At 35.2% G+C, this 72,089-nt stretch overlaps 2 protein-coding genes across 2 annotated transcripts in view; one reads left to right on the top strand and one right to left on the bottom strand.

Moving 5' to 3' along the window:
- Positions 1 to 5,766: 5,766 nt before the first annotated feature.
- On the bottom strand, positions 5,767 to 50,390 carry LOC18430359 (zinc finger (CCCH type) helicase family protein). The gene is made up of 14 exons (XM_006840516.4): positions 50,179 to 50,390; positions 48,874 to 49,051; positions 45,860 to 46,036; positions 45,477 to 45,624; positions 43,850 to 44,161; positions 35,047 to 35,193; positions 34,739 to 34,919; positions 29,620 to 29,903; positions 29,386 to 29,508; positions 9,411 to 9,555; positions 8,981 to 9,249; positions 8,664 to 8,843; positions 7,616 to 8,143; positions 5,767 to 6,351 (listed from the first exon to the last, which is right to left on the bottom strand). Exons 1-14 carry the CDS (start codon positions 50,294 to 50,296, stop codon positions 6,127 to 6,129), a joined length of 3,015 nt encoding a protein of 1,004 aa, XP_006840579.1. The 5' UTR covers positions 50,297 to 50,390; the 3' UTR covers positions 5,767 to 6,126.
- A 15,083-nt stretch (positions 50,391 to 65,473) lies between these two features.
- Positions 65,474 to 72,089, top strand: part of LOC18430358 (NADH dehydrogenase [ubiquinone] iron-sulfur protein 5-B) — a 17,453-nt gene continuing 10,837 nt past the window's right edge. Inside the window, exon 1 of the mRNA XM_006840515.4 lies at positions 65,474 to 65,747. Coding sequence (XP_006840578.1) covers positions 65,598 to 65,747 — 150 coding nt within the window. The 5' untranslated portion in view covers positions 65,474 to 65,597. The remainder of the gene's footprint in view (positions 65,748 to 72,089) is intronic.

Consider the following 72,089-nt stretch of genomic DNA (forward strand, 5'->3'; position numbering starts at 1 on the left):
AGAAGAGAGAGGTGCTAGTGGACAAAACTACGAGCATAGGGGGATGCTCTTTGTACAAAAAGACAAAAACAAAAAAGTAAAAGCATCTATGCACAGTGGCTCTTTTGGCCTTATTACAATCGGAATACAGTGTTTGGTGGGACCCTTGTTTGTCCCATATGATGTCTCGCTATTGTTGCTTATTGCTTCTGGATGGTGATGTCATGGATGATGAATTCATGGTCTTTGGCTGAATTCGTCGGGATCATCTTCTTCCGGATCTGTCTCTTCTGGATCTGTTTCTTCTGGATCCTTCTGGCTGAGTTGGAGGTACCTATTGGTGTGCAGTGGAGAAGACTGAACTGTTTCTTCGGAAGATGTAGGTTTTCTTCCTGCTTCCGCAAAGATTTCTTTCATCTGTTTCTCCAGCTCTTCCTTAGAGGCATGTGGGTTGGTTTGAAGCATATTTCGAAGGTAGGTTGGAATATGTCTGTTTCTCCAGCTCTTCCTTAAGGGGATGGTGGGATTTCTATGTGTATGATGATACCAAACAAAGAATTTTGAATAATACTAGACAATGGACATGAAGAAATGAACAAAATCAAGAAGTTATATATACAGAAAGTGACGCTGTCAACACCTTGATATATACAATAACTTTACATTTTGTAGGCAGTACCTCATTGCTAGCAGCAAGATCAGAGGATTTGCTATCTAACTTACGCTGTCCTACCTTATCTCATTATAAATGGTATAAAGATGTATTCTTTTCAAGGCTATTAATACGAGAAGACTGTCAGCTAGACCATTGGAAGGAAAAATTTATAGCTGATCTTCCATATCTATTTGCAGAAAAAGTCAAAGAAAGACTTCGCAAAAAACATAATGGAATAATAGTATATTCATCATATACTCTCGGAGAACTCTCCGCAGAAATATGTGCAGAAGGTTTAGCCCTATGCACCGATATGAAATTAAAAAGAGAAATAGATAAACAAAAGCTCACCAAGAAAAAAGAACTTGGAGATTTCTGTGAGCAATTTGGCTATTACTTAGATAGAAAAAACATGCCTGATTATATCAAAAAAAAGAAGAAAAAATACAAAAAAGAAAAATATAAAACCAAGAGAAAAAATAAGGATAAGGATCAGGAATATTATAAAAAGTCCAAAAGAAAATTAATTAATAAATTTTCCCCAAATCAATAGAAGTATTGGGTGATATTCCAACCTACCTTCGAAATATGCTTCAAACCAACCCACATGCCTCTAAGGAAGAGCTGGAGAAACAGATGAAAGAAATCTTTGCGGAAGCAGGAAGAAAACCTACATCTTCCGAAGAAACAGTTCAGTCTTCTCCACTGCACACCAATAGGTACCTCCAACTCAGCCAGAAGGATCCAGAAGAAACAGATCCAGAAGAGACAGATCCGGAAGAAGATGATCTCGACGAATTCAGCCAAAGACCATGAATTCATCATCCATGACATCACCATCCAGAAGCAATAAGCAACAATAGCGAGACATCATATGGGACAAACAAGGGTCCCACCAAACACTGTATTCCGATTGTAATAAGGCCAAAAGAGCCACTGTGCATAGATGCTTTTACTTTTTTGTTTTTGTCTTTTTGTACAAAGAGCATCCCCCTATGCTCGTAGTTTTGTCCACTAGCACCTCTCTCTTCTCTGTCGCCTTCTGCCGACATTTTGTCCTCTCTCTCTTTTGTCGCATCCTGCCGACACTCTGTCCTCTCTCCTTTGTCGTATTCTGTCGACACCCTCTCTCTCTTTTGTCCTCTCTCGCCCACTAGGCGTTGCCAGCTGTTCCATCTGAGCCCAAAAGATTCCCTTCAAGCCTTATAAGAAGGAAGTCCCTCCTCATCCGGAAGGCAGGGCCTCACTCCTCCCATGTCCCCTTCTATCCTTTGAGCCTCTTCGACCTCTGAAACCCCTGAGCCTCTCAGACCTCAGACCTCAGACCTCAGACCTCAGACCTCATACCTCAGACCTCCTACCTTTGCAACTTTAAATTATCCAACGCCTCTGTATGTAATAATCATCAATGTATTGATACACCATTTATTATGGTTAAAGGACTAAGCCAATCAGTAATCTTAGGAGTCCCATTCCTAACATTGCTCTATCCTATAACTATTGATGAAACAGGAATTTCATCAACAATTCAAAATATTCCAATACATTTCAACTTCATACATAAACCTAAATTAAAAGAATTAAATAATGTCAAAAGCCAATTACACGACAAAGAAAAATTTCTTTGTACACTAAAACAGGAAATTAAATATAAAGTAATTGAAGAACAAATACAAATGCCTTCAATACCACAAAAAATTCTATCAATACAAAAACAAATAGAAACATCAATATGTAGCGAACATCCTAATGCTTTTTGGGATAGGAAAAAACATAGTATCAGCTTACCATATGAATCAAACTTTACTGAAAGCCAAATCCCTACTAAAGCTAGGCCAATACAGATGAATACTGTTTTGTTGGAAATGTGTAGAAAAGAAATAGCAGAACTCCTACAGAGAAAGCTCATACGACCAAGTTCTTCACCTTGGAGTTGTGCAGCTTTTTATGTATATATATATATATATATATATATATATATATATATATATATATATATATATATATATATATATATATATATATATATATATATATATATATATATATATATATATATATATGCTGGGATTAGTCCACTAGCTCATATTAACATATGAGCCCAACGACCCAGATTGAATACGGGCCGATCTGACGATCACGACCTTATTTCGTATTTTAATTTTATTTTTTTTCTACAAATTCACATAACATGAAAATTTAGGTGTCCATTCTTCTCATTAAGGCGCACCTAATAAAAATATTTAAAAAGTAACTCATAAAAATTAAATTGATCAAAATACCCCCAAAATATTTCAGAGGTATTTTGGTCAATTTGTTTCTTGCAAATTATTTTTTTGATATTTTTATTAAATTCTCCTATTTTATAAGAACACGCCATAAAATTTCATATTATTTGGATTTGTAGAAAAAACATTAAAATTCAAACACAAAATAAGGTCGTGACTGTCAGATCGGCTCAGATTCAATCTGGATCGTTGGGCTCATATGAGCTAATGGACTAATCTTAGCATTCTTCCCCCCCACACACACACGCTCACACACACACATACACACACACACATACACACATATATATATATATATATATATATATATATATATATATATATATATATATATATATATATATATATATATATATATATGAAAAAATCTTCCCAACGCTTATAGGCGAAAATGAACAGTGATTTCACCTACCATCATAACCATCCAAACTTCATCATATGGTCACAACTGTCCGATAATGTTTTATTTTTATTTTTATTTTTTACAAATCCAAATTACTTGAAATTTGGAATATGTGTACATCTTAGTGAGGTGCACATAATAAAAATATGAAAAAAATAATTCACACAATAAAAATTGACCAAAATACCCCCAAAACTTTATGGGGGTATTTTGATCAATTTATATTTTATGAATTATTTTTTTCGTTTTTTTTTATTACATGCGCCTCACTAAGATGTACACACACTCCAAATTTTAAATCATTTCGATTAGTAAAACAAAAATTAAACTTGAAACACTACTGGACAACTGTGACCGTGCGATGAAGTTTAGATGGTGCTGAGGGTAGGTGAAATCACTGTTCATTTTCGCCTATAGCTGTTTTGTAGTATCTTCCTCTCTCTCTCTCTTTCTCTCTCTCTCTCTCTCTCTCTCTCTCTCTCTCTATATATATATATATATATATATATATATATATATATATATATATGAGAATAAAATAGTTAGATGGAAAATAAGTTTTTAGATATTTAATTTCATTAGTTATTTCATAAGTTTTTAGATATTTAATTTCTTAAAATTTAAGTTTTTTTCTTTTATATTTCTTAAATTTTAATGTATTTCATTATTGTATGGTATTTTTTAATAAGATATTACATAGATAATGAATTTAAAAACTAATTTAGATATGGGATTGTATACAATGAGATCAATTCCTTACAACTATTTGATGTAAAATTTGATAGTTTGGATATGTCAAAGTTCAAAAAAAAAAAAATTTGAAATTTGAGTTTAGTTAATAGAATAATTACAGCCATCTAATGTCACATTGGTCAAGGTTAATGTGACCTATTAAAGGTAAATGGTCTCCTTCTATACTTTCTCTTGCCCTTCGATATAGAGTGAGCAAAATATTAAGCAGTTGTTAAGGGTGGCATTTTCCATTGAGAGTGAGCAAAATATTAAGCAGTTGTTAAGGGTGGCATTTTCCATTGAGAGTAGGGCCATGTTGTGAGAAACAGCTAAGGGTAGGTGTGCGTGTGTGCGGGAGAGAGAGAGAGAGTTATTAAATTTATGTTCAGAAAAAGATTTAAAATTACATAAATACTATATAAAGTACGTGTCTTGCACAATGCTCCAATTGGGGAATACAGAAGGACATGGTTTCTTTGCATCTAGGAAATGCGTGTTTGGCAATAAATATATTTTAATCTTAATTTTTAGAGAATATATAATCTTTAACATGGAGATCATGAATATGAAAAAAAAAAAAAATTTAAAAAATTAGAAATAATAATTATATTAAGAAAACATTTGGACCGCTAGTGACACTTGTTTTCAATATTTGCATCCATCTTTAAGATGGATGCTTTATACCTCTGAACCGCATATTGTAGAAATGCGGTCCAGCTCGCATAAAACAATTTTCCTATAGAGAAATTAAATTTTTTTAAAGGAAGTGCATCCCCGGACGCACTTCTGCAATGGTGTCCCCTGACTCACTGGGCATCTATTTTGTAAGTAGCGGTTAAAATTGGTCATCCCAGAAAAGTTTAAAATTGATAGTCTCAAAATTATAGAAAAAATTAATGTAAACAAAAGGAATTTTGTTTGATTTTTTGTTTTTTGTTTTTTTTTTTTTTTTTCAGTTTCTTACACATCACTGGGGAGATTAACTAATGCAATATCTCTCTCCAAAATAGATTTTGAAGAGAGGATTCATTTAAATGGATGAGTTGGCCAACTATTGAAAATCATGTCCAATTTTTAAAATATAATTCAACAGAAATATGAAAAATTATTGTCCCTTTCCATTTAGTTTTACTTTTCTTCTAAGTTCTATTTTAGTTTCTAGAAATAGTTTCTAGTTTCAACTTGATAGGAGCCTGTGCAGTAGTTCTTAAAGGAATTTTTATTTAGTGGTAACTTTTATTTTAAATTGATAGATTTCAAGGAAAGCAATTTGTAATATTCATATTGTATAGTCCTACGCTTATTTATTCTCTCTGAAATTGGATATTTAGGCGATGCCCAAAGAATGAAATATAATTTTTGGAGTTCGTTTTTCAAATGCTGAGCGCAAAAATGTGACTCTCAGGATACTTGGAAGGAAATGGCTGAGTGCAAAAATGTGGAGACTTTTAGGATACTTGTAAGGAAATGGCTGATAAGAAATTACAAAGTCCCGCTCTTATTTTTTCGTCCTTGTATATTTATATAATAAAAAATATACAAAACGACCATTTATTTTTTATACAAAAAGATAACAATCACTCAATTCTTTCCATCATGTAAAGTGGGCAAGACTCAAAAAGGTTTAGGACACCAAGCACATCTCGATATAAATATATTTCTACCACAAATTCCATGAATTTGGAGCTCAAAAAACAGCACAAATCTGATGATCTCTAAATAATTATTTAAAAGCTCATTTCAATATACCAGTCCTGATAAATTTTAGATCTGAAATGCATGTCCAAGATGAATAGGAGATGAATTATGTGTGGGTTAACTGACTATAATGGGTACAATGCCTAAAGCGACCCCATGTGTAACACTTAACACAGCACCCAAATGGTCATTCACAAATGGTTTTCGGCCAAAAACAATACCCTCTCTAACACTTAACAGAGCACCCAACCTTGCAAAAAGATAAATCTTATTCAGCTTCCACGACCATATTTGCACACAAATCTGTGTCAACTTTCCCAGATGGGCCTGCCACTTTATGCACCAAATGAAAGGAAAAGACACTACTGACATCAAGCATGGCTTTGTCCATAGTATAAATTATTGCGAAGAGTTGAGGTATAATCTCCAAAGAGTGTCTTTGAGGGTGGATGAAGCTTGAAAATGTAAATAACCGGCATGCATGCCACCATTTTCTGCCTTGTCATGCTGCAATCCAAAAACTCACCAAATGTCGCTTCATCGAAAGGAATTGACTCCATGAGGAAAAAGAAACAGTCCTGGCCCAACCTTTCCACCTGAAAGAACAAGGAAAAAAGACATTACCTTCGATCAAGCTAATAAAACCACCAATATCATCTTTTTGTTAAGAGATTTGAGTGAAATTTTCACCAGTAGATAAGTGTGTTATTTTGGTTTGACCATTTGGAAGTTAATGGTGTAAGAGCTAAGTACTAGAGTTAAAAATTGAGCTGGTATGGGGACCTGGGGTTTGGCTCTTGGCCTAGTTTTGTGGGGTGTAAGGCTGTATCACTAACATTCAATGTTTCAAAACACAGCCCAGGCTCAGAACTCACCCCAGGACAAGCAGTATGACCTGGGTGAGTCTGAGTCGACCTGCTCGAGTCTTGCCAAGCCTCCCAAAGAGCTGAAAAAATAAAATTGAAAATTACTAAAAAAACATAAAAATGTGGAAAAAACAAATGATAAACAACATAAAAAGCATATAAAATATGTGAAGATAAGTTTTCAAAGTATAGAAAACAAAAAGAAAACTGGTTAAATTTAATCTTCTCAAAATTTCTAAGAGAATCAATTGAGAAAATATTAAAGACATAAAATTATAAAAAATCCAAACAAATCTAATTAAAAATCAATTATATATGATTTATACACAGATTACAACAATAATAAACTAACTACAACTAATTACAAATAAAATATAAATAACCCAAGTTGTTGAGTGTTCTGAACTCAGCGTATGGTGAGTCCGAGTCAACTTGCCTTTTTCTACTGCAAACATCTATCTCTCAATTTGAATAACATCTTACCAACCTTAAAGACAAGGACGGAATTTTGAAGTTTGGCACAAAAAGGAAAACAATGAAATTGTCATCTGTGACCCATGCTTACTGTTATTAGGATAGGGACATATCAAAGGGATGTTCCCTTCAAAAAATGAACAGAACACTCTAATTAAAACCAAAGAGTGCATTGTTTTTTTCTCCTAGAGGTAATATCATCTTGCACATATTCTTATCATACAGTATTTGGTAAGAGAAAGCATAATGACTACTCTGTTACTCAGTCCATTGGGGTCACTGACACCCACTAAAAATGGAGTATGATGTGGAGTCAGGTCCTTCTCTGATGGATCCTGCTTCCTCTGCATCATCATTCATCATGCCATGGGATGGTGATGACACCAAGGGCTATGGGATGGTGATTACACCAAGGGCTATGGAATGGTGATGACACCAAGGGCAACAGTTTTCCTGAGTCCATAGGTTGCAAGATCCTCATCCATTAGATGATCAACATATTTATCAGTGCTATTGTTACCTGAAGTTGCGAAAACCTGAGATTGTTCATAATGAGGATCAGTTGCATGTCATGTAAACCGTCAGCCAAACACCTGATCGCTAGACACTTAAAGAGCTTTTCCAGAAGGCCACTCTGGCTCTCAAAATCTTCATTATTTTCCATAAATTTCACGCACCATAATACACTCTGCACTTTTCTCCAGATGATGGGTACCTTTTTTGCATTCATGGAGATAAATGCCATTGGAAAATCCACACCTTCTAGTATTGTAATGCCCATAGGAATACCCTCAGGTATAGTTGGGAATTGTTGCTCAGTTGCCACTACAATGTTGCTTGTTTGAAAATACTGAGATAATCTTGAGGTAAAATTAAGCTCCCCATCATCAAGTATAAGAACGAAGTAACCCAGTTTCGTAGTCCATAGCGGGAGAAGCTGGTAAGGTTCATGAGAGGCAATCTCTGGTGCACATGGGACCCCCATTAATGAGCCATCAAAGCCTGGAATGCTATGTGAAAACCGGCAAGAAGCCCCATAGCGGCATCCCTGCAAAACAGTTGCTCCACATAACATGGGCATGTCAAATGAATCATAAATCTAAAACAGAAGATGCTTGCATAGAATCATCTGCCCCCCCCCCCCTTACCCTTAAGTATATGTGTGTGTGTATTGTTTCCTAATTGGTAACAAAAAAAGTTTATTAACAAAATAATGTGTTTTCCTAAGAGAATACATGTTTTCTAAATGATTATTAATCTAAAAAACTAAAAAAGCCCATCAAGTTTATTGCTCATTTAAGAGTGTTCCTCTGTATCACACATCTCATTATATAGACTGCTATTCTCAATGTTTTTTCTGTTTGTTTCCATTCTATTTTTTCCTGTGAAGTTTTTAATTTCTTGTTTTCCTGTAGTTTATAAACTTCAAACAAAACCTTCTTTTCGTTCTCATAGGCATCCTCCACGTTTCATTTTCGTCTGGTTCAGATATCCAATACTATCTATGTAAAAAAAAAAAAAAAAATGATCTAACAAGAATAAAGCACACTTCTCTGATAAGTAATTACCTCTAGACTAAAAAAATATCTGCATGGTGGTTTCATCTCATGAAGGAAATGAAGAAACTGGCATTGGCTTCCTCTGTCACATGATCCATTCAGAAAGAATCTACATACAAATGGGTCATTTACAAGCTTCTCTTGTCCATGTTGATTTTCAGAAACATCCTCAGTGCATAAAACTCTTATCTGCCACATAAAGTAACCATTGTTGCTGAAGTATGATGGATAGATTAGAAAACGTGCATGTGCACTAAAAACAGAAATATTACCTCTTTGTACTTTCCTATTATTTTGTTTCGTTCGGCAAAGAAAAAAAAGATTACCTCCTTGATTACGCTTCTCAAATTAGCTGCCACAGAGCTTGCTTGGAAATCCCTCGGCGTAACAAATGGTGAATCAATACAAACATTGGTTTGCATATTAACCTCAAGAAGGCTAGTTCCAGCACCTATGTAATTGTCGTCCTCACTATCCCCCTGATGAAGGAGGCAATTATGTCTTAATTCATTGGGAGTATAGTAGTTGGGTAGCACGTGAGACCCGACAAGAAAATTGGGACGGAATCGGTGCATTGCATGGAGTAACACGTCATCTGCACACAAAATCTCAAGGATCAACTATGCCACATTTGAACCTCCAAACACACACAACCCCGCCCCCCCTGGCCAGGCCCTGCCCACCTCCCTTCCCCTTCCCCCCTCCCAAATTGTAGAATAACACAATTGAACTTGAGAGACACAAAAGGTTCCATACATGTTTCACCAATAGCATGAAGAGATCGCTGCACTAGATTATGGGAAGAGCACCACTCCTTTTCAAGGCTAGGATTCAATACTAATATAGATTTTTCCCCATTAACTGCAGCCTCTTGTTTTAGTTGTTCCAATCGATCTTTATCCTACAAACACAGAGAAATATGCAAAAAGATCAGCTGACCAAGCTAAAGAAAATAAGACCAGCAGATATAAACAGGGAACATGAAAGGAATACATGAACTTTGAGTGATAAGCATGAGAATATGTGTGTGTGTGTGTGTCTGTGTGTGTGTGAGAGAGAGAGAGAGACTAGCTATGGTTTCATAAAGAAGATAGGATCAAAATAGCGACAGAGATAAAGGTGTCTTTTTCAAGCATATCAAAATCAAAACCATCAAAGGTTTCTTTTTCAAGCATACCAAAATCAGAACCATCAAACAGAGAGAGGTTTGTTTTTCAAGTATACCAAAATCAGAACCATCAACCAGGCAGGTTTTCCTTTCAAAGGTTTCTTTATCAAGCATACCAAAATCAGAACCATCTATCAGAGATAAGGGTTTTCTTTTTTAAGGATACCAAAATCAGAACCAACAAATATAACCTAGATCTAGGTCAATCAGGAAGTACCAAATGAACATATGAGAGAAGAAAAGAAGATGTGAAGAGGATGAACAAAGATGAAGGAAGAGGAGAGAGAGAGTTGCATTGACGGAAGAAGAGGAGAGAGCAGGACGTGTGTGAGAGAATGAGAGGTGAAAAAGAGTCACATGATGCTCTTGCAGGATCAGTTCCATATATATATTTTAATGATATGAGAAAATTTCAAGACATGCCCTTGTTTAAGTAAATAGCTCAGACATTGCCCTATTTATTATTCCATTTATGTCCCTAACTTGCTACTACACGTTCAACACTCCCCCGTCAAGATAGAGCATCACTATCAAGCATGCCCAGCTTGATAACTATAGCTTGCAGTCTATCACAGGCAAATGCCTCAGTGAAGGTATCCACTAGTTGACAGCTAGCTGATCTCTCGATTTCACATGAGTACAAATAATTGTTGCTGCAACATTTTCCCCTATGAACGACAGCCAACCACGATATGGTTTGTTTTCTCATGGGATACAGGTTTCTCAGAAATGTGGATGGTTGCTTTATAATCACTAAAAAGTGCCATAGGTAATTGATCTTTAACTCCCACATTAGCCAATATGGTATTAACCCGCATAACTTCACACACTCCGTGTGTCATAACCCTGTATTCAGCTTTAGCACATGATTTGGCCAATACATTCTTTTTTTAACTCTTCCATGAAACCAAATTACCACAAAGAAAGGTAAAACCTGTAAAGTCAACCTGCCATCAGTCTAAGAACCTGCCAAATCTGCACCAGTGTAGATTGTATCACCCATATGACTATGATCAGTAAACAACAAACCTCTCCCAGGAGATGATTTGAGATAATTTAGGATGTGAAAGCAGCATCCAAAAGAGGCTTTTGAGGGGCATGCATGAGTTGACTAACTTCACTAACCACATAACATATCTGGCCATGTAATTATGAGGAATATAATATTGCCCACTAACCTCTGATATCCACGACGATCCTTTAGTAACTCTACCGCTGTGCATGAAGTCTACGATTGATTTCCACAGGAGTATCTAATGGTTTGGCTCCCAACATTCCAATTTGAGGTAATATGTCCAGCATAGAGATAGCTATTCCCTTCTTTGACTTTGCCACTTTAATACCCAGAAAATATCTAAGTGGACCCAAATATTTCAGGGCAAACACTTTACTGAAGTAGAATTTAAGATCTTAAACGTCTGCTAATGAATCCCCTGTCACTATAATATCATCAACATCCAATATGAGTCTTGTAATCCCAACAAAAACCTTTTTTTTTTTTAGAAATGGCTTTCAACGATTGTTAAGTGTATAAATTGCCTTTTTTAATCTGCACACCTTTCCTGTCTCTCCTTGAAACTGAAAACCTAGGGGCATGCCTACATAATGTAGGGACCCAGGTTCACTAGCAGCTGAGGGAAGAATCACCTATAATTACCCGAATCACGTACCAAGGTCGCGATTCCGGTTTAGAGTCGTGATTCCACAGTTCTCAGGATGATACACAAATCTAGAACATAGGAATCACATTTCTCAGGATGATACACAAATCTAGAACATAGGAATCACATTTCTCAGTTTCATGGAAAGCGTTCCAGATTATTATCTGAATCTCGATTCTTGGAAGGTTGGAATCTAGATTCCATATCACGAAATCTGAGATTCATAGTTGCATAACAATGCGATTCAATGTGTGCGAGACGTCGATTCCAATTTTCTAAGAATCGTGAATCCATGTTGTTTGAAAGCGAGTCTCACATCATCAAAAGGCGAAGTTGTTAGATGCACCAAACAATGTTTCAATCAAACATCAAATAAATTCTAATGACACGCAATCAAGATTCAAATTCAAATGTTGAATTAAATACGTTCATAAATTATATGTTGCGGGAGGAGCTCTAGGAACCGATTCTATGTTACCGAAGGAGTTCCACAAATCATTTCATATCATGTTACAATTTTGTACAAGATTAAATATCCATGATTTGGGTTTCCAGGCTGTAACGTTGTGAGAGCTAAAAAGACTTAATAAACTTTCGAGATGAATCCATATACAATAATATATGCAGAGTTACCCAATAGATTTATCAATCTATAAATCATGAAGGGGGTGGAAGTCCGACCTCAAGGTAAGACATTTGGGTGGTAGCCCCACCTCAAGGTAAGATGTTCATATAGGTGCTTGCAATAACCAAATGCTTATTATTGATAATTTACTGTACCAAGTAAAAGGTTATGTGGGGCATGTTTGGTGAGTGATCAACAAAATGCCTACCAAGTAAAATGTTTATCACTCCTTGTGTTATTGTATATTTGGTGGGGCATGGACTTAAACCACTAAAAGAAAGAAAAAGAAAAGAGGAAAATTTCTACGTACGCCCTTTTCTAGAAAACTATTTCTCAAGAGACCCAAGGTTTCAAAACCTTTCTGGAAGGATAGTATTTCAAACTGTTGTATCTTCCAAACCCCTAGACCCAAAATAAGCACCTTTGACCACACATTCTTGATTCAAACAAAATGTTAAATAACACCTATTTCTTTTCTATCTAAATGTTTCTCCTTTCTCCCTTCAAGCCTAAACATCTCTCTCTATCTCTATGTAAATATCTCTCTCTCTAAACGTCACCTATTTCTTTTCTATCTAAACGTTTCTCCTTTCTCCCTTCAAGCCTAAACATCTCTCTCTCTAAACGTCTCTCTCTTTTGGAGAAAGAGAGGTTTAAGTCTATCTCTCTCTAAATGTCTCTCTTTAAACTCTCTTTAAAGAAAGAGAGAGGTTTAAGACAGAAAGAGACATTTAGACTTGAAAGGAGAGACATTTAGATAAAAAAGAAAAATGTGTCATTTAACATTTTGTTTTGGTCAAGAATGTATGGTAAAAAGGACTTATTTGGGTCCAAGGGATCGGAAGATACAATAGTTCGAACTCTATGCCACCAGAAAAGTTTTGAAACCTTAGGTCTCTTGAGAAATGATTTTCCAAAACAGGGTATATAGAGAAATTTTCCCAAAAACAAAATGGGTTAATGGAGATCGAAATTCATGCCCATTTGGGGTCTCTGGAGTTTGAGGAAAATGCAACATCTCGGTTTTTCATGCAAATACCAAGCAATAATATTATCTATAGTATCTGATTGGTTTCACATGGATAATTTGGGTCAAGTTATAGTTGGTTGTTGGAAATGCCTATGATTCCAATTTGTGTCAAGAATCAGAATCGCGGAATTGCATGTTCTAGATGATTCCTAATCTCGGAATTGTCATACATACAATGAAAGCCATTGGAGGCATGATTCCCAATAATTGGAATCGCGATCCAATAAAATACGAATCGTGACTCTTATTTGTAGGAATTGGTATCCCATGATGTTGGAATCGAGTCTCCTACTTTTCAAGAATCGCACATGATCCCACATAGTTCAATGACTTTCAGAATCACGATCCGACGAAATAAGAATCGTGATTCCTACATTACTGGAATCATTGTCCCCATCGATTGGGAATCGAGATTCCCACAATTTAGGAATCATGCACCCATCCCCTTCGGTATAAGAGAAGTATTTTACGCGAAAAGATTTAAAGTTTTACATAGGTAATTTGGGTCACCCAAAATATGACCAAAATTACCTATATAAAACCAAGCAGATACCATAGATGATACTATAACTTCATATTACCTTTAATTACCAAGATATTGCATTTTTCTCAAAATCCAAAGACCGCAAGTGACGATAAATTTCATTCACAATTAACCTATTTCCTTCCTTTTTTCTTTCTTTTTAGGGGTTTAAGTCCGTGCCCCACCAAATATACAATGACACAACGAATGATAACATTTTACTTTGTACCGAGAAGATCACTAATAAGCATTTTATTTATCACCCACCAAACATGCCCCACATAATTCGTTACTTGGTACAGTAAATCAACCATAATAAGCTTTTGGTTATTGCAAGCATCCTTTACCATCTTACCTTAAGGTAGGGTTGCCACCCAAATGTCTTACCTTAAGGTAGAATTGTCATGCACTTCGTGCATGACTTCATGATTTACATATGGACACGATTTCTATGCGGCCAGCCCGCATATTGTAGAAATGTGGGCTTGGCAATAAATATATTTTTTAAATATAATGTAATCCTAGGTTTTAGAGAATATATAAACTTTAACATGGAGATCATGAATATAAATAAAATAAAATAATTGAAAACTACAAATAATAATTATATTAAGAAAACATTTGACCCGTTAGTTACACTTGTTTTTAAATGGACCACCTATTTGCATCCATCTTTAAGATGGATGCTTTATACCTTTGGATCGCATATTGTAGAAATGCAGTCCAAACCGCATGAAACAATTTTCCTTTACATATTCATTAAGGCTTTTTTTAAATGGACCACGTCTTTGCATCCATCTTTAAGATGGATGCTTTATACCTTTGGACCACATATTGTAGAAATGCGGTCTAAACTGCATGAAACATTTTTCCTTTACATATTGACTTCGGCTTTTTAGCTCTCAAAATGTCAAAGTCTTGAAATACAGATTATAGGTTTTTAATCTTCAACAAAATTGTAATATGATACGAAAGGGTTTCTAGAACTCCTCTAGTAACATAGAATCGGTTCCTAGAACTCCTCCCGCAACATACAATTTGTGAACATATCTCATTCAACGTTTGCATTTGAATCTTGATTATGTATCGTCAAAACGTATTTGATGTTGATCGAAACATTATTCGTTGCATCTAAAAACTGCGCCTTTTGATGATGCGGAACTTGCTTCCAAACAATATGCATTCGCGATTCCTAAAAAATTGGAATCAACGTCTTACACATGTCGAGTCGCATTGTTGTACAACTATGAATTGCAAATTCTGTGATATGGAATCTAGATTCCAACCTTTCAAGAATCGAGATTCAGATAATAATATGGCTCTCATTCCATAAAATTGGGAAACATAATTCCTTTCTTCTAGATTCGTGTTCATCCTGGGAACCGCAGAATTGCGATTTCGAACCGGAATCTCAATCTTAGTATGTGATTCGGGTAACTATAGGCTGGGTATCCTAAGAAATCACACTTCATGGCTTTAGGATCAAGTTTGTCTCGTTTAGAACCCCAAACATGAACAAAAAATATACAACCAACCAAAACGTTTTGGAGGCATGGAAGACAAAGAGGGAAATTAAAGATATGGCTTTATTAGATAGGAGACTTGCCTTGAACCTAAAGAAGCCTTGATGGCATAGGATTAATGAACAATAAGAATAGCTTCAAACCCAAAAAATATTGGAACTATAATTCCAAGCAAGACAGATAGGGCAATTTATAACAAATATTTATAAATGTCGATTTTTCCTATCAATTCCAAGCAAGGCAGATAATCTCTAAGATGATTAGAAGCATATTCACTGCCATTATAAGAACAAGGTACTTCGAAATTCATATTATATTTTGACCATTTTATGATAAACTTGAAAAATATTTGCAACTTCATCCTTATGCCTCAATAGATAAAGTGAGGTTCATCTAGTTCAATCATCCACAAAAGTCAACAAAAAAAAAAAAAAAAACCAAAAAATTGAAACAATTGGGGAGGCTCCCCATGAATCAAAATGTATAATAGGGGGGTGTCACTATTATTATTTTCTAGCGAACATAACATCTTGTTTATATTACAAGGAATATAAAGGAATTGTTCAAATGCAAACGACGAGATCAAAAGAGAGATAAGAGCATATATTCCTCACCAAATAAAAATAGAAAAGAAAGCATTGAAGCATTGAGAAATGTCGGATGAAGTTTGAATCATAGTTACCCGGAACAGGAGTGGGAGGAGATCCGGGATCAGGAGCGGGAGCGTCGGAGTGAGGTAGGCTTGAAGTTTTGCGGTCGGAGGATCGAGATCTATACATGGCTAGGGAAAGGGATCAAGATCTCTGACTTTCAGGAAGCACGTTACATATCAACACATGTGGGGGGGTTTCTTACTAAATGGGACCGTGTTCTACTGTTTGTTAGGATCAAGGTCCCTGAAGTTCACTTTTCCCCTATATTGTAATTTAGAAGCGAATATAATGAACAATATGTATAACTTTTTTTCAATTTCACAATTCAAGAATGTTGCGATACGTTGTTTCTGAAAAAGAAACACCATGATAGCTAAGCTCTCCTTTGCAAAACAAGAGAAAGGGAAAAACACTACCGTATATAATTTTACCAATGGCTCTCCAAGTTGCTCCATCACCCACAAGGCAACCCCATGACTACCTCAAATTGGTTTACCAACACTCGCATGAAAGAAGTCCTTCAAGAGGTGGACATGACCCAATGAACTAGCCCAAAGGAAGTTAAGCATATTGACCGCAACCTTACTTCTCAATATAACTGCAAGGCGACTAACTTGGAGGTGGACATGACCCAATGAACTAGCCTTAAGGAAGTTAAGCATATTGATTGCAATCTTATTTCTCGATATAACTGCAAGGCGGCTAACTTTTGTATCCCCTCCCAACCTCTTCACTCCTTGCCCACTCTTGTTGCCTTTCTTCAAAATTAGACACGAGTCACATTTCAAAAAGTGTGTATAGTTTTGTACTGCATAGCATGTAGGAAATCTTAGCATTCTGAAAGTTTTGGCCATAAAAAATTGGAGATCCAAACTCCATTTTTATGATCTAAAAAACTTTGTTGGTGAAACTCGATACATGCATGCTCAATCAAGAATTACAAACAGAGTAAAGGACGGGCATAAAGAACAGAGTAAGAGAAACGAAAGCTTATAGACATCATAAACAACTTGAAGGAAGTAAAGCAAACATACCAGATACAGAGTATAAAGAAAGCTAAAGGAAAGAAGAACAACACACCAAAGCAATAAATCTAGACTGAGAAGCTCTAAGCAGCTTTCTGAACTAAACTAACAACCTACAAGGCCTTTTATAAGCACCGGACTTGACATCCGGATTTCAAAATAAAATAAAACAAATAGGTGGCCGACATACGCAGTGGACAGGTGTCATGAACAGTAGACAGGTGGCTGGTGGCCGACATGAACAATGGACAGGTGGCAGGTGGTCGACATGAACAGTGACAACATCCTTATCTTGAACAGTAGGTTTATCCTTATCTTGAACAGTAGGTTTATCCTTATCTTGAACAGTAGAGTCATCCTTTAATCTGTGTCATAATCTAAGGGCAATCCATCCGATCCATAACTTGGTGAAGAATGGTTGGATGGGCTATGTGAGGGTCCAATATAGGAATCATCACTGGAGCTATCAATTTGTCCTTCAAGGGGTGGAGGATGGTCAGCAAGCCATATGTGTAATTGATGTAGAAGTGCAGCACCTCGGGGAGTCTCATCATGCCATACTATTGTTCCTGTATAGACATCCAAAGGAGTCCATTCTGGCTGGATTCTGTTAATGTAGCACATGAGGATTTTTAGCTCTTTCCATAGCTCAGTTTGAAATAACCAAAAGTTCAGGAGATTAGAATCATATGATCCAATGGTTTGGATATAGGGGTGTTGGGTGATGAAAGTATGTTCGGTATAAATTTGAGATTGCAGGTCTAGGTGAAAGGCTATAATGACATAAGGTCGGTGATAATAATCAAAGCATTCAGTCCATTGATTACAGTGGTAATGTTTTAAAAGGAATTTGTAAAAGTTGAAAGCTCTAGGGTTGGGATGGACATAATTATTCCAATGTAGGAAATGACAATTTCTGAGGTAGGATAATAATTTTCGCACATGAAAATTAAAACAAATATGGTGGTTTTGGGTAAGGTACCATAGAAAACAAAGAGCTTCCCTAGGCATATTATAATAATGTCTGGTCTGAAATAAGGATAAAAATGGATATGTAGGATGGCATCGAATTCCTTGAAAACATTCTCCATGATTTATGATTAATATCTGATGCATTTTTTCTTGCATAGTCTCATTTCGTGCTTCCATTGTCTTGGTGAGTATGATGTCATATATTTCATCAGGAACATCTCTTGGTTCATTCTCATCTATTCTGATTATGGGTCCCAAAAAGGGGACGACTTGAAGAACAACATCTTCAGAAAATTTCTTTTGAGAAAACATATCAGCTAAGATATTGTTCTTTCCAGAAATATGTTTATATTCAAAATTCCATTGAGAAAACCAACTTGCCCATCTGAGTAATTGTGGATTTGAAAGAATCTTGTTTTTGAATCTGAACATATTCGGAAAAGTTGACAGATCCATCTCTATCAAGAAAGATTGTCCTATTAGATGAAATTGGAATTTTTCAATTCCTCTTTTTACTGCAAGGATTTCTTTAAATGTAGAGCGGTAATGAAGTTCAGATTCTTTGAATTTTCCACTTTTATATCCACAAATCATCCGTTCTTTATCTTTTACTTCAAGTAAGATACAAGCCCAAAATTCATCTGAAGCATCAGTTTGCAAAATCCCTGTGCTTGTAGATGGGATTTTTAAAGAAGGGAGATATTGAGAAAATCTTTTGAGCTCAAGAACGCACTCAGTCTATTTTTTTGTCATTGGTGGTGTTTTTTTCTTCAGAAGGAGATAGAGTGGACTAGTGAAGAGAGCAAGCTTAGGAATAAGAGGGGACATATAATTTACGATTCCTAGAAATTGTTGAATCTGCTTTACGGAAGATAGAATATTTGGAAATTCTAGTAAGTGTTTGCTACATGAGGCTGAAGTTTATACATTCCGTTATGGAAATGCATACCAAGGAAATCAATTTCTGTTTTAGCAAAAACACATTTCTTTTCGGAAAGCATAATACCAAAATTAGAACACAGGGAATAAAATTTTTCTAAGAGAAGTATATGACTATCAAGATCAGGAGAGAAGAGGACTATATCATCTATATATACCAGTGCCTGTGTTGAGATTGGTTCAAAAATGTGGCTTAAAACTTTTTGAAAATATGTAGGTGCATTTTTTAAACCAAAAGGCATGACCGTCCATTGGAAATGATAATTTGGTAGACAGAAAGTTGCTTTAGGACAATCATCTGGATGAATTCCTATTTGCCAAAATCTTGATTTTAAATCAAATTTAGAAAAGATATGTGCATGAGAAATTTGAGAAAATAGTGCAGTTTGGTTTGGCAGGGGGAATTTATCATCTGCAAGAAACGCATTCAAAGGTTGATAATTGATTACTAGCCTAATTTTTTCTCGAATTTGTTCTGCTCTTTTATTTATATAAAAGGCTTCACAAGCCCTAGGAGAACTGGTAGGCTCGATTAATTGCTCCTTTATCAAATCTTGAATTTCTAGTTTAGCTTGTTCTAAAAGATTGGGATTTAAACCTTTGTGCGAAGCTTTTGTGGGATTTATGTCCTCATTCTTCTTCAAAGGTAATTTAACATAAAAATTCTGGTTTCTCCAAAGAGGTTTTATACATTTTTTGAGAAACTCAGTGTGGGAATTGGCACAGCAGTCTGACAAGATTTTTTGTTGAATGGTTTGTAAGCTACGAGGTTGGTCTAAGGAGGCAATCCAAGGTAGGGTTAGGTTCCTATAATGTAATCCTTTGGAGGTCGACTAGAGTTTTACCTGATGTAAGACATCAAATCCAAGTAATAGTTCTTTATTGGGTAAATAGGATCCTAACAGTTTGTGCTGGACAACTAGTTTTGAAAAAAGTTTTATCAAAATGGATTTGCCAATCTGGTTTATAGTAAATTTTTCACCATTAGCAGCTCGAAAGGTTTGGTTGCATGTTTTCCAAAACTGTTTTGGTAGTAAATCTGGTTTTAAGATACTAGCGGATGCTCCTGTATCAAAAAATGATGTTATGGACAAAGGTTTAACATAATGTTCAGGAAGTATTTGGACCATGGCTATTGGGGTAGGCTGGAAGGGTAAACTGCATATGTCCGCATGATTTTCCTATGGAGACAATATCTCTGAGATATGTGTGTTGCTTATTTCATTTACCTCATGGTCGTTTGAATATGCAATAGACAATAGGGTTTCAAGAGTCTGTTCATCATCGAGAGAAAACATAGATTCGAGATCATCATCAATTTCTTCATCCAAAACTTGTAACAGGAGGTGGATCATTTTTCTTTTTTTCTTCTGATTAGGGCATTTTTTCGCAAAATGCCCCTTTTTGCCACAGACATAGCATCTGTCTCCTTTCTTGCGTCTGAAATCTCGAAATCTTGATCTTCTGAGATATCTAAACCTCTTGAATTTTTTCTTTTTTCTTCTTTGTTTAAGGTCTTTGTTACTTTTCCAAGTAGGTGGACAGGCACACTGTTTTTCTGAATTACATTTGATCTTGAGATATGGTTTATCGCAAGATTTTCCAAATAGATGCTTATTTTTTTCCATTTCTTTAACAAATTCAACTTGGTTGCACAGTCGTTCTAAAGCATGGAGAACATATTAATATAACTCACCAAAACTGGTGTTTTGAATAGTAAGCCCCTGATTTTCCATTGTTTTTGTAGCTTCTTTGCCAAGAGTTGGAGGTACAGATTCAAGGTAAAATTGCTTTAAGTTAACATCATCAATTCCTCCTATCTTATGGTACCTCTTGTTCATTTCTGAAAAATGTTTTTCAAGATCTTGTCTCTTGAAAGAACACAATTTGAGTTGAAAAACCTCTTCTCTTGCAACAATTTGTTCATGTTTCACTGGTCCTGAGAATTCAGAGACCAGATGATTAAGAAACTCAACAATGGACTCACTATGTCTCAACTGCATTTGTCTGTATTCTCCAAGACTTATGTACCAGTCAAAAAGGCATCCTCTTAGCCTAACAATGACTTTAGTTTCCCTGAATCTATCATTCCACCGAGATGGTGGAATGTCATCAATTGTAAAGCCTTTGGATGAGTCCCCATACGTGGGGATTGGTTGAGGTTCTTGGTGGTTAGGAGGTCTGAGGTCTTCTTCCATAACTGGGTCAGGTTCAAATGGCTTCTCTGGAGGATTCATCATCAATAAGGATTCTGAATGTACAGAAGAGGAAGATGTATCTTCACTAAATGTTTCAGATGTATCAGACATATCATTTGAGGAGTGGGTTTTGCTTTGAAGATTAACTTCAGGCTGCTTTGTCGAGTTCGTAAGAAAAGAACTCATATCATTCAAGGGTTTAGATGGAATATCCATTTGAGCTGGAACAGAAGAGGCAACAACATCTGATTCAGTATCTGAATTTTGAAACATTTCGGTTTCTTGTTTTGGTAATTGGGAATCAATAGAAGGTTGGACATTTGTTGGTGGTAAAGATGTTGGGGGATTGGGAATTGGATGTTGAGATGAAGATGGGGTGTGCATACTTGGCTATTTTCTTAATTGAGGAAAAAACATTGCTTCTGGAAATTGTCTTTCCTGTTCATATGTCCTCAATGGTTTGAAACAAGAATTCCTGGGAGCAATGAGACCAGTAGATGGGTAAAGAGTTCTCGTAGGAGGAAAAGGATCTGGACTTCTTAAAGTGGGATAAGCCTGGGTATGTGGAATTGGTAACAAGGGGATTGGTATTGATGCTGAGGATATTGGGATTTCCAAAAGTCTTTTTCCAGGAGGCTTTTTCTTGCCCTTTTTGAACTAGCAAATAAGATTGCTCATTGATATCTTTCACTGTATACAAGACATGCATCAATTCTTCATGCAACAATTGAATTCTTTCTTTTAATTGAACTATTATACCTGATAATCCCTGCATCTGAGTAGACATTGCATTTCTTTTTTCTTCTATCCGAAGTAGTGCTAAATTCTGAGATTTGGCATTCTCAGCTTGCTAATTCAAACTAGCTTCGGCTAGAGAAATGGACTTTTGTAAACCAGTAGTATCTCTTACGTTGGGATTTCTAATTTTCCATACATGCTTTTCATTTTTTAAAGGGATGATATCTGAAACAGTGAGTTTGGGATGTGAGTTTGAACAACCATATGTTACATAGTAATCCCATTTACCTGAACATTCTCCAAGCAACCCGACAGATGGATCACCCTCCATATATCTTTGATGAAGGTTTTGTTGTGATGATTTTTTCTTTTTGCTTTTTCTTTTTGGAAAATCATCTAAATCTTCTTCAAGACAAGAAGAGTAATTACAAATATCAAACCAGTTATGGCTATCAGAAGTTTTTTGTTCATAAACTAGCTTTCCTGCTTTATCAAAGGCAACAACTGGGACTTTTTCAAGTAATCCTTGGAATTTAGTAGGAAATATTTCTCTGATCTGGTTTTCGAGAATCCTTTGATTTTGAAAATTTATCTGCACAGTTCCATCTGGCATTCTAGTCATCCTAGAATCTGATTGCATCAATGGCTGACCTTGGTGTTCAAGAGTTTCATAGTTTGTCACCCATGTAGATGGAATTAACTCCAGCAACCTTTCTCGAGAGATTTGTCTAGGAATATAATGACAGACAGGTTGGGAATTGTTATCAACTTTGATAAACAATGCTGTATTTTCTTGTTTTGGGGACACAGGGGTAACTATGTCAAAAGCATGGTTATGTAATCTATACACCATTTGATAATGGAGTGTAGCTACAGTGGCTGTTTCAATCTATTTGGTGCCTGTGATTTGTAACTGGACTTTAAAAACTGAACTCAAATGAGGGTCTTTGATAGGGATATTAAAATTTGGGAAAATGGTTAATGGTTCCTGCATTCCAAGCTGTTTGTACAGTTCCAATACATGCATGCTGGTATTCTAGAAACCTAGAATCTAGCAAAGCAATTCGAGAAACTGCTTCCATACCTTTTCTTCCATGAAAGGTTAGGGCTAGCTTTATGGCGCCAAAATGGATATGGGTATAACCATCTCTAAGCCATTGGGGAAATAGGTTACTAGGAAGGGTAATGGTAATATATGGTTCAGATTGGGTAGTAGGTATCTGGTGTTGGTCAAAAGAAGAGGCTTTAACATATTCTTTAATAGCTTTAGGGTTCTTTTTTCCACACAACTTTTTGATTCTTTTGGTCCAATTTAAACTAGATTTATCATAGACATGGTAAGGGTTTATCAATTGAGAATTAGTTTCTAAAATTTTTTCTGGAGTATAAGTTATTTCAAAAAGGTGATCTTGTTTTGAAAACATAGGGCGGAAATTAGAACTAGAAGAAGGGGTACTATCTACAGAGACTTCTGAAACAGTATCTTCTGCCATTTAAAGTAGTTTATTATGTTGACTGTATATTTTGAAAAGAAGGTAAGGTCAGCTTTCCTTTTGTGTTAACAAGATATGAACTCTACCCACGGCTTCCTAGCCTTCAACAGAGTTCCTATTATGTAAACTTCAGAAAGCATTGACAGTGGAATAACATCAACACTTGAAATCAACCTTCAGCACATACCACGTTTTCTGATGAGAGAGATCCTAGACCAGCTAGGCAGACGTAGAGCATACTAATCTCAGTATGAACCATAGATTAACCCGGCCAAAATAATAAACTAAAAGTCAAAATCACAACCAGGCTCTGATACCATTTAGAATGATGATTAAAGTTTTAGTTTATATATATATATATATATATATATATATATATATATATATATATATATATAAAAATAAAATATATATAAATGTAATTTTATATATACATATAGACTTTGTCCATAATTTTTATATGTTATATATATGTATACATTTATATATATAATTATATGTATATATTATATATAATTTTATATATAATATATAATTATGTATAATTATATATTATATATAATTTTATATATTATATATATATATTTAATATATAATTTTATATAATTTATATGGTATATAATTGTATATAAAATTATATAAAACTATATATAAAATTTTATATATAATTAAATTTTATAAAATTATAACATAACTATATAAAATTATATATATATATATATATATATATATATATATAAAATTATAATTGGTTTTGAGTTGGTGGAATCATGGTACCGCTTGATCATGGAACCATGATTTTTGGTATAGAGATATGGATCCAATATACATGGAATCAAGTTCTCAAATTTCCCGAATGGAGATTCCAAGCATCAAGGAAGCGCCCGGAATCGAGACCCAGAGTCTCGAACCATGGGATCGAGCTTCTGGAGCGGAAGCGGACCCTTCCTTTGAAGATCTCATTAACTATGGTTTGAATATTCGATGATGAAGAAGTAAGCATCTCGCTCAAAGTTGCCAATGGATTCATTTTGTACCCTGAACCCGACACTATCGGTAGAGGATAAAAAGAAGAAAAAAAAAACTACAATTGAAAGTTAATACAAAAAGAAAGACAAGAGCGAGGTTTACATGTACACCATCAAATGATTTTCACAAATCAGTACCCCATTCCATATCACCGGCGAACCGGCCCTAATAGCTTAAGATTATGATTGGTGCAATTGGGCAATTTGGCCATGGGTACAAACATTTTACAAGCTAAGGAGCTCCTGTTCAGAGATGCAGTAACAAATGTAAAAAGATTTTGAATCCCTATAAAGATGTGTGGCAGAAGAATGGGTTCACAAGTATGACTGATGGACGATCAGGTGGAAGGTCTCTCTCAATTATTAATTACTTAGTCAGTGGTCCTTTTGGGATTTTTTGCAACCATGCACATAATGCAAATTACTTGTCTGAGTTTGATGGACCGGATTGTTGATGAGGGTGGGAAAAGCATGCAGTGCAAGTTCTCACAAACAATGCTTCCAATTATTTCGCTGCAAGCATCTGTTGACATGAAGAGAAAGCATACATTTTGGAATCCTTGTGCAACACATTGTCTAAACCTTGGGCAATGTTGCCCAAGGTTAACGGACAATAACCAGAGCTAAAGGCAATCATCAGTTTCAAATGTAATAATCCTTTTAGTCCTAAGCATGATGAGGGAGCTCACATCAATCATCAGTTTCAAATGTAATAATCCTTTTAGTCCTAAGCATGATGAGGGAGCTCACATGAAAGGGATAATGAGACTGAGAAGACCGACAAATCTCACTCTTCAAAGCTTCTAAATAGTGGACCAAAAATAAGCAACCAAAGCATATCTAGATGGCAGAAAGTCTAAGCAAAGCATGTTAAATACATCATTTTAGGATGAATAACAATTTTCATTGAACATTTCATGTTCTTTAGTGAAAGTGCTACAGTTAGTTGACGGTGATGCAAAGCTCGCCACGGGCAACATACATGAGACATCGACTCGAGAAAAAGAACAAATCAAACCGGTTCTTGAGGATGATGAAAGCAAAATACAAGCCTATACATGAGATTTCACTTTCCAGATATAAGATGGAACACAACTTCACCAACCCCTCCATGCAGCTGGATATTTTTTTAATCCATCTATTAATTACAACACCCTGCCATTGAATCAAATCGTACAATCAATGAAGGCTTCTTAGATGTTATTGAGACATAGGTCCCCAATCAGAGTATACAGAATGACATCTAGAGCATAAAGTGTGCATTATGGAACTTTAATGAGACAGTGATACCACACAAACAAGTGACCCAAACTTTTTTGTTGTTTTTCTTTACTTTATTTTACTTGTTATAAATATCTAAAAAATTTTAATTTCAATTTTCTCATTCTTTGGGTCACTTGGTTAACTTTTTTGTTGTTTTTCTTTACTTTATTTTACTTGTTATAAATATCTAAAAATGCATGAGTGGTAAGAATCTTATGGGAGCAAGACACCCAAATCTTTGACATCACTTCATTCAAATGTTGAGCCTGACCTGCATTACATCCAGTTGCTAGAGCAACTGGAGCACATTTCAGCATGTAAGCCTTTTTTTCGTTTGGTTTGTACTTTTCTAGAATCCGTATTGTTGAATTATATCACATTGGTTAAATAAAATATATCACATAGGTTAAACAACTGTTTTCCCCCCTTTGATTATTTCCTTTCTTTTTATCATAGCTCCATGGTAAAAGACAGAACAAGCTATAGCAAAAAGAGTAAATGACAGTATGTCTGATGCAATGAACGCCATATGGAGAGATACCAAAACAGCATGGATGTTGACCCATTGTAGAACCAGTAAATAAACCATAGATCCACAATTAAAGCTGGTGTTTGAGGCTGATGACTTGATTTGGTTAATTTTCGAATAGGCTTCAAGGGTTGACCTTAGGCCTAACAGTAGATGACAAAGGAAGATAGTTGGTCCGATATCAGTTTCGACAGCCTCGGCCTCAAATTGGGAGATATAGGAAGAGAATGCACATGGATATGACTTTTGGTTATGATTGATTCTAGCTGTCTTTTTCATTTTCTTTGCCATGAATTTTTGCTGTTCGGGTTTAGGGTTGCCATGAATTTTTTCTGTAGTACTTTAGACTCTTCAGTATTTGGCTTATGAATTTTTGCTGTAGTACTTTAGACTCTTCAGTATTTGGCTTTTGGCAATATGCTATAGTCCACTCAGTTGATTGATGCTATTTTATTTTCTAAGTGCTTTGTTGGTATAATACTTATTCTTTTTTATTTTTTTAATATAATGAATGTGTTGGATCAATTTATTTTACATATTAGTTGCACTGAAGAATAGAGACAGAAAATGTCTATGTTACACTTGATCAGGCTATTAGCAACTCAAACAACATACACATTAGATAAAAATACCAAATATCTTGCATCACATATTCATGTTATTATTTCTATGGTTATACCTTGCATCACATATTCATGTTATTATTTCTATGATTATATATTTATTTTACATATGAGTTGCACTGAAGAATAGAGACAGGAAATGTCTATGTTACACTTGATCAGGCTATTAGCAACTCAAACAACATACACATTAGATAAAAATACCAAATACCTTGCATCACATATTCATGTTATTATTTCTATGGTTATTTATTATATTTGTAAACCTTTTAAATTTATCACATAGCACATAAGACCCCGATCGCATATTGAGTCGAACAAGCAGAAAGTAAAAAAATACATCCCTTGTTTTAACAAGTGCATGAAAAGCAGCTTTCCAAATAAGTATGGAATTAATAAATCTGATAATAGGAAGACTGACGACATGCAGAGGCATGTCTGAACTCTTAAGAGTCCTCTGTATTAGAATGCCAAAACCCTACTTCGTTTTTGAAATTTGTTCTTTTGGAAGGAGTCTTTTTGGTTAATCCATTCCATTTCAGTTTCATTTCAGCCCCTCAAGTTGTTCAACATAATTGTCAGTAATAATTCACTCTTTCATTTGCATGCTTTTACACTGACTTTGGGGAGGACCATTGATTAGGGTAGCGTTCAAAGGCTTGATCTGCTCGCATTAAGCAAAAGAAATTATGACACCATAACGTCCATTGTCCAAAGGGTGAACAAGCTAATGTTATTTAGGGGTGTTAGCACTTTCTGGTGCGACTCAGCTACAGTGAAATAATGAAAGGGGTGTTAGCACTTTCTGGTGCAACTCAGCTACGGTGAAATACAACTCAGCTACAGTGAATTATTGAAAAAGTTATGTTCTCGCATCACAATTTTGAACAGGAGAATAAGTACAACCCCATGCACTAATCCAGATGCATATCAAATAGTAAATATGAATAGTTCAATAATTTGTGTGGATCAAAAAATATGAAAAATGTAGCCATAATATGGGAATTTTATACTCAAGCCCCACTTTCTAAAAATGTGGATTGCATTTTTTTTTTCTATACATCGGATTAAGCTCAAATTTGAGGAGTTCTTGCTTTTCACTATCTAAAAAATACCAAAAACTTATTTTCAAATAAATGAAATAACCAAAATACCCTTAAAATTTGAAAGCAGTAGGGTTATTTTGGTCCCTTGTAAGAAATATTTAAAAATTAATTAATTAAAATACAAGTGTGCGTATTTTAATTAATTAATTCTCACTATCTAAAAAATACCAAAAAATTATTTTCAAATAAATGGAATAACCAAAATACCCTTAAAATTTTAAAGCAGTAGGGTTATTTTGGTCCCTTGTGTTTTAATTAATTAATTTTAAAATATTTCTCACAAGTGTGCGTAGTTTAATTAATTAATTTTTAAATATTTCTTACAAGTGTGCTATAGTGAGAAGTGTGGGTGCCCAAAATTTGAGCTTAGAGAATATATAGGAAAGGAAAAATATATAAAGAGACCATTTATTTTTAATATAAGGAGGTCACAATCACTCTTGTCCTTTAGAGTTTAAATCAAGTGGTTATGAGTGTCATTGGCTAGACAAAGTTCAAAAAAAAAGAGGTCACAATCACTCTTGCCCTTTAGAGTTTAAATCAAGTGGTTGTGAGTGTGTCATTGGCTAGACAAAGTTCAAAAAATTGGCTAGACAAAGTTCAAAAAAAAATCAAGTGGTTGTGAGTGTGTCATTGGCTAGACAAAGTTCAAAAAAAAAAAATTGGCTAGACAAAATAAATTTGAACTCCAAGTCATTCAATTTGACATCTAGTGGCTAGTAATGACCTTGTGAAAAAGATAAATGGTCTCATAGTATGCAATCCCTATAGAAAGAAAATAAAATCAAATACAATGTCTTTTATAGATGGGGACTTAAATGCAAAATCGCCAAGTCGAATCGGAATTGGTCTCATAGTATACAATCCCTATAGAAAAAGAATAAAATCAAATACAATTTCGCCGGTCGGAATCAGGATAGAGATTTTGTCACCCTTCCTGATGAAGGACAGATGAAGCCCCCCTTCCGGCAGCCTACTTAAATGATCGCGCATATCATGGAGGATTTGTAGCCGAAGTCCAAAGAACTCCCTCTGTTGTCACTTAGTCAGATCTTGACAAATGAGACGGTTTCTTTCCATATCTCCCAACATACTATTGCCGGTAGCGCTGGTTTCTTTCCATATCTCCCAGCATACTATTGCCGGTAGCGCTGCCCATACTCCTTTGGCCAGCATTATTATAAAAGATAGGACTTAAATGTAAAATCGCCAAGTCGAATCGAAATCGTTCGATCTAACCCAGGAATCATCAAGGACCATCCCAAATCCTCAACAGTATCGAGAACTAGGCGGTTCCTGCCAAAACCAGCAGGCTCTTTGACAGAACCGACCTGTTTTGTCATAGAACGGCCGGATTGCCTAGTTTCCACTTTTTTATCTTTTCTTATTTTTCAATTCTATTTTTTGTTTTCAATTTTTCTAAATCTTCTATCACCTGATTCTCTCGGCTGAATGCCACCGGATGGCCAATTCACCCAACCAATTTTTTTTTAACATTGTAAAATATAAAATATATGGGACTATTTTTAAATTTCAAAAATAAAAAGTATTTATCTGTTAATCTCCCTAAACACATTGATTTATAAAATAAAGCAAGTCAGGGTAGAACCAACAACATGAGCCCAAAAAGTTACCTTAAATACACGTTGCCATAATCCAAAAGCACATAGATTTCCCATTAATTCCACTTCCTTGAAACTGGCACGTGGTGTGATAGAAGGATCAATTTGGAAGTAGTTGTCTAGGTATTCTGCAAACTGCAAAATGGACAACATGGACTAGATAAGCATCACGAAGTCAAGATGGAAGATATAAATCTATCACAGTATATGGAAGAAACTCAAGAAACTTCACTTATTGTACATTACCAACTTGTGCTGCCCAAATGGATGATGTATAGGAAGAGGCTGGGAGTCCATTAATATACCAAGCAGAATACCTTCCCGAAGCATTCCAATCTCACCAAACTTGATCACAAGCATTGAAGCATCAAAATTCAAAGGAAGACCCCCAAGCAGGTGGCCAACGAAGGTTGGCTCATACCTGCCCCTATGAGAGGTTGGTGCATCCAATGCATGAAGATGAACAAGCAAATTGAGAGCGTCTCGCACTATTTCAGGATTTGGCGGATCCAAAGCTTTACGCAATAGAGCTTGTAAGCAGAACATCAAAAGTATAGGTATCATTCCCCATCCTCAAAAAAGTGAAAAATCTTAATATAAGGATAAGATATGTTTTTAGAAACACAGCCACATTTAAAGATATTGCATATCTAACACGAGCTAGAATCATTATTCACTAGAAATTCTAAACGACGGAGTTTGCTTCCTTAACCGATGTCAACTATTGTGTCTCATATTGCCTGCTGGTTACTAAATGCTGCGAATTTCGAGGCCTGAAAAAAAAAGTGCAAGCAGTTCAACAATAACACAAACCAGATGATCTGATAGGTCTCTCCTAGGCCAGCATTGCTTTTCACGTTGGCGACACAGTAAAAATATATATGCTACATGCATGCATCTTTGCATAAAAAATGTGAAGACGAGAGAAGTAATGCACTCTAAACTCTAGGAAGTGTTTCCATCCGTTGGTAAATAATGTCTAATATTTATATATCTCCAAAATCTTTTTTTTTTTCCTCTGCTCTTGAATCGTATATCACCAGGTCCAAGCTTCATGCCGAAACGAAGACAAAGACTAGATGACAGACTCAATCATCATAGAGAATGTGGTTAAAATGTAGATTTTTTTTTTTTTTTAATAAACTCAACGTTCATCATTATTATACATCTTGACACACTCCCTCCTCCTCCCAAACACCTCTTAAAGCCCAGTCCCACAAAGCAAGACACAAAAGATAGCATATTACAAGTTTAAAGTTAGGGAAAGAATCAAACCCTATTTAGGGATGAAAAATGTTCAGGATATTTCCCCTTTACAAGTACAATATGTCAAGAAATTATCCCTCTTCCTTTATCCAGACAAAATTAGATATAACTTTGTATTACTGGAGGAGTATCAGGGAACAAGAGTGTGAACCGAGAGCACCCACAGACAAAAAATAGGTCAGAACACAATGACCCTATACAAAAACTCGGGGCTTATAGACATATATATACAAAAAATAATCTGTTCTTATGATGTAACTGTGGTCAAAACTATATATATAAATGTATGCCATGTGGGCTCTGGATTCTTTAGGTCGTATCATTTTACTCTCTTTTTCTTCTGCTGTGCACAGACCCCTAGATTGCTCCATGAGGTTTAACACGCACAACATAGGCACATTCCTCAGAAAAGATATTCCATCTAGCACAAGCATGTGCTTCAAGCCCCACAGTCAACATACATGTGCTTCAAGCCCCACAGTCAACATATTGCGTCCCTTTCCAATCTAAGTTTTTTTGTCTATTAAACTATGAGTTAGCAGTAGACTATCACTTTGGGTGAGGGAGGCCAAGGGCTCAAACCCTTAAGAGTTTGTCCCCAAACAAGCTGACCTACCCTATGTTTTCAAGTATCGGGCTCGGGCTTGGGCTTGGGCTTGGGCTTGGGCTTGGGCTTGGGCTTGGACTTGATTGGTCAGCAACTGACAATTGCTAGACTACGTCTCAAGTTCAATTACTACATCTTGACTATACAACAACAACAATAATAATAATAATAACAACAATAACATTGATAATAATTATAGTAACAATAACATACATGTGCAAAGTGCTTGCATGTCCTTAGGGAGGAAGAGGACCATTCCATAGTACTGTATTGCTTCCATGTTTGATAAGCATAAATGATGCAGTAAAAACAAGTTCTCTCTACCCCCATTGTAGGCGAAAAAGGGGAACATAAAGCTTCTGTCTAAAAGCACGGAAGTTGAAATAGGAACTTTGCCCCAATGGAAAAAGGAAGCTTGGCTGATAAAAAACCCCTCTCCTCACGCCCTAAACCCATTTGCTTTTCTTCCATCTGCATCGCCCTAACCCTTTGCTCTTCATCCCTGTGCATCTGCCTCGCCACTCCATGCCTCCCCAAGTATCTCTCTCTCTCTCTCTCTCTCTCTCTCTCTCTCTCTCTCTCTCTCTCTCTCTCTCTCCTGCTTGATAGAGAAAAGAGGATCTTGAACCCTAGAGTTTAAAAGAGGACATTGAACCCTACAGTTTTAGGATTAAGACGAAATCTGGACCAGTAGTGATCACTAAACATTGAGATTATTGAGTTCAATATTCGTTCGTATTAACAGAATTTATAAAACTACCAGTTGCAATTCTGACTAATTTCTGGTTGAATTCGGGTAACATTGCTACCATTCTGATTAATTTCTTATGTATTTTTTATATGACAACAAAATTTGTGAGGAATTTTCTGTATTAAAATTGGCTCTATAATTAATCTCTCTGAGTGCATGACCTGAGTCATTCTTGTTATTGTCCATTTTGTGTGTTCTCATTGTCTTTGCATTTTCAATTGAAGTGTTGTCTCCTTTTGCAGTGTCGGCTGTCGTATTTTTGTAAGACCATTGCTAAAAAATTTGTTTTATAAGTTTGGACTTTGAAATATATATTTGTTAAATAAAGCATGGATTTTGAAATTACCATCTTCTTGAACATGTCATTTGGCTGATAATAATGCATCTTTGGAAGTAAGTTTTGCTACTTTGTCTGTTTTGCTCTGTTATAGTCCCTCATTATTACAAATTCCTTGGGCATCATTCACCGATTGAATAGCATCTTCTTGAACGTGTCATTTGGCTGATAATAATGCATCTTTGGAAGTAAGTTTTGCTACTTAGTCTGTTTTGCTCTGTTATAGTCCCTCATTATTACAAATTCCTTGGGCATCATTTACTGATTGAATCGCGTAAGTGCCCATCACAAAACAAAGAAATTGGGCATCATTTACTGATTGAATCTCAAAACAAAGAAATTGGGCATCATTTACTGATTGAATAGCATAAGTGCCCATCTGGAAAAAGATGCGAGTATATTCCATAACTTTTACAGACTTTTTTAGGCTTTTGGGATAAAATGGTTACCAACCTTCGGGCTTTTCAAAGTCATGCTATCCTTCTCTAAACAAGATTTGTTTCTTAAAGAAGAAAGCATGTTTATTTGGTTTCAATATACACTTACTTGGATCAGTGTATCATCATATGAAATGGGTTTTTATCTGTGCTCGTGAAAACTAGAAAGAAGCAGGCAGCACACTACACACTCTCTACCATTTAGCACCAAGAACCTATTAGTGCTCTTTGATCCCTCCAACAGGTAACACAGATACCTAGAACTTCCTTAACATTCCAGCAGGTTATCAAACAAGTACCCAAAACTACCTTATGATAGTTGCCACTTCCATTAAAGAGGAACTTCCAATTTCCAGAGAACATATAGCTTCCAGCAATCAAATTAGTGATGCGCATCATTTGCATGCGGATTACATGGCACAACCCATAGAAAAATAAAAGGACATATGCATCGTATGGCACCGACCAACATGTGCCACATTCAGCCTAAAATTCATCAAGAGTCGCGCAACAAGCCACTATACAATGAGCTTGAGTTCCCGATGCAGGCAAAGAGGTCAAAACATATCGTCGTCCTAGGTTCTCCAAGGTCCAAGGTCTAACCTGACAACGCCAAAGATATCTGCCATGGCAAGGCACAATGTGACAATCCAACTCTGAACATAACAACTCCCTTGGAGGCATTATCCCTAAAATCCAAGCTAACTACATGAAGCTTCTTTGGGAGCAGGACTGGGAATAAGTGAATAAAAAATTTCTCTGATGAATAACAGAGGGATATGCCATGATACCATACACCCAATTGCCAGTTTCCCACACCCACTGCAACCCTCCTACAGATTGGAACCATGGACAGCGGTTACTATAACCCATGAATTTGTTGTGATGGTTTCTATCCACTAATGATGAATATGTAAGATTCTACAAAGATATTGCCTGAAGATTCAGTACAGAAATAAGTAAATTTATCAATGAGGTCTGGCATTTGGAACATCCAAAAAAGGGGGTTTGCCTTCCTCATGGTTAGATGCCAAATTCATCACGAATGAACATATTTTTGGAATTTCTGGTCACACTGATGTTCCTTATAATTGTCTAAAATTTAAGGGCTCGAGCAAATTCCTACCATTGAAGCTACTGGATGTGGAATGCACCCATTAAGCAAGACCTAATTCATAACCAATCACAGTTATTCCTAAGAAAACAAAACTCTAGCACCAGATTTTAAACTGCCATGCCAAACAATGAAGATTTCCTACCAGTATCAATGTTAGCCTATATAAACAAGTTACATGCTAACAGCATCCATTGAATCCTTTAAAACTGAAAACTGTGGAGATAAGCTGAGTTTGGCCAAATCACAAGCAGGCAGATAACAACTTTAGACACTTAATAAGAAATGAATTATATGAAAACAACCAATTTAACAACTCTACTTTGACCAGCATCCAGTGAATCCTTAATAATACCAAAAACCAACATTGCTATGATAAACGAATCTCATTATGAAGAATAGCACTGTAATCAACCATTTAGTTTATTTTAAAACTGTTTCACACAAACAGGAAGCATATAATTATTTGCACATGACAGCCAAAAACAAACAACTGTAGCCTTAGCTTGATGGAATCGAGCTCTTCCTTCAGCAACACTACTGTGACCAGCATCCAATGAATCCTTAATAATACCAAAAACCAACATTGCTATGATAAACGAATCTCATTTATGAAGAATAGCACTGTAATCAACCATTTTAGTTTATCTTAAAACAGTTTCATACAAACAGGAAGCATATAATTATTTGCACATGACAGCCAAAAACAAACAACTCTAGCCTTAGCTTAATGGAATCGAGCTCTTCATTCAGCAACACTTGTTGGACAATCATATCCCACAGTGATGAGGTATGTGACATCCGAAATTAAACAAAATATGCGAATAAATCAATCAACATGCCAAAATTATACCTCTTGGATCATAGATGATCTTTGATTCAGCGCAGCTAATTGTAATAACCTGCTTCCTCAATGACAATTTCAATATTGCCGGTATTTCATGCTGAACAAAACTATTGAAGAGTGTTCTGGGAACCAGTCTATAAATCTGGCCATCGCAGGTGCGGCCTGTTCGTCCTTTACGCTGATCAGCCTAACATTTACTTCCAGAAAAGATACTCGCATCAGTTACTGAAGAATTGCAACTTGTAGTCATTGCTAGGAAATAAAACCAAAACATTTCAATAACAATAAAAGATGGCTGAAAGCATTCACAATACCTGGGACTTGGACACCCAAACAAGCTCTGTAGCATCTCTCTTCCTATTGTCATCCCAGAATATTTGCAGTGATCGACATGAATCAATCACAAAAGCAACTCCAGGTATTGTAACAGATGACTCAGCAATATTTGTTGCTAATATCACCTATAATTAGGGATCAATAATTTGAGAGAAGCACATAAGAAACTATAAGAGATGACACAAAAGACCCTTCCAGACAATCACTTATACAAAAAAATCGGATTATATGAATATTATAGTGACAACTAGGGCATCTTCCATAACAAAAACCAAAATCAATTTCAGTAAAAACCAGTCACATTTTATAATCAATTTCAGTAAAAACCAGTCACCTTTTATAATCAATTTCAGTAAAAACCAGTCACCTTTTATAATCAATTTCAGTAAAAACCAGTCACCTTTTATAAGAACTCTATCTTCTCACAGCTTACCTAATAAACGCTGCTACCAAAATATTAGAGAAAAATATTGGAACAGGATATTAGAATTTCATTGTTTATAATTTTAATGGATCAACAACGACGCAATAGAACACATTTCCCCTCTCCATGAAGCATATAAGTCGGTAACCAATTAGGGTTAAGGGAAAAGCGCAAATCTTTTTGTATACAAAGAGGCATGAGGAAGAGAGCTATTGTAACCCTATTTTCCATTGCCAGTAAAGAAGCTCCCATCTCCGGTGGATGTAGGCACGTTGCCGAACCACGTATATCTTTGCGTTGTAGTTGGTTGTCTCTTTCTTTTGTATTTGTTTCTTCTTTCTTGTTTTCGTGGATTGTTTTTCGTTTCTACAAATTGGTATCAAAGCTTACTAGGTTATTCCGCGTTCTGGGGTTTGCTACCACGATGACAGGAAAGGGCTCAAGTGTCAAGTATGACATTGAGAGGTTAAATGGAAAGAACAACTTCACTATTTGGTGACGAAGGATGCAAGATCTTCTGATACAACAAGGTCTGGCTAAGGCTTTGCTAAGGAAATCGAAGAAACCAACAAAGATAGACGATGAAGAGTGGCAAGAGATGGAGGAAAAGGCGGTAAGCGCGATTCCTCCGAATCTATCAGATGACGCTTTGCGTTATGTGGTGGACCTTGAAACTACTCCACAGGTTTGGACAAAACTCGAGAGTATCCACATGACAAAATCTCTGACGAAAAAGTTGTTCTTGAAGAAGCAATTGTATTCTCTTCGGATGGAAGAAAGCACAGATCTGCTTGAATATCTCAAGGAGTTTAACCAGATCATAAGCTAGTTAGCAAGCCTTGAGGTCGAAATCGAGGATGGAGATAAGGCCCTACTTCTGTTGGCTTCGCCTCCAAGATTATACGATCACCTGGTTACGACTCTACTGTACGGGAAGGAGACTCTTGAGACAGACGAAGTCACTGCTATTCTTATGTCAAACGAAACAAAGAAGAAGACTAGCAGCACTAAATCTCAAGGAGAATGTTTCTTTGAAAAACAAAAGATAGTCATGAAAGGGTAAATCAAATGAAATGAGGTATGGAAGCAGAAATCGGTCAAAATCAAAGGGGAATGGCAAATTTATTTGCTATTACTGCAAAAATGAAGGTCATATGAAGAGAGACTGCACGAAAAGAAAGGAAGATATAAAGATGATAGATACAGAAAAAACATATGATGAAGCTAGCGTGGCTGATAGTTCTGACAGAGATGATGGGGATCTTCTCTCTATATCTTCACGTAAGAATCAATTTACTGATTCTTGGATTTTAGATTCTGGATGTTCTTTTCATATGTGCCCAAATAGAAATTGGTTCGAAACCTACAAATTATATAGTGGTAGGTCTGTTCTAATGGGGAATGATGCGGTATGCAAAACCATTGAAATAGAAACTATCAAAATCAAGATGTTTGATGGGATAGTACGAATCTTATGAGATGTGAGGCATGTCCCACAATTAAAGAAAAACTCAATATCCTTGGGGGCCCTTGACTCAAATGGTTGCAAGTATACAACAACAGGTGGAGTCCTCAAGGTTAGTAAGGGATCTATGGTTGTTATGAAAGGTCAGATGGTTGGGAACCTATACAGGTTGATAAGGAACACAGTTACAGGTGGAACTTCTGTAACCACAGATGTAGAGTCCAGCACAGATGACACAAAATTGTGGCATATGCGTTTAGGGCATATGAATGAACGACATATGATGGAACTTCATAAAAGAAATTGTTGAAGGGTATCAGAGCCTATAAACTGGATTTCTGTAAGTATTGTGTTTTCGGCAAACAGTGCAAGATTAGATTCAGAACTGCAGTCCATACGAGCAAGGATATACTAGACTATGTACACACATATATGGGGGCCTTCACTAATCAAATCCCAAGGTAGGGCAGAATACTTCATTACCTTCATTGACGATTACTCAAGAAAGGTCTGGGTCTACTTTATGAAACACAAAAGTGAAGCATTCACGAAGTTACACAATGGAAAGTAGAGGTAGAAAGAAAGACATGAAAGAAACTGAAATGCTTGAGATCAGATAATAGAGGGGAGTACAAGTCCAGAGAATTTCAAGAATTTTGTAAAGAAGAGGGGATTGTACGTCACTTTACCACATCACAAACTCCTCAGCAAAATGGTGTGGCTGAGAGGATGAACAGGACTCTTCTGAAAAGAGCTCACAGTATGAGATTGAATGCATATTTGAAGAAAAACTTTTGGGCAGAAGTAGTTAACATGGCCTGTTTCATCGTTAACAGGTCACCATCTACAGCGATTGATTGGAAAATTCCGGAGAAGGTGTGGACAAGAAAGCCGGTAGATTACTATATGCTGAGGATCTTCGGATGTTCAAACTCTGTCCATGTGCAAAGTGGGCAACGTTCCAAATTAGACTCTACGTCTAAGCAATGCATCTTTCTCGATTTTTAAAAGGAAGTGAAGGGATTCAAGCTTTGTGATCCTACTTCACATAAGGTTGTGCTTAGCAGGGATGTTGTGTTTGATGAATCTCACATGGTGAAGTCAATCAACATGCAAGATGACAGAGTGCAAGTAGATGAAAGTGATGAAAAAAGATCAACAGTCCAGGTGGAGCAAGAAGAGTCTGAAATACCAGAAAAGGAAGAATCATCTAGCTGCATACTAGAACAGCAGCAACCACATGGTGAACCCTACAATCTGGCAAAAGGCAAGAAAAAGTGTGTTCACAAAGCCCCTATGAGATACGGCTTTGAGGACATGGTAGCTTTTTCTAACAGTTGGTACTGGGGAAATCGACTCTTTCGAAGACTCATTTTCGTTCTGACAGTTGGTACTGGAGAAATCGACTCTTTCGAAGACTCTTTCGAAAATACTCTAAGTGATGCTTAGAATGATAAATGGATGACAGCCATGATGGAGGAGATGGAGTCTCTGAAAAAGAACAAGACTTGGAAGCTTGTCAAGAGGCTCAAGAGAAGGAAAGTGATTGGGTGCAAGTGGATCTTTCGGAAGAAAGAGGCAGCAACAGAAAATGAATGTAAGAGATTCAAGGCTACGCTTGTAGCAAAGGACTATGCACAGAAGGAGGGAGTGGACTACAATGAAATACTTTCTCTGATTGTTAAGTACACCTCAATAAGGTTATTACTTTTTTTAGTAGTCATGTTTGATTTGGAGCTAGAACAGCTTAATGTGAAGACAGCGTTTCTTCACGATGATCTGGAGGAACAAATCTTTATGGAGCAACCTAAAGGCTGCGAGGTGCATGGAAAGGAAGATCAAGTTTGCTTGCTCAAGAGATCGCTTTATGGTTTTAAGCAATCTCCCAGACGCTTCGACTCTTTCATGGTGTGGATTGGCTATTCAAGAAGTGAGTATGATTGTTGTGTTTATTTTAAAGTTCTTGATGATTATTCCCTTATTATCTGGATGCTTTATGTTGATGACATGCTCATCGCTGCCAATAATGCATATGACATAACCTCTCTCAAGCCTATGTTAAGTTATGAGTTTGATATGAAGGATCTAAGGGCTGCTAATAAGATCCTTGGTATGGAGATTCATAGAGATAGAAGTACAGATAAACTCTGGGTAACTCAAAAAATGTATGTTGAAAAAGTGCTTGAGCGTTTCAACAAGGAAAAGGCCAAGTTAGTTAGCACTCCATTGGCAAGTCATTTCAAGTTATCTGAACGGCAGTGTCCCATTACGGATGAGGAGATAGAGCAGATGTCTCTGGTGCCCTATACTAGCGTAGTCAGAAGCCTCATACATGTTATGATTTGTAGCAGATCGGATTTATCTCATGTTGTTAGTGTTGCTAGTCAATACATGAGTAATCCTGGCAAGGAGCATTGGAATGCAATTAATCCTGGCAACGAGCATTGGAATGCAATCAAGTGGATTTTCAAATATTTGAGCAGGATATCAGATCTCGAAATTATGTTCAGCAGAAAGAGAAGCTCTACAGATATGGCGGGATATGTCAATTCCGACTATGCTGGTGATTTAGACAAGTGAAGGTCTACTACATGGTATGTATTCACACTAACGGGTGGACCTATTTCATGACAGGCGATGCTTCAACCCACGATTGCCTCATCTACGACATAGGCAGAATACATGGCAACAGTTGAGGCTGCAAAGGAGGCAATCTGGTCGACTGGTTTGGCTCGTGAGTTGGGGGTGGAGCAAGAAAGTATTGTGCTGCATTGTGATAGTCAGAGTGCCAAAAATCTTGCAAAGAATCAAGTGTTTCATACAAAGACAAAACACATTGATGTGAGATATCACAAAATCAGGGGAGCTTGTGTTAGAAGGACTCATTCACCTGAAAAAAAAATGATACGAATGACAACCCTGCAGATATACTTACAAAGCCGGTCACTACGAAGAAGTTCAAGCTTTGCTTGGACTTGCTTAATGTCACTCATTGTTGAGAGTGAGGGAAGCAACCCATGGCAAGTGGGGCTGCAATCACATAAAAGTACAAGGATGAAGACATCTTCAAGGTTGTTCGACAGAATTCAAGCCACAGTAGAGATTGTTGAAGATTGATGTCTTGTATTCTGAGGAAATAGATCTGATAAGGTGGAGTCAAAAAGACGACTCTAGAGGGTCGTTAAAAGCCCAAAGAGCCAAAGGCCTGAAGGGCTTGAGGCCCGGAGGAGTATCCAGCCAGGTAGACTAGGTTGACTCGACCCTTGCGGTGGTTCGAGGGAGGCAGCTCTCGAGAAAAATTTCGGATATCCGTACATGGGATTCAATATATCTAGGATTCGATATATATCTGTACATGGGGTATTTTGATAATTTATACTATCTATCTAGGACTCGATATATATTGTTGTGATGGGGGGTATATTGTTGTGATGGGGGGTTTTTTTAGAGTTAAGGGAAAAATGCATATCTCTTTATAATCAGAGAGAACTGAAAGGCGTGAGAAAGACAGCTCTTGTAACCCTATTCTCTATTGCCAGTAAAGAAGCTCTCATCTCCTGTGGACGTAGGCACATTATCGAACCACGTATATCTTTGCATTGTGGTTGGTTGTCTCTTTCTTTTGTATTTGTTTCTTCTTTCTTGTTTTCGCGGATTGTTTTTCGTTTCCACATGTGAAATCCTAACAATCCTAGCTTTTACATTAGTTTGTAAAATGAGTGCTCAAGTTCAATACATCTTCTAAGTCTCCCATAACAATAATGTCTGAGGAATAGAAAATTGAAGGGAATTTACATCCTACTCCTCGAACATAAGCTGCATTTCAGACCCACTCTTTTTAAGAAATATCGAGTAAAATCCTTACTTTATTTTTTTCAGCAAAACCCCCACATTTTCTTTCAAAGTATTCTAGCAAAATAAAAACCCCCACATATTCTTTCAAAGTATTTCTAGCAAAACAAAAAACCCCACATATTCTTTCAGAGTATTTCTAGCAAAATAAAAACCCCCACATATTCTTTCAAAGTATTTCTAGCAAAATAAAAACCCCCACATATTCTTTCAAAGTATTTCTAGCAAAATACCCCACACAATATTTTTCCTTTTTTATATAGCAAAAAGTTAAAATTTGGACGAAAACCTAAAATCCCGGTTTCTCTGCTCTCCTTGCATTTTCCGACTAATATTCCTGCCATCAAATGCTAACTTCGAATGGTGGACTTGAAAATAGACCAGCCGCCTCTTCACTAGAGAGACATGATTGAGCCACCATTTCCTTCAAGCTCGAAAACCATCAAAACCTCAAATTTGAGCTTTCCCATGGCCACCTGTGAAGCCGAGACATGATTGAGCCACCATTTCCTTCAAGCTCGAAAACCATCAAAACCTCAAATTTGAGCTTTCCCATGGCCACCTGTGAAGCCGAAAAGCTTGCTAACCTAGCTCTCTTATCATACACAACCCTTCCCAATTTTAGAAAGCATCAAACTTAGAAAGCAATCAAGGGGTTGCTAAAATTAGAACTTGGGTTGCTAAAATTAGAGCTTGAAAGGTAGAAAATCGACCCCTTGATTGCTTTCTAACATTTTAACCGCCACAAAATTGGCAACCTCTCTGTAAGGGGTTCTACAGCAGGTAGAAAGCAACCCTCAATTGCTTCCCAAAAAGGCAGTTTCTAAGGGAAATTTAGAAAGCATCAAATTTACATTGGACCAGTCAAGGGGTTAGGGTTTTTCAGCCTACTTGGAGAGTGATGTTTCCAACAAAAATTCCAGCCAAAAGGAAAGGTTTCTTATGAAGATTCCAGCCAATGACTACAGCCAATGTTTGGAAACAATTACCCTAGATAAATATACAGAAACATTCCTAATGAAGCCAGAAATAGCTTTTTCTGTTACAAATAACATGAAAAAACATGTGGGGCGTTTCCCAATGAGTGTATCTAGACAAATATTGGTACCATATATAAAAGGGAAAAAGATATAGTGCAGGGCATTTCAGTTACAAATAACATGAAAAAACTGTGGGGGTTTATTGGAAAATTAAAGCAATAAGATTTACTTGATATTCCTAAAGAACAGTGGGTCTCTATGGCAGCTTATATTCAGGGGGTAGGACATAAATATCCCAAAACTAAAAGGGGAAAGTATAATATCAATAATTAATTAATTATCCCAAAACTAAAAGTGGAAAGTATAATATCAATAATTAATGAATTATTTTAAACAAGAGTACGAGGATCAAACACTTAAATAAAATCAAATTTGTGCAATATAAAACATAAAATGAAGAGAAAATTTTCAAAATAAACTTTATAAATGATCAAATTCGTTGATAAAAACTATATATCCAAGAAAGATTAGAAAGACTACTATCAAGCCATTTGAGAAAGATACGATCCTAAATGCAAAAGATCTTAAAATAAAAAGACTCCTAAACATTAATTTGATGATCCTAAACGCAAAAGATCTTAAAATAAAAAGACTCCTAAACATTAATTTGATGATCCCTTCAAGTCTCGAGACAAATGGAACACCAAATGGGGTTTAGATTTTTAGAAGACTGCCAATGATTTACTATAAAAAGTCCAATCCTTGGATATCAGATCTAATCCAAATCCATTTTGTCTAGGTTCAAAACTGGCTAAACATAACCCACCACTCCCCATTCTCATGCTCAAACGTCATTGTCCCAGACCTTGAATGATTTTGAGGTTATCCACAAAAATTGTAGAGACACCATTTTTGCAAAGAGCTCCCCTTTGTCAACCAAGTCAGGGGAGCTTCTCCACAAACTTGCTAAACTCAGGAATATCAAACTTTAACCCAACCGAGTATTTCACAAAGAGGCACAGAAAAAATTAATCAATTCCATTTGAATCAGGATAGAGCTGATATGATGACTCAACTAAACCTGGTTTTAACTTTCCAAACAGTGCTACCTCCTCAGGCAAAACCCTGGCTAGGAGCATTCCTATTGGAGATATGCCCTACTCAACCTAGCGACCAAACTAAGAAAAAAATTGGCACACTCTTGGAAGTGTCTTAAAAAGATCACGTTGTAGAATTGAACACAAACCATCCATTTTTGGATGGCGAGATATAGGTATGTAAGAACTAAAAAATCCTCTCCTCTTTTTTTATAAAATTACTCAATCAGAACAGATTAAGATAATCTTTCTTAGTGGGCCTTTTGCCAGAGGAGAAAATATATAATTTGGTCATACGCTCTATAATTTGCTCCTGCATTTTTAATCAATAAAGGGAAGTTTATCAAAATAGCCATAAGAAATTAACTGCTTTAACATTTTACTCATGTCTTTTGGTTTGATTTCAGTTTCAAAATAACCACCAAAAAACACATGATCATGACATGGAATAGTTGCAAAAGGGTAAAATGTTAAATAGTTAAATATCTAATGGGGAGTTTGATAAACTTCCCACTTTGATTTCAGTTTCAAAATAACCATCAAAAGAACTTCCCACTTTGATTTCAGTTTCAAAATAACCATCAAAAGACGCATGATCATGACATGGAATAGTTGCAAAAGGGTAAAATGTTAAATAGTTAAATATCTAATGCGGGTTTATCTAATTTAGCCAATGGGGAGTTTGATAAACTTCCCATATATAAGTAAACTGAGAATTCAAATAAACTGAGAGTTTCAAACATTTCTTCATTCTAAAAAACAAGGAATTGTCAAATTAACACCACAAAACTACCTCCCTTATGTTTGCAACCTCATAGTTGATGAACAATCCAGCTTGATAAAGTAAAATGGATGCATTTATGTACTCTTAAGACAATTACAGAACCAAATAACCACTAATAGTATCAATGATTCTAACAAAAAAGGGACTAGAAAGAGTACAGGCCTAAATACATGGAGTACCTTTCGGTCAGACTTGCATATTTGCATGGCCATAAGTGCCTGTTCAGTGTCAATGCTGCTATGCAAAATATGCACTTTAAAATGCAATTCTGATTCTGCTAGAAGTGACCATTGTTGCTCCAATGAACGATAAGTAGGAAGGAAAATCAAAATACTCTTCTCGATATCAGGTTCAGTTTTGTGAATATACAAAACCAAATCACGTATAAGATTGTGGAATTGAGGTGTGATATCAGCAACAGAACTCGAAGATATTGTATCAGCTTCTAAAGCAGACAAAAAATCTGATTTTACTTCCAGAAGCTCAGTGACCTGAATTTGTGACCATCCGAGTAAGAACTTCCACCAGATGTAAAATTAAACAAACATTGCTAATCAAACATAGAGCAGGCTAAATATGCCTAAGAACAGAAAGACACACAGATATCATGTAAGATTTTTTATTATTAAAATAAAAAACCCATGGTCCAAAATTTAAAGAAATGAGATAGAGAGTCTGAACAGCTAAAATAACAAAAACTAGCCATGACCAACAGCCATAATTTACAGAAAACCTTCTCATTACATAGATGAACCACTCGTTACTACTAAGCATTGATCTTGTACAAAAACCAATGCGTCAAAAAGCTAATGGAACAATATGATAGGATATTCTCTAAAAAAATATTGCCACAGATTGTAGGCAAAGAAAATGACCAGACATTTTGACAAAAAATTCAAAGAAATAAAAAGGCAAGGTATAAGCTTCATAACATTAGCATGCGTAACAAATGATGCAGCACAGAAGTCATGTACTTTGCATGAGGCAAACTTGCAAAGGCAAATTCATTTTATTTGATAGGAAGAAAAAAGATACTCAAGAAAACTTGGCAAGAAAGTTACAGTCAAGAACAAAATGTGAACAAAGATTATATATAATAGTGAACTCTTGCTTCTTTTCCCTTTTTTATTTGGTTCACTAGGTATATATGAGGTGCAACACAAGGGTAGCCCACAATGCCTAGACAATCCTTGCACAAGACATAACTTTCACGTTTCTATGGTATCGGGTACCTTATTGTTGGATTTCCTTTTCCCATCAGTATTTTAATATTGGGTGACTCATGAGGACTCACCCTCATCATTCAGACCCACAGGGAGCTAGAACTGGATGAAAAGCACCGAAACTCAGGAAAGTCTCACCAGTCCTGGTCATCCTGTGTATTAAATCTATAGAGGCGGCTGAGTCTGACCACCAACTTGGCCAAGTAGATGGTTGACTTGGGCTTGGGACCTGGATAAGTCCGAGGCCCCAAGCCTGACGCCTCCTTTTCAAACACTGCTTTCCCTACCAGATCTCAGCACAGATGACATATGTTACCTCTCGAAGCAGTAAACAGAAGACCCACATATTGAGCTTCACAAAAGGAAAATCGGGCATGGTTTCTCAATTTAAAAGCATCCAAAAAATAACACCATGAGGAATCCTTGCCAACTATAAACAAAGAATGTGTTCGCCTCTTAATGTTCACCTCTTGAAACAATAAACAGAAGGCCACACATTGGGACTCATAAAAGGAATATCTGCCATGTTTTTCTTCAGCAAAAGAATCTTAAAAATGAAGCAAACATGAGAGGAGTTGCCTACCTGTTCAAGATAGAGAACTTTCCGCTGGAAGATAGTTTCCTTTGACGTGCTTGGGATGGCAAGTACATCCACTCTTTCATCCCTACCAAGATCCTTAAAATAGTCCCTATATCTTGTTATATCCGCAGTTGCAGACATCAATACCACCCTTTTATGGAAAAAGAAACATACAATCACTAAGTTATAAACTTCTAAAATTTCATTGCACAAGAGGTTTAATTTGTACCCTCAACCAGTAATTTTACTGCCATACTTGCTGTTCAAATATACGATAAATCAGAAGTGGCCAATGAATTATAAAATGAAACTCCCCAGAGTCATTTAGGATCAATATTATATAATTCACGACTGACATAAAGATAACATGGCGACAAGTGGACAACCTCAATTCATTATGCTTCAGCATAAATTGCTTTACACAAACAAGAACCAGATCAGATTCCACAGATCTCTCATGGACTTCATCTAAAATGATGACCTTGTACGTTTTAAGCGCCGCAATCCCTTTCTCTCGCATTTCTTCCATCAAGACTCCTGCTGTTTTAAATACAATCTTTGACCTGCAACAATAATTTTTGGATTTCTGTGAGAAACAAACTAGAGAACCCCAGAAAAGAAGAAGATGAAGCCCTTTTAATTATCAACTACAGTTAAGGTGTTCATCTTACAATAAATAGGAGTCAACTCATGTTCGCATATCTGAACATCAGGGAAAAATGATGATCTCAGGAAACCAAACAACACGACATGCACATAAAACGGTAGTAAAAAGCCTATTAGGGTTCTGAAAATACAATGTTATAAAGCAACAATGAAATAATACTAATTGCCATGCAACACCTACCAGCTCTAGTCTAGATATATATATAACCAAGTACAAGCTATCAAGAGATCTCCTAATAAGGAATACAAAGAAAATTATGATTTGCCAATAATAATACGTGCAACAACTATGCTCTTTTGCTTTGCTGGTGAATTCTTCTGCATGCATAGATCATCAATAAGTGTAAACTTAGAACTCTAGTCAAAAGATTGCACTCAAATGACATTGGGACAAACTCTCAGGTTACCTTTTGAGAGAAAGCAGCAGGATACACATAATAAATAGCACCAGAACAAGAGCAAGGACAACAAACCCTAACTAACAATCAGAATTGATGAGGTACAGCTCCAACCTATCGCAGTCTCAGCTATATGTATAATTTCCACTTGTTATTAAGTCTTGCATGCAAACACAATACTAGCGTGAGGACACTTAAGTCCTATTTCCTCAGATGTCTCGCTATCCAATGATGAGGTTTTTCTTTTAACTTGTTCATGGCTTGACATAAACACTGAAGTTTGCATGAAAGGGGAAGGGGGGACAAAGAACTAGTACTTTAGGAAGTTCTGCAAGCTACAATTAAGGGAAAATTCGAACTGACCGAGTCAGTGTCTTCTTGTTTACTTAATCAAGAACTAAGGTAAAACAGTTTTCTTTTCTTTTCTTTTTTTCTTTTTTTTTTGGCATTAGGAATGTTTGCATTTTTCAAATAAATGAGGTCTAGAAATGGAGCAAACCAAATATGGAAGGAAAATGTTCCACGATTAGTATGTTAAAAAAAGAAATACATTTAATAATAACATATATGTCATGACTAAGGAATAATATCCATCAACCGAAAGTACATTTATTGCTCTTGCACAGTATTAGTAATCACCAACATTCTTCACGTTTACTATCCAGGTTTTGCATGTGGATTTCACTGCCTATGGCAATGGCAAGGGTGCTAAGGTCGCTGCCCTTCTTACCAGGATAAGAATCTTCTTACAATCTTTCCCAAGGCCCTTGTCATCAAATATAATTTATTTGCAATAATAGTAATAACAATAATAATAATAATAGTAATAATAATAATAATAATCCTAATAATAATCATGTAATGATAATAATAACAATAATAATAATAATAGTAATAATAATAATAATCATAATAATAATCATAATACTAATAGGTTAACACATTTAAAAAAAATCATAATACTAATACTATTATTATAATACTAAATAATCATAATACTAATATTATTATTATCATTAACAACAACAACAACAACAATAATTATAATAATTGTAACAACAACAAAAATAATAATGATAATAATGAGAAAAATAAGTTTTAGGCCATTCATTGAATATCCTTTAGTGGGCACAATGGAGGGCCTTCCCTCATGGAGAATGCCTGATGTGTTTAAGGAAATTCATGACCTTTGTGAGGCACGAGCCTGTAGCAGAAATAAATAAATAAAATAAAATAAAATAAAATAAATCTTTATTATTGTGCATGCCTCAGTTTTTATGCTTGTCCTGAAGGATCTTGATAGCATCAGTTTCCTTGCTACAGTCCAAAGAATTAAAAAAACTCTTACATCTATATTACAAAACTAAATACGGGTTTTGGGGAGGAATGTATCAGACTTCGATCCTAAATCCCACTGCTTAAATTCATTAATTCCATAAAAGATCACTTTTTGAGCAGTAATTTTGTATTTGATCATACCCTCACCTACGACAGGATCTTTTAGAAATATGCCAGTCCTTAATAACAGCATCAATTACAAGTTAGTAGTAAGAAGACACATGCAATGCTCTAAAACACAACTTTGAAACTCAAAATATATCATTCTTTTTGAAAATGAATTGCCGTCAGATTTTCTTCTGAAGAAACCATTTTTATTTGAGGTACTGCGATCTTTCCAAATGATTAACTGGTTTACCCCCCCTCCCTCTCTCCCATGCATTGCTCACTGCTAGTAGAAAAAGAAAACCTGCTAGAAACAAAAACCCAGTGGAGTGATGTAAAATAAAGCATTATGAGTCAAATTCTATGACACGCACATGCACACCACAAACACATGCACCCCAGTGCACGCATACATGCAGCCACACAGATACACAAACGTCTGCACATGCAGTTCATTTGATCCAAAACACAATACAAGAAGACGTGCAGCGTGGCCAAGGAAAAATAATTTAGGTGGTGATATCACATAATCACATGCATGTTGTTACACATGCATGTGTACATTGACATATAACTACAGGCACAAAAGTCTATTAATGCAACGAGGAGGTGGGAAGAAGGATCCGTAAAAGACAAAGCACAAAAGCAAAAGCAAAGGCTGCGCACAAAAGCAATTTAAATGTCTGTACGATGAGAAGACAACCAATATCATGCTAGACAGAAAATCCTAGAAAAGATAACCAATATCATGCTAGATAGAAAATCTTAGAAATAAAGCTTATGAACCCAAAGCAAGCATTCAACCCTGATTTCATCAAAATGTGGTTTAGAAATGCAAATTACTATCAAAAAGGATGAAATAACATGAATTTGTTTTTTTATAATGAAAATACCATGGATTTGTTCTTTTCAATTGACCAATATGATATCCAACTTCATCTCCAACTTGGCAACTACGAGCTTCAGCAACCATTTTTGCAACTGCCACGACAGCGAACCTTCTAGGTTGGGTACACAAAATGGGCTGCAATCCTGCCTGTAGGAGGAACTGGGGAATTTGTGAGCTTTTCCCTGTGACATCATAAATTTCAAATTTAATTCCATTAATGATAAAAGGGAAAAAAGTAGATGCATGATTGTTAAATATACAATGTCAATACATATTATCAACTTAGGCAAGTGGCTCAAACAAATACATATCACATTTTAGATTTAGAATAAACAGAAAACATAAAATACTGATCCTATTTTTGTTTTCTGGCCAACACTATCATGCATATGAACCTTTCAGCGAAATAAAAACCTAATACAAAAAAGGATCAAGCTAGAAGACTGTTAACTATAAAAAATTCATATGATATACAGTTTCGGTAAACAAAATGTTATTGACTTGGCATCAATTTTGACAAACATGAATGTTATAATCTAGTTCAGCCCATGAACTGATACCTGAAACTGAAACTCACAGGCCAACATCAATAACAAGAAGAAAAAATGGAGGAGGTGGTTATCCCAATTAATGCTATGGCAAGTTGCAGTGCATTCACGAATATCTTTTACAGTTTTTAACCATTCAGTATGACTAATTAATTAATACCAACTATTCAGTATGGTGACGAAAGAAAGAAATCATAGAGCCCAAGTATACCTCATGAGGTTTTAAGCCAATATTAGTCCTCCAAACTGCATGTACCAACAAATATAAATCTGGGAGTACATCAAGACAACCTGCATCCCTAAAAGATGCAGGTTCCTGCTACACTATAAAAATCATCAATTTTTTCATCACACAAAATGAAAATTCCCGCATCAGGCGCATAAACCCAATTGAACTATAACAGATACTCGTGTTATGCATGATAGTGAAGCTAGATAGAGAGAGAAAGGAGTGGAAAGAGAAGACAACACCAACAGAGAAAAAAATAGCAATAAAACCAAAACAAAGCTCAATTGCGACATCATTCACCAATTTTAATATCAGAGAGACTAAAAAATGAATATATAGAAAGAGAAATAAAGGGAAAAAAATAGGCGAGAGAGAGAGAGAGAGTGTGGAAAATGCTAAGTTACTAACAGAGAAAAACTGCAGCAACAATTTAAATTGTGACATCAATGGCAAGTTTCGACTTCATGCTGTGTGTATTGTAACAAAGCAATGTAGAGAGATAGAGAGAGAATGAAAATGGAGGCACGCATACCACAGCCAGTATCACCAACTATGAGAGTGACACGGTTGCTGTTTATCTTCTCAACTATGCGATCCTTCAAAGCCATGATCGGAAGGGCCGCTAGGTTCCATGAAGAAGGAGGCGCCATTGTTAATTCTCACACTAGGGTTTGGTGTTTCTCTCTCCCTTCAAACCAGAAAACACTACTACTCTCTCTCCCTGTTCCCAGAGACCTCCGACTTTCTCTCTCTAAAACTCCATTTTTATCCTTACTCGCATGCGAAGTGCCAAATCAGGAAGCGTGCATGCCACCGTCCTTATCGATGATGCAAGATTTCCTCTCTCATTCTAAAATTGATTCCCCTCTTTCTCTCTCTCTAAAATCGTCGCTCTCTCTCTCTGTGAGGGGATTCGTTGTAGGACGAGCTTCAAGGGTAATTTATGAGGTTTTCAAAATGGAAAACTTTTGCTCCTTTTGGTTTTGGCGCAAAACCAATCGGCGAGACAGCAGTGTCGAATGACAAAAATGCCCCTGGTTTCTTCTTATGGAAGAAAGGTCACTGTTTCGAATGCAAGAAAGCCACCCTGTTTGCGAAGCATATAACGAAAATGCCCCTTCGGGAGGAGCCTGTTGCGAGGGGTGTAGCTTGGGATTTGCTGAAAGGTACAGTAAAATTGAACTGGGCGAGACTTTTGTCGTAAGTATGCCGGTCCTCTCCTTGACCCTCACTTCCTTGCTGACGAAGAAAGTAACCCAATCTCAAACCAAAATACAAACGATTGCAACACCTTTGCTCTTTTTTTTACCAGTCATGCTGTGCTCCTGCCAGAGCATGGTATGCATCTATCCCTTCATTAAAAACACCTAATTGGAAGACCTTTTTCAGTCTGAAATTTTGGAAACTCGCTACATTATTACCTTTGAATGTTAGATTGACGGTCTTTATTTGGTCTAGATACAACTTTTTTATTATTATTATTTGGGTAATAGGGTTAAGATGATAGGCCTCTCTACCCATTTTTTCAAAGCGTGTGGTTTCTATAAGGTTGCAACCTCAAACAATCCAATTAAAGCATACCTTCAAATTTTATCATAACATGTAATTTTGGTGTAAAAAAATTTTAAAATTATTTGAAAATCTATTTTTATATCTAATTATCAAATTTTAAACTCTAAAAATGATTAAAATCAAGTAGATATATAAACATATGAAAATCTTGAAAATGGACGGTATAGATAATGTGTGGCAGGATGCACTATTTTTTGGACTTAAATTTTATTTGTTTTCTATATTCATACATCTCGATGTCGAGATGATCAGTTATAAGGTTTTCCAATATTAAAACAACATACTCCGGTAGATTTTTTGAGGTGCATATGTAATTCTACATTTTAAGGTTGCACCATTATATAAACTTTTTACTTTTTCATATAGTTGAGGAGTTTTTTTTAGGACCCCGTTATTTTTTAGAGGGATTTTAAAACTTTATTTTTAAGGACATGTAATATCTAACATGGAGATCGTGAATATGAAAATAAAAAAAAAATTAAAACTACAAATAATAATTCTAGAAAAAAACATTAAATTTTAAAAACTATAAATAATAATTCTAGAAAAAAAACATTTGGACCATTTGCATTGCTTTTAGACGGAGCACCCACTTGTATCCATCTTTAAGATGGATGCTTTAATTTTATGGAAGCTTTCATGAAACAATTTTCCTTCTTTTTAAGGTGTTAGTGAGGTAATGTTAATAGGGATAGAAACCACAACATAACGACTAGGGTGTGGGGGTGCTACCACCATGACTGAGCCCCTTCCCACAACATTGTTCCTAATACATGGATAGTTCAATTAATAATTTTTTTACTAGGGCTAGCCTCTGGTTGGAGAGGCCAGATCATCAAGAATTGGGTCCTAAAATTACTCTTATATAAGAGTATACTTCTTGTTTACTCCTTTTAATTTTTATTCAAGGGAGCAAATGGGCAGTATACTCCCACAGGAACATAAAACCTTTTGGCTTAAGGGGAAATAAAAGGGTCGTGCCCTTTAAATACGTGGGTTCTTTTCTTTTTTTTTTCTAAATTTTATGAATTTTTTCCTTCATTTTTCTAAACGCTGATATTGAATATTTGCATATAAAAGTTTATCGGAAAGTTGTTCCACGTATTTCTATATTTGCATTCCCTAAGACATAAAGCATCCATCTTAAAAATGGATATAAATGGGACGTCCATCTAAAAATAGTTGAAACTAAATGTCTAAATATTTCATAATTTTTTAAAAAAAATTTCATAATTTATTTACTTTTACATCTTCGTGGTATCCTTATTGGAGATTATATCTTCCTTGAAAATTGGGTCTAAAAATCCATCTAAATAATGGATTCTTAAGATGGTATTCATTTCTAGATGTGAGTCCTAAGACGAGTAGAAACCATATCCAAGTTTATAAAGGGTGCTTAAAGTTACCTGCTATTCAAGGTTGCTTAAAATTAAACTTTGATAGTAACTCCCTTGGTAATTCAGGCAAAATTGGTATTAGAGGAGTAGTGCGAGATTGGGCTGGAACAATTATTCTCGCCTATGTTGGACCTATTGGATATACAACTATTAATTTCATGGAGTTCACATCTTTGCTCAGAGGACTATTGTTCATTAAATCTATGAACTTAAAGAACCTCATCATGGTGGAAGGTGATTATTTAAATGTGGATAGGTGGTGTAACAAAGGAGCAGATAATTCCTTTTATGCTCTTCAATCAATTTGGGTTAAGTGATAGATTTAGCGGAGATGTTGTCGATATCGTTCCATCATGTCTAAAGAGTCCAATGGTATTGACGATGGTTTAGCCAAAATAGGTGTTTCGCTTGAGTTTATCTCAATCCTGAATGATGTAAATATGGTCTAAATTTGGTAAAACAAATTGATAATTTCAGTAAAAAAAAGGTTTATAAAATATCAACATTATTTTATTTGAAGTCTATTTGGTTTCAAATCACTAGCCTATGTCAAAACTTGGTTGTTCATTTGTGCACATTTAGGAGCCGTTTGGATACCTGGAAATACATTGTCTGTGAAATATATTACATGCATAATACATTACCGCGTAATACATTACCTGTAAATTGATTGTTATTGTTTGGATAGTATTTAGATGCAATATGGGAAATGCATTGCTACTGTTTGGCTATGTTTGGAAGAAATATGAGAAATGCATTTCCAACATTTTATCAACACTTGCCTATAAACTATCATTCATTTTTTTTTATCACAAAATTCCACTGAAATGCTGAATTAAAGTCATCATCACTTGATTGCTACTTATTTTGCATACCTTTGGCACTTACATAGAATCACATGTTTTATAACATGATTAGACTTTGGTTTCAACATGATAAGTCATTGGAATAACATGTTTTTATTGTGATAAACCTTATTTTTATTTAATTTTTATATAAGTATTTCAAATGTCACTATGTAATTTTAAATAAGTAATAAATTTATGATACCAAATTCAAAATCTTTATGGTACAAGTTAAAAAATTGGAATAAGTTTTATTAATAAACTAAAATGTTTGGTAATTACTGTAGAAATTTTTTAGGCATTGGAGTAGACTAAAGAGGTACTAGGGCTTCTCCATACCACAATAACTGGTTAAAGAGAGAGGGAACACGCAAACTAGTTATTAGAGTTCAAGAGATATGGGCGGGCTTAGAGATAGAGGAAGCAGCTCTTAGTAGGGCTCGAGGTGGGCTTAGAAAGGGAGGGAGCACATATGCAAACTAATTATTATGGCTTAAGACGAGAGAGAGTATGGCGAAGCTTGGCTTTGGTAAAATCCTCAACGACTTTGAGAAAGGGAATGGCGAATTGGAATTTTTTTAAACGCGCATATGGCAAGACAAACGTCCGAATTGGAATTTTTTTAAACGGGCATATGGCAAGACAAACGTGCGTAATAGATTTTCCAAATATTACCCGTTAAGGTGTGTAATCGATTTTTCACCCCTCACCACACGTAATCGGTTTAGTGATTTTTAATAAAATCTCGGATAATCTCTTTCCATTTTTTTATTATTAAAGTGTACCAAGGAAATTTCGTATTTGTTTGTAATCCATTGTCATATAATGGATTTCTATAGACCCAAACAGCCCCTCGATCTCACCTATAATAGTTCCTCAATTTCACTCATCTATTTCTTATTTAATTTATCTCAATCTCTCCCTCCCAAAATAACGTTTTAGGAAAAACCTCTTCTTTCATCTCTCACCATCAACCCTCACGCTCCAACCCAAAAGCCTATCAAGCCCCACCTTATCTTATGAGAAAACAATGTATTTATCTCTCTCTCAAATTCATTAATTTACTGATCTCTCATAATGATTTTTTAGCTCAAAAATATTTTCTCAAGAGAAAAATTGGATGTACAATGTCTGCCTCTATCTCTATGTAGTATCTTTTAAATTGTAATATGATTTTTTTACATATAGAAAATAAGTGGGTTGATCTCTCTCACAAGTCGTGAAACTCAATTATATTGAAAAAACTAAGAATTTAGATATTGAATAATTCTAATTTTTTTATTACAAACTTGAACATGGTAATAAAATAGTTGTATATTTTTCAAATTGCAATATGATTTTTTTACTTATAGAAAATATGTGGTTTGATCTCTCTCACAGATTTTGAAACACAATTAGATTGAAAAACTAATGATTTAGATTATTGAATAGTTCTACTTTTTTTATTGCAAACTTGAACATAATAATAAAATAGTGGTATATTTTACAAATTGTAATATGATTTTTTAACATGTAGAAAAATTGGTTCGATATCTCTCTCACAGGTCATGAAACTCAAGTAGAATGAAAAAAATTAAGGATTTAGATTATTGAATAGTTTTAATTTTTTATTATAAACTTGAACATAGTAATAAAAGAATAAATACTATTACTTATTACTAATATTGATATCAATATTAACATTAATAATATTATTATTATTTTGATTGTATATACTTTATTTATTCATGTTATTTTCTCTTCTAGTCATTGTATCGCACATCTCTATTATCAAATAATCATTTTATTTTCATTTTATAAATTATTTTATCATATATGGATCCCATGGATCTTAAATGGCAATGAAAAATTTATTTTTTTCCTTTTTGTTTTTAGGCAATTCAATGGGATGACGAGCCCCTACCCGTTTTTTGAAATCATTGGTGGTTTTTTAATAAATTAGGTGAGAATGAAAGCTTAAACCTTAGCTGGGGCACAAGTGATGCTGCCACCACGACCCCAACCCCATTCTCATTTTTTTTTCTTTATTGATTCTTAAGTTAGATTATATCAATCTTGTTTCTATCCAATTTTCATTATTTATGATTTTAACTATATTTTGTTATATTTTAGTTTTATATGAATATTTAAACACTACATTAGTTTTTATGACAATAATAGTTGCTATTTTCTAGGTGTATTATTGCCTTTTTTTAACTATTTATTATGAAACAAAATTAAAGGGCAAAATTGAGATAGAAACAAAATCGATTTATCATTTAACATAAGAATCACGAAGAAAAATAATCATTTTTTGTAGTATTCAATATGCCTTACCTTATAAGATAAAAATAAAATAATAATAATAGAAATAAAATAAAATAATAGTTTTGTTTCCATCTAAAATTTGGCCTTGTGTATTCTAACTATAGTTTTTATATTTTAAAAGTTTTTATGACTATTTTATCAGTATATTTGCTTTTTAATGACAATACAGTGTATTTTTTAATGTGATTTATCATATATAAATTTTGATTCTTTGTTTTTTGATATATTTGAATATCTATCATTTTATAATTGTGAAATTTGAATTATTAATAAGTATTCACAACTGATATGTTGTGATTCCATCTCTTCTAACTTTTTCTTACTATTTTTCATTTGCACTATGTCACTGCTGATTCTTCTATTTAATACAATATTAAAAATCTTTTGGTCGCATTTAGTCTTTTTTTATGAATAATAATATATCTGAATTATTTATTTTGTTCATGCTTTTTAAATAAATACATTCATTTCTCTCTATTTAAGACTATGTTTTATTGAAATTTTTTCAACGATAAATATATTTCACTGGTTAATATTAAATATCACGTGCAACACACATGCATATTGCTAGTTAGTATTGAACCTCCACAAAATTGCTTTAATGAATGTCACTCAATGATTTGCATGAAATAAATATGTAACTATGTTTCTCGTTGTTGGCTTTACAAAAATAACATATATTGAGAATGAGGTTGGGATCATGGTGGTAGCACCACATGTGGTTTAGTTAAGGTGTATGCACCCATTCTCACTCAACGCCTTAAAAAACCGCTAACAATTTTAAAAACAGATACGCTCTTATCATCCCCAATGAATTACCCAAAAAAAACAATGTATGTTACCTCGCGACTATGACTAGATTATATCCCAATGAATTACCCAAAAAAAACAACGTATGTTACCTCGCGACTATGACTATCTTATATCCACTAGAATTATAATGCCTAAGGGTGGATGGACTTGTGCTATATAACCATTTAGGGTGGGTACCTGAAAATCTATTATGTAAATAAATTACACAAGATTTCCCCAAAATACGAAAATCTATTACGCGGATAATGACTGTGAAATTTATTACGCGGATAATGACTGTGAAATTTATTACGCGGATAATGACTGTGAAATTTATTACGCGCTTAACAGGCAATCTAACTAAGTGTGTTACCCAAAAAAATCCTCTATCTGCCACGATTCTCCCTCTCTCTTGTGCACATTCATTATCGTTTCATTCTCCCTCTCTCCTGTGCACATTCATTATCGTTTCATTCCCCCTCTATCCTATGCACATATCCATTATTGTTTCATTCTCCTTCTCTTGTGCATATCCATTTCTACATCCCTCTATCCACAATGTTAGTTGTACCCCTCTAAATCTATGAGCTCTCATATAAAAACAAAAATAATAAAAATCAATGAGAAATTACACAACACAATTATAATAAAAACTTTCACACAACATAATCCTCGTAACAGATTAGTAAAAGCATAAAAAATTTAACACAACATAATCCTTATAACATATGAGTAAAAACTCAATTGAAATAAAATACATCTTTAATCTCCTCCAATGCCTCAAAAATTTATACTATAATTACCAAACCTTATAGTTTACTAATCAAAATTCTTCCAATTTTTTAACTTCTACCATAAAGATTTTGAATTTGGTATCATAAATTTATTACTTATTTTAAATTATATAGCGAAACATTTGAAAGACTTCTATAATAAATAAATAAAAATAACGATTATCGCAATAATAACATGTTATTCCAATTATATTATTCCCATTATTTATCATGGTGAAACCAATGTCTAATAGTGTTAGAATACATGTGATTCCATGCAAGTGCCAAAGGCATGCAAAATAAATAGGAAATAGCGTAATAATGACTTTATAATGGTACAAGTTATTATTAGAAAATCTATTTGGAATGATGATGATGTTATTATTAAAAAATATTTTTGAAATGGTGTGATGATGATTTTAATTCCTCATTTCAATAGAATTTTGTGACAAAAAATAAAGAAATTGAAGTTGGGAGAAGTTTATATAGAGCATAGGCTCTAAATCAAATTAGATTCTATCTCAAAACTTTCTCGAGAAAAAGTTGTTTTGATGTCTAAATATCATCAAGTTGATCATCTTGACATCAAGATGCATAAACATGAGGAAAAAAATGGATTTCAAGTTTTATAAATAGTACACCTTGTAAAGCATTTTTTTACTGTCAATTTTCAATATTTGTAAATTTTCATAGATCTGCTCGATTTACACTATTTTTTAAGCTTCACATTTTATAAATAAAGATGAAAATATAATTTAAGGCTATCACATTTCAGTATTAAAACCATATTTCTCGACACTATTTTAAGGTGGGCAAGTGCTCGTAAAACGTTGGTAATGCATTTCCCATATTTATTTCAGACATAGCCAAATATTAGCAATGTATTTCCCAGGTTGCATCTAAATACTACCAAAACAGTAACAATCCGTTTGCAGGTAATGTATTATGTCAGTAATATATTTTCATGTATCCAAACGACCCCTTAAGATGAGAGCTATCGCATAAAAGCATTAATTGCAAGTAGTATAAGTTAGAGAAATAAAAAAGAATATCACATAAAAAAGGAGTTAAGGAAAAAGAAATAACGGGTTTATTTATTATGCGTATTTTGGAGTTACTTTAAGATATAAAAAATAAAGAGAGAGAGAGAAACTGCTGAGAGAGAGAAATTGATGAGAGAGAGACCTTTGAAATTAATAGATTTTAGGGAAATAAATAGGAGAGAGATTTTATGAAAGAGGGGGAGAGAGATAAAAACAATAGAGTGGAAACTATAGATGATATAAATATGGGAAAGATGAGGGATTTTGATAAAATAAATGGAAGCGATTTTAGAAAAAAGAGGGAGAGAGATAAAAAGGGTAAAAAGAAAATCAATAGACAATATAAATGAGAAAAAATAAGAGAGAGAACTTAAAAAAGGTGTAAGAGGTAGAGAGAGAAAAAAAATCGTGTGGGGTGGGGGAGGGGAGTTTTATTAATAAATAAAACATTAATGGGGTGGGAGATTTATTGAAAAGATGGGATATGTGGCACAAAACATGGGTAAAAGATTTAAAAAAATGTATATGGGGGAGGGAGAGAGAGAAAAGAGAAAATCGTGTGGGTGGGGGGAGATATTTATTAAGAAAAATAAAAAATGGGATGCACGATAAAAAAAGATGAGCGAAGGGAGAGAGAGAAGAGAGACAATCGTGCAGGTAAAGGGAAAGATTTATTAATAAAGAGAAAAAAATAAGACACTTGACACAAAAATAGAGGAGGAATCCCTCTCGCTTAATATATAACTAGTAATATACACGTGCATTGCACGTGATATTTAATATAAATCACTGAAACATGTTTATCATTGAAAAATATTTTCAATAAAACATGGTCTTAGATATCATTGAATTTATCATCACTATTGAATAACTTTATGAAATAATTATGATATTTTAAATACCATGCAATAAATAAATAATTCAGTTATACTATTTGTGATAAAATACGATTATAGGGAGACGAAAAAATTTTAAATGCTATTTTAAATAGAGGAATAAATTTTGATATAGTGCAAATGAAAAACAGTGAGATAAACCTAGAGGAGATGTAATCAAAATTCATAATTAGAAAAAAAAAAAAAACGTAAGTATATCCCAAAAAAAGAATTAAACTTTATATAACTTCATCACATATTTTTTTTTGCTATAAATATAATATTGTAGTTACAAAAGCAATTTAATATTAAAATAGTCATAAAAAATTTAAAATCATATAAAGGAAAATTTTGAGATGAAAATAAATTGATACATCATTTAACATAAGAATAAAAAACAAAAAATAACTAATTTTCTCCTTCACGATAGAGACCAAAAGACACACCATCCATTTGAAAAATAGCAAGAGAAAGCTAGAAAAAAGAGTAATATAAATAAATAAGTTATATGTAATTTAAATAAAATGATTCAATAATAATAATAATAATAATAATAATAACGACAATAATAATAATAACAATAATAATAATAATAATAACTAGAATAATAATAATAATAATAATGGTAATAACAACAACATCTAACAACAATTATAACTAACAACAACAACAAATACTATAGTTGTTATTGTTATTATTATAATATTAGAGAGATGTATAGAGGTTGAGTGAGCTCCAACCACTTATTTCTTGTAATTAAAAAACTACATTATAACTTGAAAAATATACTCTATATATAAATAGAGACCGATAACATACCTTTAATCTTTCATTGTAAAAATATTTATAACAAAAAAAAAGGATAGAGAGAGTGCTAGTATAGTCTATAGAGAGAGAGCTTCCTCATCAATTTTGCTTTTGGGTAGGGGCGTGAGGGTTTTATCATTTTAAATGAAATATGATAGGAGATGTTGTTCCTAAAGTGACACTTCATATCTGGGCTCGCCAACCTCATATATGAAGTCGGAAAATTTCAGTACCCTATCACCCAACCTTAGATATGAAGTCGAAAAATTTCAGTACCCTCTCGCCCAACCATAGATCTGAAGTCGGAAAATTTCAGCCCTCCCGCCCAATCTCATATATGAGGTCAGAAGTTTCAATACACTCTTCCTCTGCTGTTGGCTCGGATTCGTGTCGCCCTCTTGTATTGGCTTGGATTTGTGCCCTCTGTTGTTTGAGGTCGGAAAATCTTATGTCCCAAATCTGCTTCCATGCAAATCTGCGTCCACTTTTCACAAATCAACCCGTGCTAAAAAAAAAAAGGTTTGTAAATCAAGCTGCGATAGCCTTATGAAATAACTTCAGACCATCCACTTGCATCTTGAAGTCCTTGTTGAGAAGTTGTTTGTTCGTGCAAGTCTTCTATGAGTTTGTTCCAACCGTAGTTCCTCAAATTTATGTTTACGTATGGCAAAATATTGGGCAGCCATCATAGCATCCTTCCTGGAAACCTTTGTTTGATTACCTCACAAGGTCACAACTTTGCCTCCATGCTTTGGTCTACAATTATTGCGCCCATTTGAACCAACTTTGTCTCCATCCTTTGCTTTGCATTAGCTTTTTATGCAAAATTGAACCAAACCCCTAAAAAAACAAATCACAATGGAGAGAGAGAGTTGTTGTCATGTTAAGATCTCAGTTGAGAGAGAGAGAGATTTGGTTGCTGCCCACCTTCTTGTTGCAATATCGAGATCGCTTCAGAAAGAGAGACCTTTGTGATGATCTCTCAGCCGTCAACCATTGTCCATTACATCAGGTAACTCCTTAATGCTGGACATTTGTTGAGCTGGATTTGAAGCCCCCTCTAAATACATTTGAAAATGGCCTCCGCAAAACAGCTCCGGCAAAACAACCCTTATTTCAAGTTGTGTTTTGACTCATATGTTATCTAGCGAGTCGTGTTTCAACTCATCTATTATTTAGCGAGTCATGTTTAGAGTCAATTGTTCTCTAGCGAGTCGTGTTTCGATTCACTTATTCTCTGGTGAGTCATGTTTCGACTCATATGTTCTCTGTATGATCAAGCATGTTTTCATGTTACTCCATCATGTCTATTCTATTATGCGAGCCGCTGAATCGATCTCAGATCCTTACCGAGTTTTGTTGGCTCTTCCAAGTGCCATTATGCTTCTCAGCTGTCTTGATTGCTTAACTGTCTTTAGTAAAAATCTCGAATTTTTTTATTTCATTGCTCGAGCCTGTCTTCAGTAAAGATGTCGAGTTTTTCTGTTTCATTGCTCGAGCATGTCATGTTTTGCATGCTGATCTATCTTGGATCATATCTGAGCTCCGAGTCAAAGATCTAGCTGCGCTTGTTGATTAAGCAATCTTAAGTTATGCACATGAAGATCCTCCTCGTTTATACAACGTAGCATTCAAACTCCAGCTTGTCTCTCAAAGCATATTGAGTTTGAGGGTGCTAGAATGTATTTATATCAGTATGGATATATATTAGTGTATAGATATGTATCTGTATGGATATACATATCTTGATAAGATTAGTTAGTATTTATCAACAAATGTCGGTATTTATTTTTAACTGCAGGCCGTATATTTATACTGGGTCTTGTATATTCTTAATCAATCAATGTACAAAGAGTTTTCTGCAGTATTTTGAGATTCCAACAGTGACTATCAAGCCGATATATAAATACTTGAAAATCTAAAAAATTAACAGTCCAGATAATATGTTAGAAGATTAATAATTTTTAGGACTGAAAATCCCAAATCTTTTAATGTCTATGAATCTCGTGGTCGTAATGAACGATTTAAGGGTTTTTAACATTGAAACAAACTTCACTAGTGGGTTTTTTAGGTGCACCTTACCCATATGGTTTAAGGTTGAGACCTTATATAAACTTTTTCCTTTTTAAATATATGTATCTATATTTTAAAACCTGAAAAAGTTTATATATGGTTACAACAGTTTACTATAGAAGTAAGGTGTTCCTCAAAAAATCCAATAGAAAATAGTGTTTTGAAATTGGAAAACCTTTCATTCGATCATCTCTACCTCAAGATCTATTGATATAAATAAAATAGTAATTTTAAGTCTTTAAAAAAATGGATCTTATAACCAATTATCTATGTCATATATTTTCCTGTGTTTTATAGATCTGATCGATTTACACTATTTTTGAAAATTTAAATATTATAATTAGCCTAGCCATTAAATTTAAAGCTATGGTGAGGTTTTTGATATAGGAAGTACATATTATGACAGAATTTAGAAGCACACCCGACTTTCCTTAGTTTAATAGTATAGAGAGGGCAGCTCATGCAAACCTCACCCTAAAAAATAAAAAATATATAAATTATGTACATACTAGTATTAGTTGCTAGAACTATGTTTTAGTCAAAAGTATTAAAAAATGTACGTAAAGAGGTCCCTTTCTCATGTTTATTTGTTTTCTAGTTTACATCCAATGCAATTTTATTTTTTAGGTTTTTGGGAACATCAGAGCGCTCCATATTTCGGGTTTTTGGGGAACAACAGAAAGCTCCATATTTCGTACTTTTTTGGATTGTTTACCGGTTCGATGTCTACATTAATAATAATAAAAATATCAAGTCGATCTGTCGTCTCAAGCAACAGACCAGCTAAACTTTTTATGATTTCAAAACTGGCCCATTGTTTAAAATAACATACCTCCCATTCAAACTCATCATGTAGAAGATTGTCCAATGCTTCCAATATTAGTTAGCTTTAGAAAATGGGGCTGCTCTAATATCGGAGGCAACATATTGGCCCACAAACATAAAATAAAATAAAATAAAATAAAGAACCGGTTTGATGTTTGTAACATTGGCATAAATTATATCAAAAAATATAAACCAGATCTCAATTTTAATAATATATTTTTTACTTGTAGACTATTATGATATATAAATGAAATAATTTTTTTAAAGTAAATTCTATTGTATTATTGCAACCTTTTTGTTGATTAATAGGGGTGGTAATCGGGTTTGGGCAATCCACAAAGGGTTGGGGTATGGGTCCATGTTTTGGACTCAACGAGTCGGGTTTGGGTCAAAACAACTTGGACCCGACCCGGGTCGGATTTGGATTACCATGGGTTGGGTTGGGCTAGACCTACGGACACCATCTCATACAAAATATATAAAATATATAAAGGGAAAAGTTTATATAGAGCCTAGGCTTTAAACAATCAAATTAGAGCCTACCTCAAAAATTTCACTAGAAAATGTTGTTTTGACGTCCAAATATCCTCAAATTGATCATCTCAACATCGAGATGCATGGGCTTGAGAAAAAAATGAATTACAAGTTTTGGAAATAATGTATCTTGTAACGTATTTGGACCGTCAATTTTAAGTTATTCAAGTTTTCATAGATCCGCTAGATCTACTATGTTTTTGAAGATTTAAATTTTATAGTTAAAGATGAAAATATATCTAAAAGATAGTCACCGATTGCCAGTTTTGAAACTACATTTCTCGATACTATTTGAAGGTGAGTTCTAATTTGATTGTCTAGAGCCTTGGCTCTATATAAATTGCACCTTTATATATATAAAATATATGAACTAAATAATGGAGAAATTATCTTTAATATACCTATATTTTAAAAAATCGGAAAAAAAACCTCAAACAAGACTTCATCAATACCATTTTTTCCAGTTTTTGAGCTTTATGGTAGCCTATTTACCGTAATATATTATATTATGACCTTTACAGTAATTAAAATACCATTATAATTTGATAATGTATTACCGTATTTTGAATACCGTAATAAAATAAAATTACATTACGGTACTTTGAGTACCTTAAGCAATTTTTTTTATTACGGTATTATTTTTACCATAATAGTTTTGATGGGTTATTACGGGAATCGAAATGCGGTAATCCTTTCGCACCTTATAATAACACGAAAAGCCCCATTCTTCTTTCCCATTTTTTTTGTTACGGTGTTCGTTGTGCCGTAAAATCCTAACAATTACGGTGTTTTTATTACGTTGGGCTTCCTCTTTTTGAGGTGGGCTCTTGAATTTTTTGAATTGGGTTCTTTTTGCAGAGAATTTGGATGCTTTCGAAATGGAAAACCATTTTCTCTCTCTAAAAATTTATTGGGTATCGTTAGATACGAAAGGGGGTTTGAGATTTTGTTACTGTGTATAAAATGGCTGGTTCATGGCCAAGCATTTCTTAAATTGTAGGAGGTTTTTCCTTTTTGTAGATTATCTGCACATAGTAGCTTTGCCGAAAGGGAAATTCTTGGTATCTGAATTGTTCTCTCTCTCTAAATGTGTTTTCGTATAAGCCTCTGTTTTTCATGTTGTGACCCATTGGCCTCTGGCTTTCTGGTCGGGCTACTCTCTCTCTAGAATTTTGTTTTTCCCATTCAAAAGATCTTACTTAAGCAACTGTTCCAAGTCAATTCACTCAATTCAATAGTTTAAGTTTTAGTTTCTCTCTCTACTTTCTTTCACTCAATTCAATAGTTTAAGTTTAAGTTTTTCTCTCTCTACTTTCTTTTGCCTGGTTCAGGTTGGCTTACTTATAAATGGTGTAATTTCAGTCTTTCTCTTGCATTAGTTGGGTTTATTTAGAGAGAGAGAGATTTTAGAGTGGATCAAGTGATTTCGCGAGTTAGTTTTTTTTGTTCCTATGGATTCCTGAAATTGCTACTGGTGCATAGAGGCTCTGATTTTTTGCTGTGGTCTTCACTCGGTAACGAAAGCATGTGAAAGAAGAATGGGGCTTTTCGTGTTGTTAGAAGGAGCCAAATGATTACGGCAGTTCAAGTGCCGTGATAACCCTTCAAAACCGTTACGGTAAATTAATACCATAAAAAAAAAAAAAAAAAAAGAAGCTTATTACGGTACTTTAATGTAACTTTATTTTATTATGGTATTTTAAATACCGTAATACATTATCAAATTTTAATGATATTTAAATTACTGTAAAAGCCTCAATATATTACGGTAAATAGTCTACCGTAAAAAATAATTTCGTCCAAAAAAACCGGAGAGTGGAGAAAAAGGGTTTTTAAGGTTTTTTTTTTGATTTTTTTAAAATATAAATAGATTGGCGATAATTTTCTTAAATAATACTACAATAAAAATATATATAATTGTTTTTTTTTTTGGTGTTTTTTTTAGATGTATACCTTCGCTGCCATGAATCTCACGAGCGGCGTATACCGAGCAGGAGCGCGTTGGTTTTGAGAAGACGAGGTCAGACGGCATCATACAAGAAGGGGGGCTCAGAGAGTGAGAGAAAAGCGGCGAGGGTGGGGTGTTTGGGATTTCTAGAGAGAGAGGAATGGCTTCAGGATGGGGCATCACTGGGAACAAGGGCCGATGCTACGATTTCTGGACGGATTTCAGCGAGTGCATGTCTCGTTGCAGAGAACCCAAAGACTGCGCCCTCCTCAGAGAAGACTACCTTGAATGCCTCCATCACGGCAAAGAGGTCTCTCTCTCTCTCTTCTCCACCATTTTAATCTGTTCATTTATCATATCTTAAACTTAGTTGTTGTAAGCTTTTGACAAAATCTCAGTTAGGGCTGAATCCATACATCGACTACCATGTTAATCTCTCTCTCTCTCTCTCTGGAAGCAGTGTCTCTATCTGTGAAATTTGATTGAGGTTTTACGGTTTCCGTCTTATATCACACTGTTCAATTAGGCAAGCATCATGCCATTTTGTTTAATTGAAGTTCCATCCTCTATACAAGTAATATATTCTCGTTCATTGGTAAATCATTATCAAAATACGTCCACCAATTTGTCAAAGCAATGGGCGGTAAAGCTCTCTTTGAAATGTTACATTTTGCTGATTTGAAGCCTCGACATTATTCAGTGGACAATGTTCCTTATTTCTTTTGAAGCCTCGACATTATTCAATGGACAATGTTTCTTATTTCTGGTTTTGTTGTTGCCCCAAATTGTCTAGGGACATTAACTTGATTGCGGCAAAGGGGTAATCCTTTTTCTTGTTTCATTTTAATTGATTCATTAATATCAATGCCAGATGAGAAAATTAAAATTGATACACCATTGAATCTCTCCTCCAATGCTCCTATAAGAAGATATAGCTTGGTTGCTAGTATTGATTTGCCCATCCCTCGAAAGCCAATCTCTCTCTTGTTTTAGCGACACTCTGAGATGTCCATTTGACTACTGGTTGTATTTTTTGTTCCCTCTATATAGTAATTTTATTCACTTTGAATTGATTTTAGCTCTGTACAGCATCCCAATTGTGGTCATTAATGTGTGGGAAATCAAGAGCTGGCAATTTTTTTTTTCCTTTGCTGATTTATCATGGCTCTTCTTTATGCGATAATTTGTACTGTTTGGTATGAAATATTCATGGAACATATATTTCTCTCTAATATCACATATTTTATTTTATTTTCTCATCTTTTGGTCTTTTCTATTTCCTAGTGATCCCAAAGTTGTGACTTTCACTCAAAAGATCAATGGGCCCTAAATTTTCCGTAATTTTGATTCCTCTCACAATGTTATAAAAACCTGGACTCGTTCTGGGACTAGTTGGGTGCCTAGGGCTGTGCACCTGGCAAGTCCTCAAGTGAGCTTCTCTAGTATTTCCTAAGTCAAGCAAAATTGGCCACACAGAAAAAAAAAAAAAAAAAAACCTCTAAAAGGGGAAATAAAAACACTCAGTTATACATTGAGCATGACCTCCAGCTAGCATGTTTTATGGACTCCGACATCTGCATTGGGTGGACTAGATTCAATAATTACGTATGGCATGGCTCGTTGAGCATGACCTCTAGTAACTCGGTCATGATAGATTTAGATATCCACTCAGCAATGGCTAACTTGAACAGTCTGAGAATTCCTATGAGATCATGTAATGGCTCACTGTATTGATGGTCATCCACCTATTCAGGTGGCAAAGATCTATTCCTTGAAGTGATGAATATTGTTTGTTGTTTGTGTCCGATGCATTTCAGAGCACACTAGCGAGAGAGAGAGATCGCAATATAGGAGCAATGGAGCATGGCTGTGATCTTCATGATCACACAACATGTCATGACAATTGATGAGCATGAGAAAGTTTGTGATCGATACGTCATGACAATTGATGAGCATGACAATTGTTGCTTGTGGATGTACAATTCAAACAACTTATGCATAGAGCTACTAAAAGCTTTACTATACAATATTTGAAGCAAGTGGGTCAATGCTACCTAAAAAGAGTGTTTCTAAATATATGCAAAAAAGGGCCCCACTTTTCTTTTTCTATTTTCCTTTTGTATTTTAAAACGAAAGTTTTAAATAATGTGGGATGGGTGACGTGTGCTTAGCATGGGTTAACCATGGCCCCTATTACAACACATGTCCATTTTACTTTCTGTTTTTACTCTCTGTAGCTTCACATGTGGAGGGTTTTTGGAGAGAGTAAAACACCTACACAAGCTCTCTACTATCAAAAACTTCTCTCTCTCTCTCTCTCTCTCTCTCTTTCTCTCTTTCTCACTCTTACTTCCTTGTGAGCTGAGCTATAGGGATATGCCTTACTCCAATGACAACCCTATGACCATCAGAGGTGCTCTATACTGTCTTCCCATTGCCCTTCTTTATTATATTTTCTCTCTCTATTGCTCTTTAATTTTATTTTCCAGGCCATTCATTCTCTACTTCGACGATCCAATCGAAGGGCTTGCTAACTCCTCCAAAACTAGTGACTGTGTTGGTTGTATTTGTTCTCTATCTGTATTGTGATTGGATGCTATTTGAAGTTGGGAAATAATTGCATGAGCAAGGAGAACATTGTTGGTTAAAAACCCATTACACTTATATATTGGATAGAAATTCTAATTTTGTTGAAAAATTATTTGTTGTGAGAATAGGAGTTCATTGTCCTTAATTCCTATTATGCTTGCTGGACTTCAATTTTGGATCCAATGTATGTATATGTTTGCATGAGTATATTTTCTATTGAAACTTGATTTCCTAAACATTGGAGGAATTGGGATCTTGAATGCATGATCTTGAAATTTTCATCAAAGTATTATGACTGATTTGGGCATAGAACAATACAGTTAAGATTCGTTGTTGAAAGCTCATGCCATATGTTTGATGAATTTCCTGGTTTTAGCTGTAGCGTAGATTTACATGGGTTACCGGAGATTGGCCACATGTTGCCCAATGGGACACATGTCACCCAACACCACATTATTCAATTTTTTATTTTAAAAATACTTCATAAATGGGGTAAACAAGGTAAAATAGAAAAATAAAATTGGGTTTTTTATTACAAATATTTAAAAACAAGTGTGGTTTTTAAAAAACATAAAAAATAAAAAAATAAAGAAAACTTATATACAAAATGAAAAATTATGAAAAGCTGTTTTCATTTCATATGCTCAAATAAATTATATGATAATCCAATGATTTCCACATTCCCACTTCATATTAAAGAATTGATATAAACAATATTAAGTTCCAACAATTATGTACACAACATACAAATGTGTGGCTGTAGAGTCATTGTCAAATAGTAACAAGGAGTTAAAGATAGAGTAGAGACATACTGGGCAAAAAAAAAAAAAAAAAAGCACTCCAATCGTAAACATTGGCCTATTTCTCTACAATCCATGGGAATGTGGAGGGTCAAAATCTCGGATGTCTCTGTAGTGATCCCTGACAACTATGTGATTGCGAGAGAGCCCCTAGTCTATTATAACCAAGGCTAGTCAAACCCTCATGCTTACCACTGCCTGGGCCTTATTGCTCAACTCCTTTCCCTTGGTAGTTGCCATCACCATTTTCTTCATTGTGATCAGAGCCCTCGTCATCTTGCCCATCATCCTCTAGTTGAGTCTTCTCAGCACACTTCCCTCTCCTTCCTCCGCAAGCTCTGGACCAACTTTTTTTCAAGGACCTTCTTGTTTGTGATTAGTTCTTCTTGCTCCACTAGCCATTCCTCTATAGGATCTTCCTCAAATATATAGTTGAGATTAATTCAGTTATAGTTTTGGACTTCCCTCCTCAGCTGCCTCTTCCTTAGAATCAAATAGTAGTGCGGGTAACAAGTTTGTGGAGCCTCCTGTTTCTTGACTTCTTGTTCACTGGTGAGTGGATCCACTAGAATGTACTCCAATTTCTCTCATATCTACTGTGGAACATCTTGGGTTTTGAAAATCCTCCTCCATCTCCCCCTAGAACATGGTATTTCGGGGGAAAATTGAGATCGATCGACTTGCTAGGGAGGACATAATCAAAGTGGACAAAGAAAGAATCCCCTTCAGATCTTCCTGTTAGAAGGAGAATTCGTAATTAGTTCCTCTTGCTCCACTAGCCATTCCTCTGTAGGATCTTCCTCAAATATATAGTTGAGATTGATTCAGTTATCGTTTTGGACTTCGCTCCTCAGCTGCCTCTTCCTTAGAATCAAATACTAGTGTGGGTAACAAGTTTGTGGAGCCTCCTTTTTCTTGATTTGTTGTTCACTGGTGTGTGGATCCACTAGAATGTACTCCAATTTCTCTCATACCTATGGTGGAACATCTTTGGTTGATGATCCTAATTCTGATCCTTTTCAAGTGAGTGGTGTCGCTTCCATATATCTCCAACCATTTTGTTGAAATGAGAAGACAAATTAGTCAATATGAGTACAGTCACATATCACAATACAATGGAATAGAATCATAGATTAGTTCTAGTATAATGCTGTATGAGTTGTGGCTTTCAAGAATTTGGAAGGCAACCTGGCTCTAGCTATGAGCCACTTCTTCTCACGAGATTAGACCTAAAATCTCCTTATGCATCCATATACAAGCAAACAAAATTAACAAAGTATACATTTTGAATTTTAAAAATACAACAAACTAAGGATCATTACTGGTTCACACTTTCAATTTACAAAATACAAATGAAACGAATGTTTACCTCTTACAAAATTTCAATTTGGGCTATATCATCTCGCACTAATCTTCCAATCCAGCACTTCACCCCTTCCATGATCTTAGGGTGCTGGCTTTGACTTGGTTTGATTGTGGCATGTAAGATTTAAGAAGAAACTGAATATATAGTTATCATTATATCAAAGATAGGAGCAAATAGGCTACAACCCGCAAGGCACATAAATCACAAATTATATCTTATATAATGAAACTGAAATTGAAAGTTGCTACTTGGATTGGGCGTTGCAGTGTGTTAGCTCACATGTCATCGATGATGTCTCAAACTTTCTTGTAGTGTTTGGCGAATCGCAACTTGCTCGTATGGCTTACTTTGCGTGGTCCACTGCTTCATTTATGAATCATGGCAGGCTTGACATTAGAATCAACAGTCTTTAGGATTGCTACAAGTTGGGTTGTGACAGCCACAATTTGCTCGCACTTATCCAAAAACCTTCTACTATTAGTCTTTTCTTCGGACTTCGTTTGCAGGTTGAGTCTTTGAGATAGTTGTAGAAACCATTTTGTCAAAACTACTGTCTTCTTCAAACCCAATGCTACCTTAGAATTGACTCTATGTCAAGTATGAGATTCCAAGTCTGGAAAATGCTATTCCCTTCCACAGTGTTACCTCCTTAAGTTAAGGACTCATGAGTGATTGACTATATTTAAATTTTGTTTTTGTCTCCCATCTCTCAACATAGTCAATCACTTGCTTCAATTCATTAACTGCTTCCAACATGAGGTCTATACAATGTGTGATATAGGGGCTCCATGCTAATTGCTGCCTCTTTCATAAGCTCCTCCTTGCTGTTATGTAATTCTTTGCATTGTTTGTAATCACTTAAAACATTATCCTCCCCAATTGCTTCCATTACGTTATGAAGCAGCCTAAATAAAAGTCTTTCACTCGAGTTTGTTATAGGCATCTACACGAGGACAAAAGATTGTTCCCCTCCGACGATATGCCAAAAATTAAGGGGCGTCCTTTCTTTTCCATCCTACTAGCCATCTAACACATGGTCATCCATGCCCTCGCCACATGGCCTTATACTCATCAACAAATAGATCAACCTCAGCCACCACCTCATCCAAGAAAGACCCTCTAAGCTCATGTGCATTCGGGCCCTTGAATCTTGGCCTCTCATTTGATAATATTCATTGCTTGCTGCCTTGAATGGGATCACAACATGATAATACTACTCTGCTATTGCCTTCTAAGTCATCTTCTTAATTGCCTTGCCCTAGGTGGACTTAAGGGTCCGTTGCTTTGCTTTGGGCCTATACATAAAGGGGTGAATTTGGACCTGAATAGGCTTTGTGAGCTATGAAGATTGCATACCTTGGGGATGGGAAGGTTGAGAACTAGTAGGAGGTCTTTGCTACTCAACGAAGGTGGGAGACTTAAATAGTCATGGATTTTGGTGCACATACCCTCATGCTATTTACTATTGGTTTGGGAGTGGATGATTGGTTCTAGCTCTTGAGGAACCCACATTGAGGCGGGCTTGCTATCTATAATGCACGTCTTTTAGACCTACCCTCCTTTGCATGCCCAAGTTGGGCCTATAGTCATTGGAAGCGGGAGCGGGAGCTTGAGCATGGGATTGGCCCATGGCTATAGCTCCCTGCCTTGGGATCAAGATCCCTTCACAATAGGACCACCCCCATATTTGGTGGGGTCATGCTTTCTCTTCCGTAGGGATCGATCCCTTCCAGTCAATGGTTTCCTACAAGGTAGGGATTGAGATCCTTTGACTTTTTTTTTTTAATTTTATTTTTATTTTTATTTAAGGGAAAAGTAGGGGGGGGGGAAGGCGGGGGGGGGGGGGGAGCATCCTCTTCTAGAGCTTCAACTACAGAATCGTAGGAGCAAAATTCTG

This window comes from Amborella trichopoda, chromosome 2 (assembly GCF_054954075.1).
Source record: "Amborella trichopoda isolate Santa Cruz 75 chromosome 2, AtrichopodaSantaCruz75HAP2 v2.0, whole genome shotgun sequence".
Lineage (NCBI taxonomy): Eukaryota > Viridiplantae > Streptophyta > Magnoliopsida > Amborellales > Amborellaceae > Amborella > Amborella trichopoda.

Coding starts and splice junctions, on each gene's coding strand:
- LOC18430359 (XM_006840516.4), bottom strand. CDS start 50,296: ATGGCGCCTCCTTCTTCATGGAACCTAGCGGCCCTTCCGATCATGGCT. Junction 46,037..48,873: donor TTGAAAAGAACAAATCCATG/GTATTTTCATTA, acceptor TTATTGTTGCAG/GTCAAAGATTGTATTTAAAA. Junction 29,904..34,738: donor GATCATCTATGATCCAAGAG/GTATAATTTTGG, acceptor TCTGCTTACAAG/CTCTATTGCGTAAAGCTTTG.